At 44.5% G+C, this 72,089-nt stretch overlaps 1 long non-coding RNA gene across 1 annotated transcript; it reads left to right on the top strand.

Moving 5' to 3' along the window:
- Nucleotides 1-18,833: 18,833 nt before the first annotated feature.
- On the top strand, nucleotides 18,834-33,955 carry LOC138667734 (uncharacterized). The gene is made up of 2 exons (XR_011318915.1): nucleotides 18,834-18,890; nucleotides 33,573-33,955. It is a non-coding gene; the product is annotated as an uncharacterized lncRNA (long non-coding RNA).
- Nucleotides 33,956-72,089: the final 38,134 nt, after the last annotated feature.

The raw sequence follows: 72,089 nt of genomic DNA, 5'->3' as shown, positions 1-72,089 counted from the left end.
CGTTCAGATGTGAGTTTAGGCTTATAACTATTCTTCATCAGTTTCTAATGTTATACCATACTATGTTTTTTTGCCTTTAGGACTGTATTGTGTATCTTTATCCAGTTTACCAGCCATCCAGTTGCATTGAGCTATATTATACGGTGTGGGGTTTTGGACCAGGGCTTGACCCTATTACGGGTCTTTGTATTTACCATGTGTGTGATTTTTATGTGTTTTTAATGTTTTTTGCAGTGTTTAGTGCTTTTTTGCCTTTAATAAAGTTCATAAAATTTGTACTATTTATGGTGTGGTGATCCCCGTCTTGTGCATGCCTTCTTTTCCTCTTTTTTCAGTATTCATGTGTTTGTGGCATGTGATGGGAGATCGCTTGTAGTGGTGCCCGCCAGTCTTTATTATTAAAATTTATGCATTATGCACAGTGCGGGGCTGGGATTCATAGGCAGGGCGGCCGCACAGGCGCAGTCTGCAAGCCTGGCTGGGACGTCAGACGGCCAGAGCTTACTGCGCCTGCCCCACACAGTTGTACACAGCGCAAGCGCCGGTTTTGAAGCGAAAAAAGTGCGGAGGGGGCGGCGCCGAAAGCCCCTAAAGATGTGAGTGATGGCAGAGTACCGGTTCAAGCTGGGGAGTGAGGACCCGCCTCCATGGACAAAGAGGGGTATTTTGGATAAGTTTCAAAGCGCTTTATTTTGGGAATACATGAACAAAAAACTAAAAGAGCCACCTTGTTAGAATGCAGCATTACTGCTGCACAAGGTGGCTCTTTTAGTTTATAATGGCTGGATGGGGGGTGACAGTGGCCCTTTAAATACTTACAGTAGATTAAACTGATTATGCAAACTTTTTCTTCCCTTTATGGGAGGCAATTTTCTTTAATGTTGTAGGAACATTAAGAACATTAAGAGCAAAACATTAGCTTTACCAAAAGTATATGAAACTCTCTGTAATACCAAATATTATTAACTGTCTGACATATAAACTAGTATTCAATTCCCTTAACGTTCTCTATCAGTATCAAATGCTATCACTTTTACTAAAGTGCAACATGTAAAAGTGCAAACATCTTAAACATATCAGAAGTGCAAACACTTTAATGACAGGGTGTCCTTGTGCACCAACTATAACGATGCGGGGGACCTGTTTTGAACCCCCAATGCAAGGCAAATGCATCCAGACTTTGTCTTCAGCCACGCCAAACGGTTTTTCTTCTGGTCTGCAAACAAACAGGGTTCTGCTCATGCTGCCGGCGCATGGTAAAACTAATAAGGGGCACCTTAAGAGGTGCTAACTATTTACAGGGAAAAGTTTCAGGTTATGCACCGTTCATTACCTTACTGTCCTGTAATCTTTAATAAACATTAATAAACATTTTTAAACCAGGTAACTCTGTATCCTCATGTTTTTATTCATTTTCCAGGATAGAACCAGAAACACATGGGCTACTTGCACAATGAACAAGTCTGTAGGAACCTGTTCACACACCACCAAGAAACTTGAAGACACAAAAGATCACAGTGAGGTCAAAAATACTCTGTTGTAAAAAAAAAAAATCACAGAAATAAGCAAGTGCTAGTCAAAAGATGGAAAAAACAGGGTATTTAGTTGATACTTTTTTTTTGCAAAAAAAACACAGTATTTTTGACCTCACTGTGCTCTTTTGTGTCTTCAAGTTTCTTGGTGGTGTGTGAACTACAGACTTTTTCATTGTGCAAGTAGCCCATGTGTTTCTGGTTCTGTAATTGTTCTCTTGTTTCTACAGGACTAGGGAGTCCACCACTCCTTATGGGTCATTTGCATCAAAGCTGTTCCATCCAGCATGTCCACATGAAAATTCCCTCTGTGAACCCTGCTTATACAGGTACTATGCAGATGATCAGGTTTTTGAATACATCAGATAGGGATTATATAGATTAGGTAGGACTGCTCTATATGGGTATACCTTGACCATTGGTGGAGCAGCTTAGTATACATTTTTTTGCAAAAAAAACGTATCAACTAAATACCCTGTTTTTTTCCATCTTTTGACTAGCACTTGCTTATTACTGTGATTTTTTTTACAACAAAGTATTTTTGACCTCACTGTGCTCTTTTGTGTCTTCAATTTTCCAGGATAGAGCCTGGGGTCCACTGCTTCCTTCCTGGGGAAGTTCTTTTCCAAAATGTCACAACAGGTGACTCAAATGGAGACAGTCCAGCAACTGGGGACTGTGTAGCCTGTGTTTGCACCTTAGTTTTGGTTGCTACATCTGCATCAGCATGCTCTCCTGTGCATTTTTTTACATTAAGGGCATAGTTTCCCCTTTCTCCCTTGTGTCGGGTGAATGTCACTTTGGTCTCCAGGAAGAAGGTCATGGTACGGGTGTCCCATTAAGAGATGCAACTCAACGTCTCTACATTTGACAAAGAGTTCTGAGTGCTCTCCTGGTTCACTGATAAATCCCCATCCTATTTCCAGGTTGAAGGAAACCACAATCCCTTTTCTGATTAGACCCCTATCAGTGAGTCTGGCTTTGCGGGTTTGGGCTTTGGCCAGCATATTGCGCTCCTCCATAGCCTCCTACCGGGTCCTGCGCTCCTGCTCTTCTGCCACTAGCTTCAAGATCTACCACCGGCAGTATTCCTCCTTCTCCACAATCTCTACGTGGTTTTCCCCTGCCTGGGCCTCATCTGGGAACCCCATGAGGTCTGTCTTACGGTGCCTCCAGTGTGTGGCTTCCTCTTGACTGCATGCCCCCAGGGACAATGGTTCGGGCACCAGTGTGTCTGTCAGTATACCCCCCAGGTCTGTCATGCAGTCCCAGGCCACTGGTGTTACTACCTGGCTGGGCGTTTGAGTTGACGGGGGATCTAAGAGTCCCACCAGGGTCTCCTCAGCTACCAGGACAGTTTCCATACCTGCTTCTCTGGTGCCGATCTCCTTTTCCATCTCCACTGAGGTCAGTATCGCAGGTTGCAGGACCTGTTTCTGCAGTGTCTTCATCAGCGTCTCCTTCTTTGGCTCCGCTGGGGCTGTGAGTGCTGGTGCCAAGGTCTGGTGCTGCGCGGTCATCAGTCTTTTCAGTAGGGACTCTTTCCATGCAGCAGTCATCGCTGCCAACTGAGTCTGTAAGAGTTGTCAGGCCAGCTCTTCCATCTCTGCGCCAAGGAGCTCCAGATCCAATACTCTCATCCGGTCCGGGGTTTCTTCTGGCCGATCGGGGACATCCATTCTTCCTTCCGTCTGCTTCTGCAGCTCCTCAATGCCGCTCGCCATTGCATCCACCGGGTAGCATGCAGCCATGCTGTGGCCACTCTTTCCTGCTCCTTTCTCCTTCTCCCTCTTTCGTGGGTGGTCCTTGCTCCACTATCCTGCCGACCATCTCCGGGGACGGATCTGTCCTGATGGACATGTTCTTTTTACATTAAAGTCTCTACAGTGGATGGGTCAAGCTTTCGCGCCCACTCCTGAGCTCCACCTGTGACAGCACATCTTCTCTGTTCCTTAGCCGCCTGGTGGTGCAACAATGGCAGCCATTTAAACAATTTAGCATAGTCCACGGGGCACAGGACCTGATATTTCAGGTCAGTCCATCCTCTTCATGATGCCAAGTTTTGGAGCGCCCGCCAGGGCCTAGGGGTACTCGGTATCTGGTCCGGTCATCATTAAAGGGGTGGTCACGGTGGCATTGACCCGGTCTGTGGCCCTGGGCATCCAAATTAAAGGAAAGGTCTTTAAAGGGGTTATTAGAAATTAGAATGTTCGTGACACCACCTGTGGTAATCGGTCAGGGATGACCGATGCTGCTTAAAGGGGTCCACTGGGGTGATGTTATGGCAGTCGTGATGATATGGCTTCCCACAGGTGAAGCTGGGTACCCAGGGCTCCCGGTGTAGTAGATAAAGATAGTGTAGTAAGAAACAGAGGACACAAGGTTGCAGTCTCTTTACCTCTTTACTGGTGTAGGGCAGCCTCAGTCCAGGGTAGTGGATCACATGTACTGGTACATCTGGCTAGCTTGGAAACAACTCAGGAATCCCCCTAGCCAGGTGGGGTTGGAAATCTTCCCTTCTGTGCTGTGTTGTAGTCCCTTGCTGCCTTAAGCCTCAAACAAGGTCCTCGCATTTTATCTGTCCCCTTGCTGGTAGGACACTACCCGCATGGCAGGTAACTCAAGCCTTTTTACAGGGTCTGTCAGGATGACTCTTTTACTGTGCCTTCGGGTGTTAATGGTGGACAGGTGACCTGCAATCTCCTGTCAGCCAGTTTCTGCCATGGGGCATAGAGTTACCCCCACAACCTCGGTCTTCCGGCTACCCGGAATTCTGCGCTTCAGCATGGAGGAAGCTCAGTCGCAGCTTCCCTCCAGCTCTTTACTTCTTCTGTGCTTCTCTTCTCTGTCAGTATCCCACAGACTGCTATGCTTTTTTCAGTCCTTCCAGGAGCTGCAGAACCAGTCATCTGCACAGCCCCAGCTTTCCTTTCTCAGACTCTCTCTGTCTGCTTTCACTCTGTTTTGTCCCTCTAACAGACTGTCTAACTCCTTCTCCAAGCTAGAATATATATATATATATATAATTGTCTAAGGGTCTGTTTGTCTGTAACCGAAATCCCGCATCGCTGATTGGTCGCGCCCAGCCGGCCTCGACTAATCAGCGTTCATAAATAAAGTATATACAAGAACGAGAATAACATGAAGAACAGTCTGTGAGGGAGAGAATAACATGGAGGACAGTCAGTGAAGGCGAGAATAACATGAAGGACAGTCTATGAGGGAGAAAATAACATGGAGGACAGTCTGTGGGGGAGAGAGTAACATGGAGAAAAGTCTGTGAGGGAGAGAATAACACGGAGGACAGTCTGTGAAAGAGAGAATAACATGGAGGACAATTTTCCCCGTTTTTAAAGGGAACCTGTCACCCCGTTTTTTGAGATTGAGATATAAATACTGTTAAATAGGGCCTGTGCTGTGCGTTACTATGGTGTATGTAGTGTACCCTGATTCCCCATGTATGCCGAGAAATACATTACCAAAGTCGGCGTTTTCGCCTGTCAATCAGGCTGGTCTTGTCAGGTGGGCGTGTTCACAGCGTTCTTTTCTTCCCCAGGTTTCCGTTGGTGGCGTAGTGGTGTGCGCATGTCCAAGGTCCGGATTCCCTGTGCCCACGTGAAGACACAGCGCGCGATCTGCGCTGTCATTCCTTTCATCGGTGCGGGCGGCCATCTTCCTGGGGCCGCGCGTGCGCAGATGTAGTGCTCTGCTGCACGGGGCTTCAGGAAAATGGCCGCGGGATGCCGCGCGTGCGCAGAAGAGATCGCGGCGGCCATTTTCCCAAAGCCGAGTTTGCATCTCGGCTTTGGGAAAATGGCCGCCGCGATCTCTTCTGCGCACGCGCGGCATCCCGCGGCCATTTTCCTGAAGCCCCGTGCAGCAGAGCACTACATCTGCGCACGCGCGGCCCCAGGAAGATGGCCGCCCGCACCGATGAAAGGAATGACAGCGCAGATCGCGCGCTGTGTCTTCACGTGGGCACAGGGAATCCGGACCTTGGACATGCGCACACCACTACGCCACCAACGGAAACCTGGGGAAGAAAAGAACGCTGTGAACACGCCCACCTGACCAGACCAGCCTGATTGACAGGCGAAAACGCCGACTTTGGTAATGTATTTCTCGGCATACATGGGGAATCAGGGTACACTACATACACTATAGTAACGCACAGCGCAGGCCCTATTTAACAGTATTTATATCTCAATCTCAAAAAACGGGGTGACAGGTTCCCTTTAAGTTTATCATTTGGTAAAATAAATGGTGTCCTGTAGAAAACAAGCTGTCATACAGAGATAGATGACTAATAAAGTTTTGACTCTTAAAATAAAGACAGGAGAAAAACATGGCAGTGTGTCCAATGGGTTAAAACATAAATGTAAGCACCAATGTATATATGAATACTAGATGGTGGCCCGATTGTAATGCATCTACGGTACTATATATTCATCTAATTCTTTCTGTTTGTCTGCAACGGAAATACCGCATCGCTGATTGGTCTCGCCAGATGCCCGCAACCAATCAACGACAGGCCCAGTCTGGCCGCAAATTGGCGCGGGATTTGAACCACCCTTCACTGATTAGTCGCACCTGGCAACGACCAATCAGTGATATTGGCACAGTCCGGCCGCGAATGGGCCAGGGATTTGAACCACGCTTCGCTGATTGGTTGCACCCGGCCAGCCGCGATCAATTAGCGATATTGGCTCGAGATTTAAATCCCGCTGCTCTGATTGGTCGCGTCCTGCCGGCCGAGACCATTCAGTGATATTGGCGCGGTATGTAAACACCGCTTCACTGATAATGTATATATTTTACCCAGAAAATCCTGTGTATTCATTGCATTATTCTTAAATCTTCATAAATTAACTACCGTACATACATATTCTAGAATACCCGATGCGTTAGAATCGGGCCACCATTTAGTATATATATATATATATACAGTGGGGCAAAAAAGTATTTAGTCAGTCAGCAATAGTGCAAGTTCCACCACTTAAAAAGATGAGAGGCGTCTGTAATTTACATCATAGGTAGACCTCAACTATGGGAGACACACTGAGAAAAAAAAATCCAAAAAATCACATTGTCTGTTTTTTTAACATTTTATTTGCATATTATGGTGGAAAATAAGTATTTGGTCAGAAACAAAATTTCATCTCAATACTTTGTAATATATCCTTTGTTGGCAATGACAGAGGTCAAACGTTTTCTGTAAGTCTTCACAAGGTTGCCACACACTGTTGTTGGTATGTTGGCCCATTCCTCCATGCAGATCTCCTCTAGAGCAGTGATGTTTTTGGCTTTTCGCTTGGCAACACGGACTTTCAACTCCCTCCAAAGGTTTTCTATAGGGTTGAGATCTGGAGACTGGCTAGGCCACTCCAGGACCTTGAAATGCTTCTTACGAAGCCACTCCTTCGTTGCCCTGGCGGTGTGCTTTGGATCATTGTCATGTTGAAAGACCCAGCCACGTTTCAACTTCAATGCCCTTGCTGATGGAAGGAGGTTTGCACTCAAAATCTCACGATACAATGGCCCCATTCATTCTTTCATGTACCCGGATCAGTCGTCCTGGCCCCTTTGCAGAGAAACAGCCCCAAAGCATGATGTTTCCACCACCATGCTTTACAGTAGGTATGGTGTTTGATGGATGCAACTCAGTATTCTTTTTCCTCCAAACACGACAAATTGTGTTTCTACCAAACAGTTCCAGTTTGGTTTCATCAGACCATAGGACATTCTCCCAAAACTCCTCTGGATCATCCAAATGCTCTCTAGCAAACTTCAGACGGGCCCGGACATGTACTGGCTTAAGCAGTGGGACACGTCTGGCACTGCAGGATCTGAGTCCATGGTGGCGTAGTGTGTTACTTATGGTAGGCCTTGTTACATTGGTCCCAGCTCTCTGCAGTTCATTCACTAGGTCCCCCCGCGTGGTTCTGGGATTTTTGCTCACCGTTCTTGTGATCATTCTGACCCCACGGGGTGGGATTTTGCGTGGAGCCCCAGATCGAGGAAGATTATCAGTGGTCTTGTATGTCTTCCATTTTCTAATTATTGCTCCCACTGTTGATTTCTTCACTCCAAGCTGGTTGGCTATTGCAGATTCAGTCTTCCCAGCCTGGTGCAGGGCTACAATTTTGTTTCTGGTGTCCTTTGACAGCTCTTTGGTCTTCACCATAGTGGAGTTTGGAGTCAGACTGTTTGAGGGTGTGCACAGGTGTTTTTTTATACTGATAACAAGTTTAAACAGGTGCCATTACTACAGGTAATGAGTGGAGGAAAGAGGAGACTCTTAAAGAAGAAGTTACAGGTCTGTGAGAGCCAGAAATCTTGATTGTTTGTTTTTGACCAAATACTTATTTTCCACCATAATATGCAAAAAAAACGTTAAAAAAACAGACAATGTGATTTTCTGGATTTTTTTTTCTCAGTTTGTCTCCCATAGTTGAGGTCTACCTATGATGTAAATTACAGACGCCTCTCATCTTTTTAAGTGGTGGAACTTGCACTATTGCTGACTGACTAAATACTTTTTTGCCCCACTGTATATATATATATCTATATATACATATATAGATATATATAGATATATATATATATATATATATCTCTAGGGAAGCCACCCACAAAATGGATCAGAGCTCCCCCTTCTAGCCTGAAGTCAGGACAGCATTGCATGTGCTGAATACCTGTTAAAGGGATCCTTCCTCGCTTCCAAGCATGGCATCACTCTCCCCGTGAGGAAATCAATTCCACTGTAACAACCTGGGGTGTTACATGTATAATGTTCAAACATTTTTTTATTATATTGCTTTTACTATATACTGTTACTCTTCAGAAATGCAGTATATAGACAAAAATATTGATCTCATATGAAGATCAGTCTGATGTTTGGCTTCACAGGGCAACTGAGTAATGAGATTCCTCTGAAGGTCCAAGGCTGAAATGATAACACTCCAGTCTATCTATCTATCTATCTATCTATCTATCTATCTATCTATCTATCTATCTATCTATCTATCTATCTATCTATCTATCTATTTCTATAGGTTAATTTACAGTTTCAATGAAAGAAGCACTCACATCAAAATTTTAATCCTCAAAATATTGCAATCATCACATTATATAGCACTGTGTACTTACAATTGCTCATTTTGCCCTACTATCCAGCTAATTCTTATCGTTTCCATTAGGTCTACGACATCACATGGTAAATGACTGACTAGCTATATCCTTCTAAGCTCTATGTAGAAACCAGAGGTCAGTTTTCTCTGTATAAGTCATAAAGTCACTGCAAATGTTCCTGGCAGAGGGGAGGATCAGAGCAGCTAGATCAGGAGTTGAAGATTTGAATGATAAATGCAGGGACAAGGGACTGTCATGATTCCTCCTCTCATTGATTGTTTTTCTGTCCTATGAAACCCGGTCAAGCTGAGTTGTCGGCTGTCTAATCTTGTGATGCTGTACTGAGCTGCAGGTGCTTTGACTCACAGCTCCTCTGTCCAATCAGGTACTGGGAGGTGAGGGACTTTCTTCAGGTTTTCTCTGTTCTGGAGATTGCTCAAGCAATTAAACAGAGCTGTTTGCCTCTGGTCCCTGCCAGATGTTGTTTGTGCTTTCTGTTTGTGCCTCACTCTGTTATTCTGAGATCTGATCTTCTGCTGTCTGACTCTTTGACCATGTTCTAACTATCATTTTGTCTTATGCTTTTGCTTAGATCCGATATCTACTGGTATTTTGACCATGGACCGTGACCTGACTTAAGTCTTTTTCTTTTCCCTTGGTTTTCTACATGCTTTCTTGGTACTGACCTCAGAAGGTTTAACTGCTCATCCTGCCAGTCTGTGAGAAGTGACTAGCGTCACAGAGACTTACCGTTTCTACATAGAGTAGAGGAAAGAGAAGAATTAGCTGGGTTGAAAGGCAAAATGAGCAATTGTAAGCACACAGTGTTGTATAATATGATGATTGCAATATATTAAGAATATGAAAACTTTGATGGAAATGCTTCTTTAATAGTCAACCTCAATTTTCATTCATCTGCAGCAAATTCTGTATAAACCTGAAAGTGTCTTGTAGGGATTTTTCAGTGAACAAATAACTTAATCTCCTACAGATCAGTTATGAGTTTGACTAGTGATCATCTGAAGACTCACCATTTTAGCCAACGGGGAGGCTTTAGCAACATGCTATGCACAGTAGGAAGGCTTCTACTGCAGACATTTGTCTTATAGTCAGATTTATAACTTTGGGGAAGAAGAAAGAGGACAATGGGATTCAGTGGAAAGATTTGTTTCTGTATTTTTCAAATTTATTTGTAATAGTATTCAAAATAGGGTCATAGAGGAAAAGCAAAGGGAGAAATTTCTTGGAATTTTTAGCACTTGCACTATATTTAGTGCCTTTTTAACCAATCTGCCCTTGCCACAACTATACCAACATAATATGTCAACAATAGTGTTGAGCGATACCGTCCGATACTTGAAAGTATCGGTATCGGATAGTATCGGCCGATACCCGAAAAATATCGGATATCGCCGATACCGATATCCGATACCAATACAAGTCAATGGGACATCAAGTATCGGAAGGTATTCTCATGGTTCCCAGGGTCTGAAGGAGAGGAAACTCTCCTTCAGGCCCTGGGATCCATAGGGATGTGTAAAATAAAGAATTAAAATAAAAAATATTGATATATTTACCTCTCCGGCGGCCCCTGAACTCAGCGCGGGTAACCGGCAGGCTTCTTTGTTCAAAATCAGCGCTTTTAGGACCTGAGAATCACGTCCCGGCTTCTGATTGGTCGCGGGCCGCCCATGTGACCGCCACGCGACCAATCACAAGCCGCGACGTCACCGCAAGCTATTAGCGCGCTCATTTTTGAAAAATGAGCGCATTAATGACTTTCAAAGACGTAGCGGCTTGTGATTGGTCGCGGCCGCGCGACCAATCACAAGCCGCGACGTCACCGCAAGCTATTAACGCGCTCATTTTTAAAAATGAGCACGTTAATGACTTTCAAAGACGTAGCGGCTTGTGATTGGTCGCGTGGCCGCGACCAATCACAAGCCGCGACGTCACCGCAAGCTATTAATGCGCTCATTTTTAAAAATGAGCGCGTTAATGGCTTTCAAAGACGTAGCGGCTTGTGATTGGTCGCGTGGCGGTCACATGGGCGGCCCGCGACCAATCAGAAGCCGGGACGTGATTCTCAGGTCCTAAAAGCGCTGATTTTGAACAACGAAGCCTGCCGGTTACCCGCGCTGAGTCCAGGGGCCGCCGGAGAGGTAAATATATCAATATTTTTTATTTTAATTCTTTATTTTACACATCTCTATGTATCCGATACCGATACCCGATACCACAAAAGTATCGGATCTCGGTATCGGAATTCCGATACCGCAAGTATCGGCCGATACCCGATACTTGCGGTATCGGAATGCTCAACACTAGTCAACAACATAACATTGTGTCAAAGAAAATAGGAACTCTTTCTTTTATTGACCTTGTTGATGGTCTTGGATGTAAATGTTAAAATCATGCCATAAATGCATTGCGTGCAATAATTAAGTCCCTTTTGTTTGCAATTAATTATGCACACAGGCAATGTTACATACAGGTGCATCTCACAAAATTAGAATATCATCATAAATTTAATTTATTTCAGTTCCTCAATACAAAAAGTGAAACTCATATATTTTATAGCGTCATTACAAACAGAGTGATCTATGTCAAGTGTTTATTTCTGTTAATGTTAATGTTGATGATTATGGCTTACAGCCAATGAAAACCCAAAAGTCATTATCTCAGTATATTATAATAATTTATAACACCAGCTTGAAAATTCATTTTAAAATCCGAAATGTTGGCCTACTGAAATGTATGTTCAGTAAATGTAGTCAATACTTTATTGGTCCTCCTTTTGCATCACTTACTGCATCAATGCAGAGCAGCTTGGAGGCGATCAGCCTGTGGCACTGCTGAGGTCTTATGGAAGCCCCGGTTGCTTTGATAGTAGACTTCAGCTCGTCTGCATTGTTGAATCTGGTGTCTCTCATCTTCCTATTGGCAATACCCCATATTGTAGATTCTCTATGGGGTTAAAGTCAGGCGAGTTTGCTGGCCAACCAAGCACAGTGATACTGTTGTTTTTAAACCAGATATTGGTACTTTTGGCAGTGTGGACAGGTGCCAAGTCCTGCTGGAGAATGAAATTTACATCTCTAAAATGCTTGTCGGCGGAGGGAAGCATGAAGTACTCTAAAAATTCCTGGTAGATGGCTGTGCTGATTTTGGTCTTCATAAAACACAGTGGACCTACACAAGCAGATGAAATGGCTCCCCAAACCATCACTGATTGTGGAAACTTCACACTAGACCTTGAGCAGCTTGGATTGTGTGCCTCTCCACTCTTCCTCCAGACTCTGGGACCTTGATTTCCAAATGAAATGCAAAATTTACTTTCATCTGAAAACAACACCTTGGACCACTGAGTAACAGTCCAGTTGTTTATCTCCTTGGACAAGGTAAGACGTAAGACACTTCTGTTGTTGTTTACTGGTCATGAGTGGCTTGATATAAGGAATGCGCCACTTGTAGCCCATGTCCTGGATATGTCTTTGTGCGGTGGCTCTTGAAGCAATGACTCCAGCAGCAGTCCACTCCATGTGAATCTCCCCCAAATTTTTGAATAGCCTTTTCCTAACAATCCTTTCAAGGCTGTGGTTATGTCGGTTGCTTGTGCACCTTATTCTACCACACTTTTTCCTTCCACTCAACTTTCCATTAATATGCTTGGATACAGCACTCTGTGAACAGCCAGCTTCTTTAGCAATGAACTTTTGTGGATTACTCTCCTTGTGGAGTGGGTCAATGACTGCGTTCTGGAAATCTGTCAAGTCAGCAGTCTTTCCCATGATTGTGGAGTCTTCTGAAACAGACTAAGGGACCTTTTTAAATGCTTAGGAAGCCTTTGCTAGTGTTTTTTGTTAATTATTCTAATTTACTGAGATAATGGGGTTTTCATTGGCTGGATGTCAAAATCATCAACATTAACAGAAATAAACACTTGAAATAGATCACCCTGTTTGTAATGACTCTATATAATATATGAGATTTACTTTTTGTGTTGAAGAACTGAAATAAATTAACCTTTAAGATAGTATTCTAATTTTGTAAGAAGCGCCTCTAGGTTGTTAATAGGCCCAAAATTTCCAACCATTGCCCTATATAAACTTACTGGATCCTTTCTACCAGTCTAAATATAATCGTTGCCAGCAGTATGTGTGCGGAAACTTAGTGATCCTATTAATAAATGGCAGTGTAAAAAGTCCTTAAACAAGTGCATTCAAATTACTATGTCATTGGTTATGGGAAGAAATAGGGAAACCCTAGTGTTACTCTTCTTCCGTAGATATTTTGGCTGTTGTTAGTTAAAATGTAGATTAAGCAATCAAAAGAAGTTTTGGTTTGTAATTTGAAACACTACATCTATGGATGTTCCATATAGTCATTTTACATTTTTAATCATTTTAGTTGTTTAATTCTTTTGCACATCCGGACATAACTTTATGTCCCAGTCACAATGCAGGTGCATACAGAGGTATCTGGAGACAAGCTAGCTCCATAGCTGGCAGATGTCAGCTGTTTCTGCAGCGATCATCTGCCTGTTATAGCTGCAGTTTTAACCCCTTAACGCCTGCCGATATGCCTTTTAACGGTGGAAGTTAAGGATACTTAAACCACAGCACTGTTAAAAGTGTATAGCACCCCCCAGAGTCAGATTTTCTCTGGGTCTTGGCTGCTGGGGGTAGCCAAGATCCCAGAGAACATGATTCGGGTCAGTTTTTACCGACCCCGAGTTGCAATCACCATTATTAACTGTATAACGGCCACCGCAAAAAAAAAAATTGCCATTTAATTTCTCTGTCCTCCAATGTGATCGCACATCAGAGGACAGAGAAATAGGGTCCCCGATTGCCCCCCCGATACTTACCAGTGTCTCCCGGTGTCCCTGGGTCCTCATGCTTCCCCGCACGGCTGCTCCATCTTCTTCCGGTAAGAAAATGGTGGGCGCATGTGCAGTGCGCCCTCTGAGATCTGCCGTCCGGCACCCGGCAACAATAGGAAGATTTTTCCTATTGGTTCATTTTGGTCACTGTGATAGACCATATCACAGTGATCAAAATAAAAAAATTAGTAAATGAACCCCTCTTTTATCACCCCCTTAGTTAGGGAAAAATAATAAAATAAAAATATATTTACTTCCTTTTTCCCATAAGGGTTACAGTTGGACTAAAGTGAATTGGGCTAAAGTTAGGGTTAGGGTTGGGGCTAAAATTAGGGTTAGAGTTGGGATTAAGGTAAGGATTAGGATTGGGGTTGGGATTAGGGTTAGGGTTGGGATTAGGGTTGGGATTAGGGTTAGGGTTGGGATTAGGGTTGAGATTAGGATTGGGATTAGAGTTAGGTTTGGGATTAGGGTTGGGTTTAGGGTTAGGATTAGGGTTAGGGTTGGGATTAGTGTTAGGGTTGGGATTAGGGTTAGGGTTGGAATTAGGGTTAGGTTTGTGGTTAGGGTTATGGTTAGCGTTGGGGTTAGGGTTGGGATTAGGGTTAGGGTTGGAATTAGGATTAGGGATGTGTTGGGGTTAGGATTGTGATTAGGGTTATGGTTAGAGTTAGAATTGGGGGGTTTCCACTGTTAAGGTATATCATGGGGTCTCCAAAAGCAACATGGAGCCACCATTAATTCCAGCCAATTTTGCATTCAAAGTCAAATGGTGCTCCCTCCCTTCTGAGCTCTGCTGTGCACCCAAACAGTGGTTAATCCCCTTATATGGGGCATCAGCATACTCAGGACAAACTGGACAACTTTTGTGGTCCAATTTCTCCTGTTACCCTTGGGAAAATAAAAAATTGGGGGCTAAAAAATCATGTTTGTGAAAAAAATGATTTTTTATTTTCATGGCTCTGCGTTATCGTTATAAACTTCTGTGAAGCTCTTGGGTGTTCGAAGTGCTCACCCCACATCTAAATAAGCTCCTTGTGGGGTCTAGTTTCCAAAATGGGGTCACTTGTGAGGGGTTTCCACTGTTTAGGCACATCAGGGGCTCTGAAAACGCAACATGACGCCCGCAGACCATTCCAAAACGGTGCTTCTTCCCTTTCGAGCTCTGCCATGTGCCCAAACAGTGGTCCCCCCACATATGGGGCATCGGAGTACTCAGGACAAACTACTTTGATGGTCCAATATCTCTTGTTATCCTTGTGAAAGTAAAAATTTGTGGAAAAAATATGATTTTCTTTATTTTCATGGCTCTACGTTATAAACTTCTGTGAAGCACTTTGGGGTTCATAGTGCTCACCATACATCTAGATAAGCTCCTTGGGGAGTCCAGTTTCCAAAATGGCATCACATGTGTGAGGTTTCTACTGTTTAGGTACATCAGGGGCTCTGCAAACGCAACATGTCGCCCGCAGACTATTCCATCAAAATCTGCATTTTAAAACGTCATTACTTCACTTCCAAGCCCCCATGTGTGCCCAAACAGTGGTCCTACCACATTAAACCCATATCTGCCGGTTAATAGCGCTTTTGCTGGTGACAGGTTCCCTTTAAGCAAATCATGTAATTTAAAACTACACCTTCCCCCCCAAAAAAACAAACCCTTTTATTACTACATCAATGGAAAATAAAAAAAAGTTATTACTCTTGTATCTTCATTTAATTTTTAACATAGTGTTGCAAACGTTGTTTTCGTCCTATTCAACCAAGATGTGTGGATCATTGGGCTGAACTATTTTGTTTTGCTTATTATACAATAAAAACATAATGCAGACAGTGGAATCTGTTATCAACTTTGAACGCCTTGACGACCGATGAACATACAGTACAGACCAAAAGTTTGGACTCACCTTCTGATTTAAAGATTTTTCTGTATTTTCATGTTTATGAAAATTGTAAATTCATACTGAAGGCATCAAAACTATGAATTAACACATGTGGAATTATATACATAACAAAAAAGTGTGAAACAACTGAAAATATGTCTTATATTCTAGATTCTTAAAAGTAGCCACATTTTCCTTTGATGACTGCTTTGCACACTCTTGGCATTCTCTTGATGAGCTTCAAAAGGTAGTCACCGGGAATGGTTTTCACTTGACAGGTGTGCCCTGTCAGGTTTACCAAGTGGGATTTCTTGCCTTATAAATGGGGTTGGGACCATCAGTTGTGTTGAGCAGAAGTCTGATGGATACACAGCTGATAGTCCTACTAAATAGACTGTTAGAATTTGTATTATGGCAAGAAAAAAGCAGCTAGGTAAAGAAAAATGAGTAGCCATCATTACTTTAAGAAATGGAGGTCAGTCAGTCTGAAAAATTGGGAAAACTTTGAAAGTGTCCCCAAGTGCAGTTAAAAAAACAATCAAGCACTACAAAGAAACTGGTTCACATGAGGACCGCCCCAGGAAAGGAAGACCAAGTGTCACCTCTGCTTCTGAGGATAAGTTTATCTGAGTCACCAGCCTCTGAAATTGCAGGTTAACAGCAGCTCAGATTAGAGACCAGGTCAATGCCACACAGAGTTCTAGCAGCAGACACATCTCTACAACAATTGTTAAGAGGAGACTTCATGGTAAAATAGCTGCTAGGAAACCACTGCTAAAGACAGGCAACAAGCAGAAGAGACTTGTTTGGGCTAAAGAACACAAGAAATGGACATTAGACCAGTGGAAATCTGTGCTTTGGTCTGATGAATCCAAATTTGAGATCTTTGGTTCCAACCACCGTGTCTTTGTGTGACGCAGAAAAGGTGAACGGATGGACTCTACATGCCTTGTTCCCACCGTGACGCATGGAGGAGGAGGTGTGATGGTATGGGGGTGCTTTGCTGGTGACACTGTTGGGATTTATTCAAAATTGAAGGTATACTGAACCAGCATGGCTACCACAGCATCTTGCAGTGGCATGCTATTCCATCCGGTTTGCGTTTAGTTGGACCATCATTTATTTTTTAACAGGACAATGACCACAAACACATCTCCAGACTGTGTAAGGGCTATTTGACCAAGAAGGAGAGTGATGGGGTGCTGCGCCAGATGACCTGGCCTCCACAGTCACCAGACCTGAACCCAATCAAGATGGTTTGGGGTGAGCTGGACCGCAGAGTGAAGGCTAAAGGGCCAACAAGAGCTAAGCATCTCTGGGAACTTCTGCAAGACTGTTGGAAGACCATTTCCGGTGACTATCTCTTGAAGCTCATCAAGAGAATGCCAAGAGTGTGCAAAGCAGTCATCAAAGCAAAAGGTGGCTTTTTTGAAGAACCAAGAATATAAGACATATTTTCAGCTGTTTCACACTTTTTTGTTAAGTATATAATTCCACATGTGTTAATTCATAGTTTTGATGCCTTCAGTGTGAATTTACAATTTTCGTAGTCATGAAAATACAGAAAAATCTTTAAATGATAAAGTGTGTCCAATCTTTTGGTCTGTACTGTATTTGTCCCTTGGTTCTAAACTGCATCTAAAGCAGTTCAATAAACTTTCAGTCCTCAAAGGGTTAAGCAGTTCCACCTTTTGAAGTCAAAATTATTACAGCTATCCAAAGCCTTTTGACTCTTTGGGTAACTGATCCAATTAGACTAAAAGTTATCGGATTAATGTCTGTTTGATTCCTGCGGAGCATCAAATTCTCATTGAATGCACTTATTTAATAATTCGAACTTTCAATGACACATTATCCACGCTTCCTCCCTTGATCTTCCATGCTTCTTTAGTTTTAACCTCTTTCACATATTCTCTCCACATGTGTTCTTTTATTTCCAGCTTGCCACTTTGATGAATCTTATTCACACTGCCAAATTATACAGAAAAGAAACATTTGCAAGGGTTTTGCTTTTTTTTTTGCAAAAAATATTTTTTTTATATAAAATTAACCCCAAATATTTAAAAATAGCTATTAATTGTAAAGACACATTCAAAAGCAATGGCAAATTCTTTCTTAACACCAACCAAGTCAAACTTTCCACAACTGTCTCAAAGAATAAGCGACAATTGGGTTGCCTGGAATGTTTGGAAGACAGAGTCGGCAGGGACACCTGCAACTATTAACAGAACGCAACACAAACAGGAAAAATCAGAAGCTGATTTCAATATTTTCAATAAAGACTATGAGAAAAGTTCCTTTGGGAAGACGGATGAATGTAATTGTACCATGCAAGTCCAGAGAGATCATAGATTTAATTTGCTTCCAGATCATTATACTGGATATGCAGTGAAGACTTGTGATACATTAAAATTACAAACTAGATGTCCAAGGAGTCAAAAGAATCTTCTTTCAGCAAAGCTCAAGATGATCCGTCGACTGGCAGCTAATGCAAGGGAAAGGAGGAGGATGCTGGCATTGAATGTGGCATTCGATAGACTCAGAAGTGTCATTCCAATGAGTGAAAATGGAAAGAAGCTGTCGAAATCTGAAACACTCCAGATGGCAAAGATATATATCACTATGCTCAGCACCTGGCTCCAGAGAAGAGCGAGTAGCAGTCCACAAGAGGGCCGACACAGAGATAGCATGAGCTTGACACTGTAAGTTATAGTTGGTAACTAAGAACTGTGCAATGATATGACCAGTATGCGATTTCTAAGTATAGCTTTAAGCAGGACGTGGTGAATCTTTATATTGTGTATTTGTGTTTTGCTACTAATCTTATTTTCTTCATCATTGAATGTTATGATTTTTAGACTGCTGATGCTCCACTCATTAGTTTCTTTAGTATACTTTCAAAGTATTAACCTGAAAGCGAAATAAATCCAAGTCTACAATTCAATGTGATTATTTTGAATATACTGGCAACTGGGAGCATCACACAAGTAGGGATCTAATTAGTGTTTGCTTAGACATAGCTTTTGGGCTGTGGTTTTTAATGTGTGGCCAAGAACTAAATAACAGAAAAAATCCATCTGTGAATTGCGGTTGTTCTGCTGTTGTCAATGATGAAACTCATGAAAACTAATGAACCAAACTACAGCAACTGTTGGTAAAACCGCATGAGCTCTACTATGTTAGTATGGGGTGTTGTTCATTTAGTTGGTAACATATATTCACTCTGTTTCAGCCTCAATAAAATTATTGCTATTTACTAAGAGCTGCTGGCAGAAGACCAGAGTATATTGTATGAATATTCTATAGCTGTAGTGAAAAGACATGGACTTCCCCCTCCCTTTTATTTTGCTTGGACCAGCAGTCTTCCCTTTTGACCCAGGTGGTTTTTATTAGAGGGAAACTGCAAAAGGAGTTCTACTTATTTTTGGTCTCGGCTCACAGTCTAAGAACATGTGGAAGGTAAGTTTGTCAGCTCCTTTCACTCCTGTTGGTGCTGTGTGGTGGCCATTGTTGCAGTGGTGTTGTGCCCATGGGTTTGTGTGGTCATCCACACTCCAGAGTCAAGGGGACTTTGCTTTGCAGTGTGGGCACTGTGGGGCACCAGGTCGCTCCTCTGCTGGTACACATCTTAATAAATTTGGCCCATAATTTAACTGCTGTCTGCCACTGTATAACATTTAGTCCAGCTGGGGACTGTATCACACTTCTGCTATAATTTGTGCTACTATTGTAGATAAAATTATGCTCAACTTGGAATTTGTTCAGCATGTTTGGCCGTGCTCCCTCACTAATCTTTATGCGCTTTTCAAAAAGTTGCCAAAGCTGGCCTGGACTAGTCTATAATTGCAAAAATGTCCCAAAATGTGCTTTTCAGCCATGTTTGTGAAATGTCATATTTTGACAACCCTAAGTAAGATGACAAAATCTAGGCAACAAAACTTCTCTATTAATTTTAATTGCCACAAATGTAGAATAATGTGCAATGCTTGATAAAATTGTCATAAAATAGACTCCCAAATCTCATCATTAAATGAAATAAGACTGACGTACAAAAAAAAGTGTGGTTAAGTAAAAAGAAAGGAAATGAAGCAGCACAAGCTCCCAAAAAATTATAGTATGTGCCAGTATACTGGTTACAGCCCAATAACCATAGCATCTAAAAATAAAAGAAAGGTAGGAGGCACACTGAATAGAGGTATAAAAATTGCAAGAAAACCCCAAACTTTTCATCAATCCATGTGTACTATGGCAAAGTGTCGACTTCATAGAGCCTTTGTCAAGCAATTCATGTAGTGCAACAGATATATACAGTTGTGCTCAAAAGTTTACGTACCCAAGCAGAATTTTTGCTTTCTTGGCCTTTTTCAGAGAATATGAATGATAACACCAAAACTTTTTCTCCACTCATGATTTGTGGTTGGGTGAAGCCATTTATTGTAAAACTATTGTGTTTTCTCTTTTTAAATCATAATGACAACCCAAAACATCCAAATGACCCTGATCAAAAGTTCACATATCCTGGTGATTTTGGCCTGATAACATGAACAGTAGTTGACACAAATGGGTTTGAATGGCTACTAAAGGTACCGTCACACTCAGCAACTTTCCAATGATCACGACCAGCGATACGACCTGGCCGTGATCGTTGGAAAGTCCTTGTGTGGTTGCTGGGGAGCTGTCACACAGACAGCTCTCCAGCGACCAACGCTGCCGAGGTCCCCGGGTATCCAGGGTAAACATCGGGTTACTAAGCGCAGGGCCGCGCTTAGTAACCCGATGTTTACCCTGGTTGTAAATGTAAAAAAAAAAAAACACTACATACTTACATTCCGGTGTCTGTCACGTCCCCCGGCCTCAGCTTCCCTGCACTGTGTAAGCGCCGGCCGTAAAGCAGAGCGGTGATGTCACCGCTGTGGTCTGCTTTACGGCCGGCCGGCGCCGACACAGTGCAGGGAAGCTGACGCCGGGGGACGCGACAGACACCGGAATGTAAGTATGTAGTGGTTTTTTTTTACAGCAGCCCTGCGCTTAGTAACTCGATGTTTACCCTGGTTACAAGTGAACACATCGCTGGATCGGTGTCACACACGCCGATTCAGCGATGTCAGCGGGTGATCCAGCGACGAAATAAAGTTCCAGACTTTCAGCTCTGACCAGCAATGTCACAGCAGGATCCTGATCGCTGCTGCATGTCAAACACAACGATATCGCTATCCAGGATGCTGCAACGTCACGGATCGCTATCGTTATCGTTCTAAAGTTGCTCAGTGTGACGGTACCTTAAAGGTAACATCCTCACCTGTGACCTGTTTGCTTGTAATCAGTGTGTGCATAAAAGCTGAGTGAGTTTCTGAGATCCAGACAAACTCTTGCATCTTTCACCCAGCCACTGACGTTTCTGGATTGTGAGTCATGGGGTAATAAACGTAAGCGTTAGCATAACAGCATGAGGCAATGAATCAATAAAGTACATTTACAATAATTTGCAGGATGATAATATCACCATGGACAGATGTATAACGTGATATAAAATAGACATTCATACAGTGAAAAAATGCACATCATAAATAGAAAAGTGTATATAAAGTGCATAGCACTTTAATTTTATTAAGCACAAGTACAGGTAGGTGTATTATAATTAATAAAGTGGCTCACCAATCAAAAAAATGAAGATGCAATACAGAAATGAGCCACCCACTGCAGTGTCTTATTCAGCTGTGAGACACACATTTTGCAAAAGAAGAAACTACATTTGTAGCAGGGAACTTATCTGAGGTCAGTTGCACACCATCTCCGCAGCTACGATCCCAATGTCGTCATAGTGTCAGGCAGACAGACTGGGACTAAAATTAAGCCCTCGCATTTGAAGGTGCTGAGGCCTACTTGTCACATGGCGAATGTGTAATACCAGGGCCGGCGTCAGCACCCGGCTATATACTACATGGCTGTTCTATATACTACGTGGGCTGTGTTATATAATATGTGGCTGTGCTATATACTATATGGGCTGTTATATGCTACGTGGGCTGTGCTATATACTACATGGCTGTTCTATATACTACGTGTGCTGTTATATGCTACGTGGGTTGTGCTATATAATACATGGCTGCTCTATATACTACGTGGGCTGTGTTATATAATATGTGGCTGTGCTATATACTATATGGGCTGTTATATGCTACGTGGGCTGTTATATACTACATGGCTGTGTTATATGCTACGTGGCTGTGTTATATACTACGTGGGCTGTGTTATATACTACATGGCTGTGTTATATGCGATCATGAATCATGGTATGTGTCAAAGGGGGGGGCCGCTGAGGCTCTTTCGCCGGGGCCCCTCAAAAACCTGCAGCCGGCCCTGTGTAATACCTTTGTACACTTGTAAGTTACAAGAAGCGAGTGTAACATGATTTCATAACATATAGTCACAGCTGCATCCAGGATTACAGCTCAGTCTGATTTATTGCTCTTAGTTGCATAACCCATTTTACATACAGAGGGTCACATAGATAATGAAGATAATGCTGCGCTCCCCATAGTGCTGCGGCCTCTTCATGTACGTAGCTGTTGGGCAGTGAAGCAAAGAGTCAGATACCCACTGAACTAATATTGATTACCTATTGTACAGATAGGCGATCAGTTTCAAGTCCTTGATCAGCACTTTAAAGGTCAGAGTATTTAATATAATAATTGAATGAATCTAAACCACCCCAAAATACAATAAAATCTTTTTATTGTTTTACAAAATAATAAATTAACCTGAAAAGTACAACAGTGCAAAGAAAAATGTTTAGTGCAATGATAATTAACCCCTTTCGGACATCGGTTGTAATATTAATTTCCGTTCATGTGACCTGGGCCTATTTGACCATGGACGGAATATTATATAATTTTTTTAATGCGACACTGCGACTGAAGTTGCGGTGATCACATTAAAATTATGGTGCCATCTTACCTCTGGGTAGATGGTGTCATCATCCTGGGGGGTATTCCCGCAACCACGATCACTGTGATTGGCTGTTTAATTTTGAACAGCCAAACGCAGCATTTCTCTGTGTCGCAGCCTACGATCTTGCTCCAAGAGCACCGATCCTAGGCTGGTTCCCGGCAATGGCGGGCATCGCTGAACCCACTCTGATTGGCGCAATTGATGATTACATCGATCGCACCAATTACAGGTCACAGCTGTGGTGTGACCACGCTGTGCCCTGCCTGTTATCTGCCTAGGATCGAGCTGTAAGAACACCGATCCTGGGCTGGTGCCTGGTGATGCCAGGCATGGCCTGGACCCGGTGATTGGCACGATCAATGATTACATCGATAACACCAATCACAGGGCACCGCCGTGGTGTGACCATGCTGTGACCATGACCTGGCTAGGATCGGAGCTGTGAGAGCACTGATCCTAGGCTGTTGACTGGCAACGCCAGCGTCACCATGGTCAGCTGATTGGTGCGATCGATGTCATCATCGATCGCATCAATGACAGGGCACAGCAGCAATATGATTGCTCTGTGACCTGTCTGTGACTGCGCTGCAGGTCCTCACAGTAACTGAGGATTTTTGCAGTGCAGTCACGCTACAGGATCAGGGCCTTGTGGTGCCGCAGAATCCTGTGAAACCACAATCACTGCTGAAGAAAGAAGAACAAAGAACTTAGAAGAAAGAAGACAACACAAAAGAAAGAAGAAACACAAGTGTAAGTGTTTTGCTCCCTCATCGCTGCTCAATATCTCCTCAACCACCCCAATCTCCCTCTTCCCCCCTCCCCCCCTCTTTTTACCCCCTCCATCCCCCTTTGCGCTACTTCTGTGCGCACATCCAGCTGCCGCCGAGCATTGATTGGTGATGCAGTTCACTCATCAGAACTTGTGCCTGCCGTTTTCCACTTTTCTTTTTCACCCCACTTTTGTGCCACTCCTATGTGCACATCCAGCAGCTGTCGATCTTTGATTTGTGATGCAGTTCTTCCATCAGAGCTTGTATCTGCTGTTTTAGACACTTTTCTTTTTCGCCACCTCCGTGTGCACATCCAGCAGCCGCCGAGCTTTGATTAGTGACACAGTTCACTTATCAGAGCTCGTGCCTGCTGTTTGACACTTTTCTTTCCACTGACTTTTTTCTCCCTGGTTGCTGCTTTTTTTCTTTTAGCTTTTTCTTTTCAAACAAAAAAGTTTACACCAAGCATTATCTCACACACACAAACAATTGAATAAAATACTGACCATCACCACATAAATTAAAAAAGTCATCCCGCTGGTCCAGTTCATCCCAAAAGCGCTATTCATTGGAGGAGGCATATGCTTTCCTTGCCTCCAAGGTAGAAAGCAAGAGCGAGGATCCCACATTTCTTTATTTTTCAGATCCGTCTTCCTCGTCCTTGTCCTCGTCCTCTTCTTCCTCCTCAGGTGCTGCTGAACTGCCATGCAGACGTCCCAGGACAGAAGATGAACCAGCGGCCCCCATTACTGACCTCGTATGGCCCTCGCCCCTGGAAAATTATGAGCCACTGATTCCTGATTTTGTGGCACAATCAGGAATCAAGTTTGACACCACTGACCTCACAGAACTAGACTTTTTTTAAAGTCTTTTTCTCTGAGGATTTTGTTAACCTAATGGTGGGCCAAACTATTTTGTATGCTCATCAATTTCTGGCACAAAACCCTGACTCATAATTTTACAACTAGTCTCCTGTAGATGCAGATGAAATGATGCAGTTTTGGGGCCTGGTCCTTCATATGGGGATCCTGAAGAAACTAGAACTTTGGCAATATTGGAGTGTTTACGTTTTATACAACACTCCAGTGTTCCGAATTGTCATGGCCCAGACACATTTTGAGGTCATCCACAAATTTGTGCATTATACCAATAATGCACGGTGTCCTCTAAGAGATGACCCCAACTTTGACCGTCTGTTCAAAGTTTGGCCGGTCATTGAACACTTCAATAAAAAGTTTGCTAAAGTGTACGTGCCCTAAACGGACATCTGTGTGGATGATGCCTTAATTCAGTTCAAGGGAAGGCTCAAATTCTGTCAGTACCAGCCCAGTAAGAGGACCAGGTATGGAATTAAACTCTATAAGCTGTGTGAGAGTACCTCAGGGTACACCCATGGGTTTAGAATTTATGAAGGGAAGGACACCCAGATTTAACCCCTTGAATGCCCCCCTTTCCTGTGAGTGAGTGGGAAAATTGTGTGGGCTTTGGTGCACCAGCTGCTAGATAAAGGTTATCACCTCTACGTGGATAACTTTTATACCAGCATCCCATTCTTCAAATCTCTCTCTGCGTGAGGTACCACTGCCTGTGCTACTGTCCACAAAAATCAGAGAGGCCTCCCAAAAATGCTAATTGGGCAGATGCTCAGAAGGGGTGACAGCAGAGCCCAATGTAGTGACCACCTGTAGGTGGTCAAGTACAAGGACAAGAAGGATGTCTTTTTCTTGACCTTTGTCATGCACTCCGCACAGTAATAACAGACTAGCACGGGGCGAGTGCCCAGAATGACAGATTCCGGGGTCAGTTTAGGATCCCAGAGGTGTGGAGCGGTGGTGGCAAAGAGATGTGCTTCAGGACCTGAAGCACGTGACCGCCGGGGGGAGTGGTCAGTGGTCAGGGGCGGAGACCACTGCCGGAGCTCCGAAGAGCTAGGCTCCGACGGGGAAAGAGGGAGAGCTTTTTGACAGGCAGAAGTAGAAACCAAAGGAAGACACCGTTACCAGGGGAAGCAGTCAAGGACATAAATCAGAGCCAGGCCGGGTCAGTACCAGAGATAAGGTAGCGGTATCAGAGGGGAAAGACAGAGCGGGTTGTAAGAAAGCCAGGCAAGAGTCAATATACTAAAACCGGTAAACAAACAGTAACAAGACAGAATACCAAATCACAATCAAAGGGACAAACCGCGTCAGAGCCAAAAGATCAAGCACAAGAGCAGGCACAAAGCACAGACACACGAGGTTCAACACACTCATCCGAGGGCGTAAGTATAACTGACAGAGAACCTGAGCCTGGTGTGGGTATATATGTCCCTCCCAGATCCAAAAGGAGGCCAAAGACAATTAACCCCATGAGGACCAGGAGAGAACCCAGACCACAACCATGACAACCTCCATACATTGTGACGGAACTGTACGAGGGTTCTGCACAGTTTTGCAAAGTGGACTATGTACTGGGGAACAACAAAAACATGGGGGTGTTGATCTCTCTGATCAGCTGCTGCAGCAGTACAGTGTTTTGAGAAAGGCCGTATAACTTCAAAATGAAAATAAAATGTGTTTCAAATATTGTGCTGATGTAAAGTAGACATGTGGGAAATGTTATTTATTAACTATTTTGTGTGACATATTTCTCTGATTTAAGGGCATAAAAATTCAAAGTGTAAAAATAGCAAAATTTTCCAAATTTTCATCAAATTTCCATTTTTTACACAAATAAGCGCAAGTTATACACAATAAATTTTACCAGAAACGTGAAGTACAATATGCCATGAAAAAACTATCTCAGAATCACCAATATCTTTTGAAGTTTCTCAGAGTTATTACTTCATAAAGTGATAGTGGTCAGAATTGTAAAAATTGGCCCGGTCATTAACGTGCAAACCACCCTCGGGAGTAAAGGGGTTTAACCCCTTCCCGACCTTTGACGCCACGTAGGCGTCATGAAAGTCGGTGCCATTCCGACCCATGACGCCTATGTGGCGTCATGGAAAGATCGCGTCCCTGCAGGCCGGGTGAAAGGGTTAACTCCCATTTCACCCGATCTGCAGGGACAGGGGGAGTGGTAGTTTAGCCCAGGGGGGGTGGCTTCACCCCCTCGTGGCTACGATCGCTCTGATTGGCTGTTGAAAGTGAAACTGCCAATCAGAGCGATTTGTAATATTTCACCTATTATAACGGGTGAAATATTACAATCCAGCCATGGCCGATGCTGAAATATCATCGGCCATGGCTGGAAATACTAATGTGCCCCCACCCCACCCCACCGATCGCCCCCCCAGCCCCCCGATCTGGCCGGTACACTGCTCCGGCTCCCCTCCGTCCAGTGCTCCGCTCCCCCCCCGTGCTCTTGTCCGCTCCCCCCGTGCTCCAATCACCCCCCCGTGCTCCGATCACCCCCCCTGCACTCCGATCCACCCCCCCGGTGCTCCGTTCCACCCCCCGGTGCTCCGTTCCAGCCCCCCCGTACTCCGTTCCATGCCCCCCATTCTCCGTTCCACCCGTCCCGTGCTCCGATTCCCCCCCGTGCTCCGATCCCCCCCCCCCGTGGTCCCCCCCACCCCATCATACTTACCGATCCAGCCGGGGTCCCGTCCGTCTTCTCCCTGGGCGCCGCCATCTTCCAAAATGGCGGGCGCATGCGCAGTGCGCCCGCCGAATCTGCCGGCCGGCAGATTCGTTCCAAAGTGCATTTTGATCACTGAGATAGATTATATCTCAGTGATCAAAAGAAAAAAAATAATAAATGACCCCCCCCCTTTGTCACCCCCATAGGTAGGGACAATAAAAAAATAAAGAAATTTTTTTTTTCCACTAATGTTAGAATAGGGGTAGGGTTAGGGGTAGGGTTAGGGTTAGGGGTAGGGTTAGGGTTAGGGGTAGGGTTAGGGTTAGGGCTAGGGTTAGGGCTAGGGGTAGGGTTAGGGTTAGGGGTAGGGTTAGGGGTAGGGGTAGGGCTAGGGGTAGGGTTAGGGTTAGGGGTAGGGTTAGGGGTAGGGTTAGGGGTAGGGGTAGGGTTAGGGCTAGGGTTAGGGCTAGGGTTAGGGTTTCGGTATGTGCACACGTATTCTGTTCCTCTGCGGATTTTTCCGCTGCGGATTTGATAAATCCGCAGTGCTAAACCGCTGCGGATTTATGGCGGATTTACCGCGTTTTTTTCTGCGCATTTCACTGCGGTTTTACAACTGCGATTTTCTATTGGAGCAGTTGTAAAACCGCTGCGGAATCCGCACAAAGAAGTGACATGCTGCGGAATGTAAACCGCTGCGTTTCCGTGCAGTTTTTCCGCAGCATGTGTACAGCGATTTTTGTTTCCCGTAGGTTTACATTGAACTGTAAACTCATGGGAAACTGCTGCGGATCCGCAGCGTTTTCCGCAGCGTGTGCACATACCTTTAGAATTAGGCCATGTGCACACGGTGCGGATTTGGCTGCGGATCCGCAGCAGTGTTCCATCAGGTTTACAGTACCATGTAAACATAGGAAAAACCAAATCCGCTGTGCCCATGGTGCGGAAAATACCGCGCGGAAACGCTGCGTTGTATTTTCCGCAGCATGTCAATTCTTTGTGCGGATTCCGCAGCGTTTTACACCTGTTCCTCAATAGGAATCCGCAGGTGAAATCCGCACAAAAAACACTGGAAATCCGTGGAAAATCCGCAGGTAAAACGCAGTGCCTTTTACCCGTGGATTTTTCAAAAATGGTGCGGAAATATCTCACACGAATCCGCAACGTGGGCACATAGCCTTAGGGTTAGGGTTGGAATTAGGGTTGTGGTTAGGGTTAGGGGTGTGTTGCGGTTAGGGTTGTGATTAGGGTTATGGCTACAGTTGGGATTAGTGTTAGGGGTGTGTTGGGGTTAGTGTTGGAGGTAGAATTGAGGGGTTACCACTGTTTAGGCACATCAGGGGTCTCCAAACGCAACATGGCGCCACCATTGATTCCAGCCAATCTCGTATTCAAAAAGTCAAATGGTGCTCCCTCACTTCCGAGCCCTGACGTGTGCCCAAACAGTGGTTTACCCCCACATATGGGGTACCAGCATACTCAGGACAAACTGCGCAACAATTACTGGGGTCCAATTTCTCCTGTTACCCTTGTGAATCTAAAAAAATGCTTGCTAAAACATAATTTTTGAGGAAAGAAAAATGATTTTTTATTTTCACGGCTCTGCGTTGTAAATGTCTGTGAAGCACTTGGGGGTTCAAAGTGCTCACCACATATCTAGATAAGTTCCTTGGGGGGTCTAGTTTCTAAAATGGGGTCACTTGTGGGGGTTTCTACTGTTCAGGCACACCAGGGGCTCTGCAAACGCAACGTGACACCCGCAGACCATTCCATCAAAGTCTGCATTTCAATAGTCACTACTTCCCTTCTGAGCCCCGACGTGTGCCCAAACAGTGGTTTACCCACACTCATGGGGTATCAGCGTACTCAGGAGAAACTGGACAACAACTTTTGGGGTCCAATTTCTCCTGTAACCCTTAGGAAAATAAAAAATTCTGGGCTAAATAATTATTTTTGAGGAAAGAAAACGTATTTATTATTTTCACGGCTCTGCATTATAAACTTCTATGAAGCACTTGGGGGTTCAAAGTGCTCACCACACATCTAGATAAGTTCCTTTCGGGGTCTAGTTTCCAAAATGGGGTCACTTGTGGGGGGTTTCTACTGTTTAGGCACATCAGGGGCTCTGCAAACACAACGTGACGCCCGCAGAGCATTCCATCAAAGTCTGCATTTCAAAACGTCACTACTTCAATTCCAAGCCCCGGCATGTGCCCAAACAGTAGTTTACCCCCACATATGGGGTATCACCGTACTCAGGAGAAACTGGACAACAAATATTGGGGTCAAATTTCTCCTGTTACCCTTGGGAAAATAAAAAATTCTGGGCTAAATAATTATTTTTGAGGAAAGAAAACGTATTTATTATTTTCACGGCTCTGCATTATAAACTTCTATGAAGCGCTTGGGGGTTCAAAGTGCTCACCACACATCTAGATAAGTTCCTTTCGGGGTCTAGTTTCCAAAATGGGGTCACTTGTGGGGGGTTTCTACTGTTAAGCCACATCAGGGGCTCTGCAAACGCAACGTGACGCCCACAGAGCATTCCATCAAAGTCTGCATTTCAATAGTCACTACTTCCCTTCCGAGCCTCGGCATGTGCCCAAACAGTGGTTTAACCCCACATATGGGGTATCAGCGTACTCAGGAGAAACTGGACAACAACTTTTGAGGTCCAATTTCGTCTGTAACTCTTGGGAAAATAAAAAATTCTGGGCTAAATTATTATTTTTGAGGAAAGAAAACGTATTTATTATTTTCACGGCTCTGCATTATAAACTTCTATGAAGCACTTGGGGGTTCAAAGTGCTCACCACACATCTAGATAAGTTCCTTTGGGGGTCTAGTTTCCAAAATGGGGTCACTTGTGGGGGGTTTCTACTGTTTAGGCACATCAGGGGCTCTGCAAACGCAACGTGACGCCCGCAGAGCATTCCATCAAAGTCTGCATTTCAAAACGTCACTACTTCAATTCCAAGCCCCGGCATGTGCCCAAACAGTAGTTTACCCCCACATATGGGGTATCACCGTACTCAGGAGAAACTGGACAACAAATATTGGGGTCAAATTTCTCCTGTTACCCTTGGGAAAATAAAAAATTCTGGGCTAAATAATTATTTTTGAGGAAAGAAAACGTATTTATTATTTTCACGGCTCTGCATTATAAACTTCTATGAAGCGCTTGGGGGTTCAAAGTGCTCACCACACATCTAGATAAGTTCCTTTCGGGGTCTAGTTTCCAAAATGGGGTCACTTGTGGGGGGTTTCTACTGTTAAGCCACATCAGGGGCTCTGCAAACGCAACGTGACGCCCACAGAGCATTCCATCAAAGTCTGCATTTCAAAACGTCACTACTTCACTTCCGAGCCTCGGCATGTGCCCAAACAGTGGTTTAACCCCACATATGGGGTATCAGCGTACTCAGGAGAAACTGGACAACAACTTTTGAGGTCCAATTTCGTCTGTAACCCTTGGGAAAATAAAAAATTCTGGGCTAAATTATTATTTTTGAGGAAAGAAAACGTATTTATTATTTTCACGGCTCTGCATTATAAGCTTCTATGAAGCACTTGGGGGTTCAAAGTGCTCACCACACATCTAGATAAGTTCCTTTGGGGGTCTAGTTTCCAAAATGGGGTCACTTGTGGGGGGTTTCTACTGTTAAGCCACATCAGGGGCTCTGCAAACGCAACGTGACGCCCACAGAGCATTCCATCAAAGTCTGCATTTCAAAACGTCACTACTTCACTTCCGAGCCCCGGCATGTGCCCAAACAGTGATTTACCCCCACATATGGGGTATCAGCGTACTCAGGAGAAATTGGACAACAACTTTTGGGGTCAAATTTCTCCTGTTACCCTTGGGAAAATAAAAAATTGCAGGCTAAAAGATCATTTTTGAGAAAATAATTTTTTTTTTTTATTTTCATGGCTCTGCGTTATAAACTTCTGTGAAGCACTTGGGGGTTCAAAGTCCTCACCACACATCTAGATTAGTTCCTTTGGGGGTCTAGTTTCCAAAATGGTGTCATTTCTGGGGGATCTCCAATGTTTAAGCACACAGGGGCTCTCCAAACGTGACATGGTGTCCGCTAATGATTGGAGCTAATTTTCCATTTAAAAAGCCAAATGGCGTGCCATCCCTTCCGAGCCCTGCCGTGCGCCCAAACAGTGGTTTACCCCCACATATGGGGTATCAGCGTACTCAGGACAAACTGGACAACAATATTTGCGGTCCAATTTCTCCCATTATCCTTGGCAAAATAGGAAATTCCAGGCTAAAAAATCATTTTTGAGGAAAGAAAAATTATTTTTTATTTTCATGGCTCTGCGTTATAAACTTCTGTGAAGCACCTAGGGGTTTAAAGTGCTCAATATGCATCTAGATAAGTTCCTTGGGGGGTCTAGTTTCCAAAATGGGGTCACTTGTGGGGGAGCTCCAATGTTTAGGCACACAGGGGCTCTCCAAACGCGACATGGTGTCCGCTAACAATTGGAGCTAATTTTCCATTCAAAAAGTCAAATGGCGCGCCTTCCCTTCCGAGCCCTGCCGTGTGCCCAAACAGTGGTTTACCCCCACATATGAGGTATCGGCGTACTCGGGAGAAATTGCCCAACAAATTTTATGATCCATTTTATCCTACTGCCCATGTGAAAATGAAAAAAATTGAGGCGAAAAGAATTTTTTTGTGAAAAAAAAGTACTTTTTCATTTTTACAGATCAATTTGTGAAGCACCTGAGGGATTAAAGTGCTCACTAGGCATCTAAATAAGTTCCTTGGGGGGTCTAGTTTCCAAAATGGGGTCACTTGTGGGGGAGCGCCAATGTTTAGGCACACAGGAGCTATCCAAACGCGACATGGTGTCCGCTAACGATGGAAATAATTTTTCATTCAAAAAGTCAAATGGCGCTCCTTCCCTTCCGAGCCTTACCATGTGCCCAAACAGTGGTTTACCCCCACATGTGAGGTATTGTTGTACTCAGGAGAAATTGCCCAACACATTTTAGGATCCATTTTATCCTGTTGCCCATGTGAAAATGAAAAAATTGAGGCTAAAAGAATTTTTTTGTGAAAAAAAAGTACTTTTTCATTTTTACGGATCAATTTGTGAAGCACCTGGGGGTTCAAAGTGCTCACTATGCATCTAGATAAGTTCCTTGGGGCGTCTAGTTTCCAAAATGCGGTCACTTGTGGGGGAGCTCCAATTTTTAGGCACACGGGGGCTCTCCAAACGTGACATGGTGTCCGCTAAAGAGTGGAGCCAATTTTTGATTCAAAAAGTCAAATGGCGCTCCTTCCCTTCCAAGCCCTGCCGTGCGCCCAAACAGTGGTTTACCCCCACATATGAGGTATCAGCGTACTCAGGACAAATTGGACAACAACTTTCATGGTTCAGTTTCTCCTTTTACCATTGGGAAAATAAAAAAATTGTTGCTAAAAATAATTTTTGTGACTAAAAAGTTAAATGTTCATTTTTTCCTTCCATGTTGCTTCTGCTGCTGTGAAGCACCTGAAGGGTTAATAAACTTCTTGAATGTGGTTTTGAGTACCTTGAGGGGTGCAGTTTTTAGAATGGTGTCACTTTTGGGTATTTTCAGCCATATAGACCCCTCAAACTGACTTCAAATGTGAGGTGGTCCCTAAAAAAAATGGTTTTGTAAATTTCGTTGTAAAAATGACAAATCGCTGGTCAAATTTTAACCCTTATAACTTCCTAACAAAAAAAAATTTTGTTTCCAAAATTGTGCTGATGTAAAGTAAACATGTGGGAAATGTTATTTATTAACTATTTTGTGTCACATATCTCTCTGGTTTAACAGAATAAAAATTCAAAATGTGAAAATTGCGAAATTTTCAAAATTTTCGCCAAATTTCCATTTTTATCACAAATAAACGCAAAATTTATTGACCTAAATTTACCACTAACATGAAGCCCAATATGTCACGAAAAAACAATCTCAGAACCGCTAGGATACGTTGAAGCGTTCCTGAGTTATTACCTCATAAAGGGACACTGGTCAGAATTGCAAAAAACGGCAAGGTCTTTAAGGTCAAAATAGGCTGGGTCATGAAGGGGTTAAGTACCACAATAGTGTTTGTTTTTTTACCACTAGAGCAGTCGCAGTAATCTATGATCCCTGACCCTAGACTTACACTCAGCAGCTGCTGTAGTCATCTGTTCTCAGGGCCGCTTCGGTAGGTCTGCAGCAGTTTCTGACCTGCCAGATGGCTACAGTGTTTATAGATCACAGATCACTACTCAATGTAAGTCTAAGAGAGCCAGGAGGTCAGAACGAAGCTCTTAAGGACTTACACTGAGATCTTCAGAAATTGCGTTCATGTGATGGCGTTGGGCGAATGGAGCGGCGCCGGATACAGCTGAAGATGGTGGCTGATAAGTGTAATACTAAGAGCAAAGGACTTAGAATAGAAGCACCAATCCAGTGCTGAAAAAAAAGAAACACTAGAGTGGCGCTTTATTGCAACTTACCAATAAATATAACTGGCATGTTATCTATATTCAGCCAAAACAATTGTGACTATACCAAATTTATATACGTTTATTATGTACAATTTTTTAAGGAAATATATTTTTCTCACCGATTTCTGAGACCCATAACTTTGTGGGGTTTTTTAGAGAGGGGAAGAAGAGAGTCGGGAAGCTGTAGCTTTCACTGGTGCTAATTTTGGGGACATACCACTTACGATATGTGCAAATTACATTTTTGGGGGTAAATCCTACCTTGGAAACTGCTATTAAAAATACTCGAATGAATGTATGCATTTATATGGAAAAAAAAACCTACTTACTGTGCACATGTTCAAGCTTTTGAGCATCTTTTTAATCTTTTCAGGTTTCTAAAAACACCAAGTGGTTAAAAGAAGTGATGAAGTCCATTCTTCTGGTGTTTTCCACTCGGAAGATACTCTTTACTTTACAAAGCAAGTCAATGAGGGGGCTCGGAAGACGCATGGAAGTCTGTTATAGTGTTTTACCACCATTTTTGCAAAAAAAACACAAACGGCTTTCTCAATTTTCAATGCAGAGAAGGAAAACACATGGAAAATTACATTAAAAAGACGTGACAAAAACAACGAGAAAACAATAAATGAAATGAAGGTGGCCAAAACCATAGGAAAAATGCCCAAGAAACAACTGTTAAGCTACATAGAAGATGGTTCAGGAAAAAATGCCATTGTTTTCAACATCTTCTGATTAAAAAACTTTGCGATTTTGCTTGAGTCTAAAATACCTCGTGTGTACATACCCTTAAAGTAGCTTTCTGGTTTTGGAAACCCATTACCTAGATTGTTTGTTTGAAAAACAAACTGTGCTTTACTCAACTCCCCAGGTATGCTATGTCTCACATAACAATGACAGCACTGCAACCAATCAAGGAGCTCAGCAGCTAACTGATTGGCTATAGCGCTGTTGATGTGATGTCAGTGATGCAGACTAGGGTTGTGGGAAATGGATCGTTCATTTTTAAAAGTCGCCAACTTTTGGCAAAGTCAGGTTTCATGAAACCCAACCCGACCCCTGTGTGGGGTCGGCCATGCGGTACGCGACTTTCACGCCAAAGTCGCGTTTCAATGACGCTAAAAGTGCCATTTCTCAGCCAATGAAGGTGAACGCAGAGTGTGGGCAGCGTGATGACATAGGTCCTGGTCCCCACCATCTTAGAGAAGGGCATTGCAGTGATTGGCTTGCTGTCTGCGGCGTCACAGGGGCTATAAAGAGGCGTTCCCGCCGACCGCCATCTCACTGCTGCTGATCTGAGCCTAGGGAGAGGTTGCTGCCGCTTCGTCAGAAGCAGGGATAGCGTTAGGCAGGGTCCATTAACCACCAAACCGCTTGTGCTGTAGCGATTTCCACTGTCCAACACCACCTTCGGTTTGCAGGGACAGTGGAAGCTACATTTTTTTTTCTCAGTGCTGTAGCTCATTGGGCTGTCCTAGAAGGCTCCCTGATAGCTGCATTGCTGTGTGTACGCCGCTGTGCAAACCAACTGCTTTTTTCAAAGCACAAATCCTGCTGTTCCTTCCTTTCTGCACAGCTATCTTGTTTGTTTGTCCACACTTTTTATTAAATTTGTGCATCAGTCCACTCCTTAGGCTACGTTCAGACTAGCGTTGTGCGCCGCTGCGTCGGCGACGCGACGCACAACGCACCGAAAAACGCGGCAAAACGCACGCAAAAACGCTGCGTTTTGCGACGCGTGCGTCGTTTTTTGCCGAAAATCGGACGCAAGAAAAATGCAACTTGTTGCGTTTTCTTGGTCCGACGCTTGCGGCAAAAAAGGCGCATTTGTTGCAAAACGCAACAAGCAAAAACGCATGCGTCCCCCATGTTAAACATAAAGGCGCATGACGCGTGCGTCGCCGCTGCGTCGCCCGACGCGGCGCCGACGCACACTAGCACAACGCTAGTCTGAACGTACCCTTATTGCTGCCTGCCATACCTGGCTGAGATTACTGCAGGGAGATAGTAATTGTAGGACAGTCCCAGTTTTTTTTTTTTTTTTCTCCCTAAAAAAATAAGTTGTGGGAGATTAAGATTGGCATTTCTGCTAGAGTGCCATCCCTGTGTGTGCCATCTCTCTCACATAGTGGGCCATAGAAAGCCTTTTTATTTTTCTGTTTTTTTTTTGTGGGGTTTATAAATTTTCCCTGAAAAAAAAAACAGTGGGAGATTAATATTGGCCTTTGGGCTTGTGTGCCAGTCCTGAGTGTGCCATCTCTCTCTCAAATAGTGGGCCATAGAAAGCCTATTAATATTTTTTTTTGGGGGGGGTTTCTAAATTCTCCCTGAAAAAATAAAAAAAATCAGTGGGAGATTAATATTGCCCTTTCTGCTTGTGTGCCACTCCTGACTCCTGGGTGTGCCATCTCTCTCTCTCAAATAGTGGGCCATAGAAAGCCTATTTTTTTTTTTATTTGGTTTCTAAATTCTCCCTGAAAAAATTAAAAAAAATCAGTGGGAGATTAATATTGCCCTTTCTACTTGTGTGCCACTCCTGACTCCTGGGTGTGCCATCTCTCTCTCTCTCTCAAATAGTGGGCCATAGAAAGCCTATTTTTTTTTTTGGTTTCTAAATTCTCCCTGAAAAAATAAAAAAAAAACAGTGGGAGATTAATATTGCCCTTTCTGCTTGTGTGCAACTCCTGACTCCTGGGTGTGCCATCTCTCTCTCTCAAATAGTGGGCCATAGAAAGCCAATTTTTTTTTTGGGTTTCTAAATTCTCCCTGAAAAAACAAAAAAAAATCAGTGGGAGATTAATATTGCCCTTTCTGCTTGTGTGCCACTCCTGACTCCTGGGTGTGCCATCTCTCTCTCTCAAATAGTGGGCCATAGAAAGCCTATTTTTTTATTTTTTGGTTTCTAAATTCTCCCTGAAAAAATAAAAAAAAATCAGTGGGAGATTAATATTGCCCTTTCTGCTTGTGTGCCAGTCTTGACTCCTGGGTGTGCCATCTCTCTCTCTCAAATAGTGGGCCATAGAAAGGTGTGCCATCTCTCTCTCTCAAATAGTGGGCCATAGAAAGCCAATTTATTTATTTTTTTTGTTTCTAAATTCTCCCTGAAAAAACAAAAAAAAATCAGTGGGAGATTAATATTGCCCTTTCTGCTGGAGTGCCACTCCTGACTCCTGGGTGTGCCATCTCTCTCTCTCAAATAGTGGGCCATAGAAAGCCTATTTTTTTATTTTTTGGTTTCTAAATTCTCCCTGAAAAAATGAAAAAAAATCAGTGGGAGATTAATATTGCCCTTTCTACTTGTATGCCACTCCTGCCTCCTGGGTGTGCCATCTCTCTCTCTCAAATAGTGGGCCATAGAAAGCCTATTTTTTTTTTATTTGGTTTCTAAATTCTCCCTGAAAAAATCATTTTTTTTTAATTTGGTTTCTAAATTCTCCCTGAAAAAATCATTTTTTTTCATTTGGTTTCTAAAGTCTCCCTGAAAAAATTAAAAAAAAATAGTGGGAGATTAATATTGCCCTTTCTGCTTGTGTGCCACTCCTGACTCCTGGGTGTGCCATCTCTCTCTCTCTCAAATACTGGGCCATAGAAAGCCTATTTTTTTTATTTTTTGGTTTCTAAATTCTCCCTGAAAAAATAAAAAAAAATCAGTGGGAGATTAGTATTGCCCTTTCTGCTTGTGTGCCACTCCTGACTCCTGGGTGTGCCATCTCTCTCTCTCAAATAGTGGGTCATAGAAAGCCTATTTTTTTTTTATTTGGTTTCTAAATTCTCCCTGAAAAAAATCATTTTTTTTATCTGGTTTCTAAATTCTCCCTGAAAAAATCATTTTTTTTAATTTGGTTTCTAAATTCTCCCTGAAAAAATCATTATTTTTATTTGGTTTCTAAAGTCTCCCTGAAAAAATAAAAAAAAAATCAGTGGGAGATTAATATTGCCCTTTCTGCTTGAGTGCCACTCCTGACTCCTGGGTGTGCCATCTCTCTCTCTCTCAAATAGTGGGCCATAGAAAGCCTATTTTTTAATTTTTTGGTTTCTAAATTCTCCCTGAAAAAATGAAAAAAAATCAGTGGGAGATTAATATTGCCCTTTCTACTTGTGTGCCACTCCTGCCTCCTGGGTGTGCCATCTCTCTCTCTCAAATAGTGGGCCATAGAAAGCCTATTTTTTTTTTTATTTGGTTTCTAAATTCTCCCTGAAAAAATCATTTTTTTTTTATTTGGTTTCTAAATTCTCCCTGAAAAAATCATTTTTTTTCATTTGGTTTCTAAAGTCTCCCTGAAAAAATTTAAAAAAAATAGTGGGAGATTAATATTGCCCTTTCTGCTTGTGTGCCACTCCTGACTCCTGGGTGTGCCATCTCTCTCTCTCTCAAATAGTGGGCCATAGAAAGCCTATTTTTTTTATTTTTTGGTTTCTAAATTCTCCCTGAAAAAATAAAAAAAAAATCAGTGGGTGTTAGGAGTCGAGTTTCCTCTGCTGCACAGGGGGAATCTCGATCTGTCTCCGCTGCGGTCTCCCATTCTCCTCCAGCCGCAGTGGAGTCTGCTCAGCAGGGACGTCGATCCCAGCGTCTCGCTCAGTCTGACTCTGTGCGAAGAGTTGCTGCTGCTTCTCCAGTCTCTGCCATTAAAGTCAGTATTGGTCAGCAGCGAGCGGACTTCTCTGGGACTAAGTCCTTGTCTGCACGTACTGAGCATGCCCAGGGTAAGATCTCCCGTTGGAGATCGAGGGTCATGTGCTCAGGCTCTGCAGCACATTCCATTGGTCCTCTTGGCAGGTCTTGGAAGGGCAAAAGTGCTGTAGCCACTTCCTGTGCTGCAACTATATAAACTGCGCATGACCGCACGGCCATGCGCTAGTATTGTCTCATAATGTTATATGTGTGTGTGTAGATGAATGTATGTCGATGGATGAAAGCTCCTAAATATCCCTCCCTAGAGTTGTTGTCTGCTCGTGGATGTTGGTAGCTATCTAGCGCCCGACTAATCATCTGCACGATACACACATTACAGCGTCCTCTTGCTGTGTCCGCCTGTACGGCGCCGTGCGCTTGCCTTGCGCTTTCCATACCCAAGCCAGTGTGGTTGGTGGCGTCCATCAGTGCGGCATTGCTCGCACTCCTGTGCATTTATATATTTATTCTTAGTTTCCTTACACACCCAGTTGTGGTGTAGTGCCAGCGAGGGTCTAATCGGACTTCAATCCCAGTTGGGGTTAAGTACGCTGACTACTCGCTCGCGCTTTAGGTGCGGTACCGTGATCCTGTGACGCAACAGGATTGCTCCCTTCACGCTGGGTGAGGTTGAACCCACGTGTATATACTTTAGTGTACCGCCATATAGTCTGTATTTACAAGCAGCAGGTTTTCACCTGCACGGTGGACCCCGGACTGCGAACGCATCTATACCACCTTTCTTGGTGCGTTCCGCCAGTCCTAGCAGAATACTAGCGCCAGGGTCTGGCTAGTAAATGATGGACGATCAGCGTTCACAGCGGTACATCCAGCAGCTGGAGGGAAGGTTGTCGGCTCTTGAGCGTTCAACTTCAGCTGTGGATGTCACTGCTGTCGCTGTTCAGGCTGCTAGTGTTGCTGCAGCCACCTTGTCCACTGCCGCTCCTGTCCCGACTCTAACTCGCCTCCCGCTTCCAGAGAAATTCTCTGGTGACAGTAAGTCTTGTAGGGGTTTCGTGAGTCAGTGCTCTATCCATCTCGAGCTTCTGGCCTCTCGTTTCCCTACAGAGCGGGCTAAGGTGGGATTTATAGTGTCTCTTCTGTCGGACAGAGCGTTGCAGTGGGCTACGCCGCTGTGGGAGCGTGGCGATCATGTGGTGCAGAGTGCTCCGTTGTTTCTGAGCACTCTGAAGCAGGTCTTTTTGGGACCTCGTGTCACCCATGATACGGCGCTCCAATTGTTGGCATTGACTCAGGGCTCGTCCTTGGTCAGTCATTTTGCCGTCCACTTCCGCACCTTAGCATCTGAGCTGGAGTGGTCGGATAAAGCCCTCATTCCAATATTTTGGAGGGGGCTGGCTGACCACGTTAAGGACACTCTGGCCACTAGGGAGATTCCCGCCACACTGGAGGAATTAATTTCTCTATCCACTCGTATTGATCTCCGTTTTCACAAGCGGAGGTTAGAGCGAGCCCAGTGTAGGCAGAGGTTTCGGCTGGCTCCCACCTTCGCCAAACCTTTGGAATCTCCAGACCAGGCTCCTGAGCCCCATGAGCCTGTGGTAGAGTCTCGAGCAGGATCTAAGTCCCGGACCGCTCGTGCACTCCAGATTTGTCATTTTTGCCAACAGTCTGGACATCTTGCCTCCAGATGTCTCCAGCGGTCGAGGAAACGTCAGCGTGTAGTGGTAGTTGGTGGAAGTGCACTAGACACGGCGACGTTTGCCTCCAAATTGTCCTTTAAGGGGACAATAACATTGGGCTCATCCTCTCACTCGGTGGAACTCTGCGTGGATTCTGGGGCGGAGGGCAATTTTATGTCTTCAGCCTTCGCCCAACGTCACGCAATTCCTCTGGTCATGCTATCTCAACCAGTAACGGTACGAGTGGTGAATGAGAGGACACTGCCCACACAGATTACACATCAAACTATCCCTTTTACTCTGTCCATGTCACCATCTCATCAGGAGATTATATCTCTGCTCGTCATTCCTGAGGGAATTGATGAGGTTCTCTTGGGGATACCTTGGTTACGGTACCACTCTCCTCACATCGAGTGGTCCTCAGGCAGAATTCCGGGATGGGGTGAATCTTGTGGGAACAGGTGTCATCGAGAGTGCGTTCAGGTTACTACTACAGAGGTACCCGCAGATCTCTCCTCTCTCCCCAAGCAATATTGGTCTTATGCAGACGTATTCTCCAAAAAGGCAGCGGAGACCCTTCCGCCCCATCGCCCCTATGACTGTCCTATTGATCTCTTGCCTGGTGCTGAGCCTCCCCGGGGTCGAGTCTATCCATTATCTCTCCCGGAAACGGAGGCAATGTCTCAGTACATACAAGAGAATCTGGCAAGAGGGTTCATCAGGAAGTCAGTGTCACCTGCTGGGGCAGGGTTCTTTTTCGTGCAGAAGAAGAATGGAGAACTACGTCCATGCATAGACTACAGGGGTCTTAATGCTATCACAGTTAAGAACAAGTACCCTTTGCCATTGATATCTGAGCTTTTCGATAGGCTTCGGGAAGCTAGAGTGTTTACTAAACTAGGTCTGTGGGGTGCTTATAACCTGATTCGCATCCGTGAGGGGGACGAGTGGAAAACGGCATTTAACACCAGAGATGGGCACTATGAGTATCTGGTGATGCCCTTCGGGCTCTGTAATGCACCTGCCGTTTTCCAAGACTTTGTCAACGACATCTTCCGGGATATGCTTTCCACCTCGGTTGTAGTCTATCTGGATGATATTCTCATCTTTTCTCCAGATATTGACTCCCACCGGAGAGATGTTGGCAGAGTCTTCGACCTCCTACGGGCAAACTCTCTTTATGCAAAGTTGGAGAAGTGTGTGTTTGAGCAGGAGTCCTTACCTTTCCTGGGCTATATCATCTCCGCCCAGGGATTGGCTATGGATCCTGCCAAACTACAGGCTGATGGACTGGTAAGAGTCCCATTCTCTTAAAGCGGTGCAGCGCTTTATGGGGTTCATAAACTATTACCGCCAGTTCATTCCCCACTTCTCAACTCTGGTAGCTCCCTTGGTAGCCCTCACCAAGAAGGGAGCGAATCCCAAATTGTGGTCGGAAGAGGTCTCCAACGCCTTCACTTCTATTAAGTCCCACTTTGCTAGCGCTCCCATCTTACATCGTCCCGATGTGGATAAGCCATTCCTACTGGAGGTGGATGCCTCGTCCGTTGGTGCTGGAGCAGTCCTCTACCAAAAGGATGCTCAAGGTCGGAAGCATCCATGCTTCTTCTTCTCCAAGACCTTCACGCCAGCGGAGAGGAACTACTCCATCGGGGACAGGGAGTTGCTAGCAATGAAGTTGGCCTTTTCGGAGTGGAGACACCTTCTGGAAGGTGTGCGGTTTCCCTTCCAAGTTTACACGGACCACAAAAATTTGGTCTATTTGCAGACAGCTCAGCGGCTAAATTCTCGCCAGGCCAGATGGTCCCTGTTCTTCTCCCGGTTCCACTTTTCCCTTCATTATCTCACCGGGGAGAAGAATATCCGTGCTGACGCTCTCTCTCGCTCCCTTATGTCAACTGAGGAGGAGGAAGAGGAGCCTCGGCTTATTGTCCCTTCCGAGAGCCTGAGAACCGTGGCGCCGGTTTCGCTAGAGTCTGTGCCTCCGGGCAAGACTTTTGTGCCCATTAATTTGCGACCGGAGCTTCTCTCTTGGGCTCATTCGTCCAGGGTGGGTGGACACTTTGGGACATAGAGGACATCTGAGCTACTGGCGAGGACATACTGGTGGCCGCATATGGTCCGGGATGTCAGGGATTATGTTCTGGCGTGTGTCTCCTGCGCCAAAAATAAATCTCTGCGTCAAAGGCCAGCTGGTTTGCTCTATCCCTTGCCGGTGGCAGATAGGCCCTGGGAGATGGTCGGGATGGACTTTGTTGTGGGTTTGCCCAAGTCTCGCAGCTGTACCATCATTTGGGTCATCACCGATCATTTCTCAAAAATGGTGCATTTGGTGCCGCTGCCGCGGTGACCTTCTGCACGGGCCTTGGCAGCGTTGTTCATTAGACATATCTTCCGCCTGCATGGTATGCCAGACAAAATTGTCAGTGACCGGGGTCCCCAGTTTGCGTCTCGGTTCTGGAGAGAGCTCTGTCGTCTTTTCAGTATTGAGTTGAATCTCTCTTCCGCTTATCATCCCGAGATGAATGCGTTGGTAGAGAGGGCCAACCAGACCTTGGTCACATACCTGCGACATTTTGTTTCAGCCAGGCAGGATGACTGGGCATCCTTGCTATCATGGGCAGAGTTTGCACTGAACAACGCAGTAGCCGACTCCACTGGACAAACCCCATTCCTCCTCAACTATGGTCAGCATCCACGGGTACCTGTGCCTATGCCCGTGTCTTCCGCCGACTCCAGGGTGGCAGACTGGGCTGTGGAGGCACGGGATATTTGGGACCGCACTCAGGATGCCATTCGGGCCTCTAAGGAGAGAATGAGGTCCTCCGCTGATGCTCATCGGCGCCCCGCTCCGACCTTTGCTCCTGGCGACTTGGTGTGGCTCTCCGCCCGTAACATCAGGCTGCGAGTTGAGTCCACTAAATTTGCTCCTCGCTACTTGGGCCCATTCAAGGTCATCGAGCAGGTTAATCCTGTGGTCTATCGTTTGGCCCTTCCGCCACGCCTGGGTATCACCGACACCTTTCATGTGTCCCTCTTGAAACCCGTGTATATGTCCCGGTTTTCCGAGTCATCTGCTGGGACATCGGGTTCGTCTACGGACGATTATGAGGTGAACGCTATTTTGGTGTGCAAGGTGGTGCGTGGTAAAAAATTTTATTTGGTGGACTGGAAGGGTTATGGCCCCGAGGACAGGTCCTGGGAGCCTGTTGAGCACATTCAGGCTCCGCAGCTCATTGCTGCCTTCGAACGTAGCGAGACCCAAGGAGGGGGGGGCCCTAGGAGGGGGGGTAATGTTAGGAGTCGAGTTTCCTCTGCTGCACAGGGGGAATCTCGATCTGTCTCTGCTGCGGTCTCCCATTCTCCTCCAGCCGCAGTGGAGTCTGCTCAGCAGGGACGTCGATCCCAGCGTCTCGCTCAGTCTGACTCTGTGCGAAGAGTTGCTGCTGCTTCTCCAGTCTCTGCCATTAAAGTCAGTGCTGGTCAGCAGCGAGCGGACTTCTCTGGGACTAAGTTCTTGTCTGCACGTACTGAGCATGCCCAGGGTAAGATCTCCCGTTGGAGATCGAGGGTCATGTGCTCAGGCTCTGCAGCACATTCCATTGGTCCTCTTGGCAGGTCTTGGAAGGGCAAAAGAGCTGTAGCCACTTCCTGTGCTGCAACTATATAAACTGCGCATGACCGCACGGCCATGCGCTAGTATTGTCTCATAATGTTATATGTGTGTGTGTAGATGAATGTATGTCGATGGATGAAAGCTCCTAAATATCCCTCCCTAGAGTTGTTGTCTGCTCGTGGATGTTGGTAGCTATCTAGCGCCCGACTAATCATCTGCATGATACACACATTACAGCGTCCTCTTGCTGTGTCTGCCTGTACGGCGCCGTGCGCTTGCCTTGCGCTTTCCATACCCAAGCCAGTGTGGTTGGTGGCGTCCATCAGTGCGGCATTGCTCGCACTCCTGTGCAATTATATATTTGTTCTTAGTTTCCTTACACACCCAGTTGTGGTGTAGTGCCAGCGAGGGTCTAATCGGACTTCAATCCCAGTTGGGGTTAAGTACGCTGACTACTCGCTCGCGCTTTAGGTGCGGTACTGCGATCCTGTGACGCAACAGGATTGCTCCCTTCACGCTAGGTGAGGTTGAACCCACGTGTATATAATTTAGTGTACCGCCATATAGTCTGTATTTACTAGCAGCAGGTTTTCACCTGCACGGTGGACCCCGGACTGCGAACGCATCTATACCACCTTTCTTGGTGCGTTCCGCCAGTCCTAACAGTGGGAGATTAATATTGCCCTTTCTGCTTGTGTGCCAGTCTTGACTCCTGGGTGTGCCATCTCTCTCTCTTAAATAGTGGGCCATAGAAAGCCTATTTTTTTTTATTTGGTTTCTAAATTCTCCCTGAAAAAATAAAAAAAAATCAGTGGGAGATTAATATTGCCCTTTCTGCTTGTGTGCCACTCCTGACTCATGGGTGTGCCATCTCTCTCTCTCAAATAGTGGGCCATAGAAAGCCTTTTTTTTTTTTTATTTGGTTTCTAAATTCTCCCTGAAAAAATCATTTTTTTTATTTGGTTTCTAAATTCTCCCTGAAAATATCATTTTTTTTTATTTGGTTTCTAAAGTCTCCCTGAAAAAATAAAAAAAAATCAGTGGGAGATTAATATTGCCCTTTCTGCTTATATGCCACTCCTAACTCCTGGGTGTGCCATCTCTCTCTCTCAAATAGTGGGCCATAGAAAGCCTATTTTTTTATTTTTTGGCTTCTAAATTCTCCCTGAAAAAATAAAAAAAATCAGTGGGAGATTAATATTGCCCTTTCTGCTTGTGTGCCACTCCTGAATCCTGGGTGTGCCATCTCTCTCTCTCAAATAGTGGGCCATAGAAAGCCTATTTTTTTTTATTTGGTTTCTAAATTCTCCCTGAAAAAATCTTTTTTTTTTATTTGGTTTCTAAATTCTCCCTGAAAAAATCATTTTTTTTAATTTGGTTTCTAAAGTCTCCCTGAAAAAATGAAAAACAATCAGTGGGAGATTAATATTGCCCTTTCTGCTTGAGTGCCAGTCTTGACTCCTGGGTGTGCCATCTCTCTCTCTCAAATAGTGGGCCATAGAAAGCCTATTTTTTTTATTTGGTTTCTAAATTCTCCCTGAAAAAAAAAACGGTGGGAGATTAATATTGCCCTTTCTGCTTGTGTGCCAGTCTTGACTCCTGGGTGTGCCATCTCTCTCTCTCAAATAGTGGGCCATAGAATACCTTTTTTTTTTTTATTTGGTTTCTAAATTCTCCCTGAAAAAAATAAAAAAAAATCAGTGGGAGATTAATATTCCCTTTCTGCTTGTGTGCCACTCCTGACTCCTGGGTGTGCCATCTCTCTCTCTCAAATAGTGGGCCATAGAAAGCCTATTTTTTTTTATTTGGTTTCTAAATTCTCCCTGAAAAAATCTTTTTTTTTTACTTGGTTCCTAAATTCTCCCTGAAACAATCATTTTTTTAAATTTGGTTTCTAAAGTCTCCCTGAAAAAATTAAAAAAATCAGTGGGAGATTAATATTGCCCCTTCTGCTTGTGTGCCACTCCTGACTCCTGGGTGTGCCATCTCTCTCTCAAATAGTGGGCCATAGAAAGCCTATTTTTTTTTTCTATTTGGTTTCTAAATTCTCCCTGAAAAAATAAAAAAAAATCAGTGGGAGATTAATATTGCCCTTTCTGCTTGTGTGCCAGTCTTGACTCCTGGGTGTGCCATCTCTCTCTCTAAAATAGTGGGCCATAGAAAGCCTATTTTTTTTTATTTGGTTTCTAAATTCTCCCTGAAAAAATTAAAAAAAACAGTGGGAGTTTAATATTGCCCTTTCTGCTTGTGTGCCAGTCTTGACTCCTGGGTGTGCCATCTCTCTCTCTCAAATTGTGGGCCATAGAAAGCCTTTTTTTTTTTATTTGGTTTCTAAATTCTCCCTGAAAAAATAAAAAAAAAAAACAGTGGGAGATTAATATTGCCCTTTCTGCTTGTGTACCAGTATTGACTCCTGGGTGTGCCATCTCTCTCTCAAATAGTGGGCCATAGAAAGTTTTCTTTTTTTTATTTGGTTTCTAAACTCTCCCTGAAAAAATCATTTTTTTAAATTTGGTTTCTAAATTCTCCCTGAAAAAATCATTTTTTTTTATTTGGTTTCTAAAGTCTCACTGAAAAAATAAAAAAAAATCAGTGGGAGATTAATATTGCCCTTTCTGCTTGTGTGCGAGTCTTGACTCCTGGGTGTGCCATCTCTCTCTCTCAAATAGTGGGCCATAGAAAGTCTATTTTTTTTCTATTTGGTTTCTAAATTCTCCCTGAAAAAATAAAAAAAAAATCAGTGGGAGATTAATATTGCCCTTTCTGCTTGTGTGCCAGTCTTGACTCCTGGGTGTGCCATCTCTTTCTCTCAAATAGTGGGCCATAGAAAGCCTATTTTTTTTAATTTGGTTTCTAAATTCTCCCTGAAAAAATAAAAAAAGAACAGTGGGAGATTAATATTGCCCTTTCTGCTTGTGTGCAAGTCTTGACTCCTGGGTGTGCTATCTCGCTCTCTCAAATAGTGGGCCATAGAAAGCCTTTTTTTTTTTTTTTGGTTTCTAAATTCTCCCTGAAAAAAAAAAAAACAGTGGGAGATTAATATTGCCCTTTCTGCTTGTGTGCCAGTCTTGACTCCTGGGTGTGCCATCTCTCTCTCTCTCTCAAATAGTGGGCCATAGAAAACCTATTTTTTTTTATTTGGTTTCTAAATTCTCCCTGAAAAAATAAAAAAAAAACAGTGGGAGATTAATATTGCCCTTTCTGCTTGTGTGCCAGTCATGACTCCTGGGTGTGCCATCTCTTTCTCTCAAATAGTGGGCCATAGAAAGCCTATTTTTTTTTTCTATTTGGTTTCTAAATTCTCCCTGAAAAAAATTAAAAAAAATCAGTGGGAGATCAATATTGCCCTTTCTGCATGAGTGACAGTCTTGCGTGTGTGTCATCTCTCTCATTTGGTGCCACCGAAAACAGTGTGTAACATTGTGCCTGATTTTCCTTGCGGTCTCACCCACGTGTAAAGGGATATCCAAATCATACTGAAGTTATAGCTCACCATGTAAGTTGTTTGACAGCAACAAATACCATTACTTTGGTTAAGTTTTTAAAACAATGAGGAAGTCTGGTGGAAGAGGTCGTGGCCGTGGGCGTTCATTGTCAGCTGGTAATGATGGTAGTGGTAGTGGAGCATCAGGTGGTCGTGGGAAAAAAAATATTGCACCTAAGTCTGGAGCTGTGGAGCCAGGTTCGTCGTCTGGCTACAGAAGGCCTCGAACGCTCCCTTTTCTGGGAGTAGGAAAACCGCTTTTAAAGCCGGAGCAGCAAGAGCAAGTTTTGGCTTACCTTGCAGACTCAGCCTCTAGCTCTTTTGCCTCCTCTTTTGAAACTGGTAAATGTAAAAGCAGCGCGTCGTTAGTGGATGTTCACGGTCAGGGACAAGTCACTTCCTTGTCCTCTTCAGTAAATACAACAACAGAGAAGGATGCAGCAGGCGACACAACGGGTTACTCCATGGAGCTCTTTACACATACCGTCCCTGGCTTAGAAAGTGAAGCAGTTAACAGGCCATGCCCATTACAAGTTGAATCTGACATGGAGTGCACTGATGCACAGCCACAGCCAGACTACTATGCTGGTCCTTTGACTCAGACCACAACATTGCCCTCGCAGGGTACTGATCCAGAATCAGACCCTGATGAGACTGTGTTGCCCCGACACGAACGCTCTACCACCAACTTACACGGTGACACAGACGAAGTTGCGCACGAGCTAGAAGAGGAGGTTATAGATGACCCAGTTGTTGACCCCGATTGGCAGCCATTGGGGGAACAGGGTGCAGGCGGCAGTAGTTCTGAAGCAGAGGAGGAGGGGCCGCAGCAGGCATCAACATCACAACAGGTTCCATCTGCCGGGCCCGTAGATGGCCCAAAACGCGTGGCAAAGCCAAAACCTGTTGGAGGACAGCATGGCCATCCGGTTAAAGCTCAGTCTGCAATGCCTGAAAAGGGATCCGAGGCTCGAAAGAGTGCAGTCTGGCATTTTTTTAAACAACATCCAATTGATCAGCGCAAAGTCATCTGTCAAAAATGTTCAACTACCTTAAGCAGAGGTCAGAATCTGAAAAGTCTCAATACAAGTTGCATGCATAGACATTTAACCACCATGCATTTGCAAGCCTGGACTAACTACCAAATGTCCCTTAAGGTTGTAGCACCCTCGGCCAATGAAGCTAGTCAGCAACGCTACATCCCTGCCGTCACTGTAAGGCCACCATTTTCCGCACCACCAGCAGTATCTGTGCAGGTTTCTTTGCCAGGCCAAAGCAGTCAGGGTCAGGGAATCACCAGTTTCGTAGTAGGAAACACTGCATCTAGGGCACAGGCGGAAACAATACCATCTCCAACCGTCTCTCAGTCTGCCATGTCCACCGGCACACCCGCTAGTTCCACGATCTCCAGCTCTCCAGTCCAGCTCACCCTACATGAGACTCTGGTTAGAAAAAGGAAATACTTATCCTCGCATCCGCGTACACAGGGTTTGAACGCCCACATAGCTAGGCTAATCTCGTTAGAGATGATGCCCTACCGGTTAGTTGAAAGTGAAGCTTTCAAAGCCCTGATGGACTATGCTGTACCACGCTACGAGCTACCCAGTCGACACTTCTTTTCGAGAAAAGCCATCCCAGCCCTCCACCAGCATGTTAAAGAGCGCATCATCCATGCACTCAGGCAATCTGTGAGTACAAAGGTGCACCTGACAACAGATGCATGGACCAGTAGGCATGGCCAGGGACGTTACGTGTCCATCACGGCACACTGGGTGAATGTGGTGGATGCAGGGTCCACAGGGGACATCAATTTCGGGACAGATCTGCCTAGCCCACGGTCTTGGAAACAGTTGGCTGTAGGTGTTCGCACCCCCTAATCCTCCTCCTCCTCTTCGTCCTTCTGAAGAAGCGAGAGCTCGTCCACAGACCGCAGTCGCCAAACCACTCCATCTGCAGCTGGCACTGTTGCACACCAGTTGTCCCATTATGGGGCAGCTACTGGCAAGCGTCAGCAGGCTGTATTGGCTATGAAGTGTTTGGGCGACAACAGACACACCACGGACGTTCTGTCCGAGTTCTTGCAGAGAGAAACGCAGTCGTGGCTGGGCACAGTAGAACTTGAGGCAGGCAAGGTAGTGAGTGATAACGGAAGGAATTTCATGGCTGCCATCTCCCTTTCCCAACTGAAACACATTCCTTGCCTGGCTCACACCTTAAACCTGGTGGTGCAGTGCTTCCTGAAAAGTTATCCAGGGGTATCCGACCTGCTCCTCAAAGTGCGCGGACTTTGCTCACATATCCGCCGTTCGCCCGTACACTCCAGCCGTATGCAAACTTATCAGCGGTCTTTGAACCTTCCCCAGCATCGCCCAATCATAGATGTTGCAACACGGTGGAACTCAACACTGCACATGCTTCAGAGACTGTGCGAACAGAGGCGGGCTGTTATGTTTTTGTGGGAGGATACACATACACGGGCAGGCAGTAGGATGGCAGACATGGAGTTGTCAGGTGTGCAGTGGTCGAAGATACAAGACATGTGTCAAGTCCTTCAGTGTTTTGAGGAATGCACATGGCTGGTTAGTGCAGACAACGCCATAATAAGCATGAGCATCCCCCTAATGCGTCTGCTGATGCAAAGTTTGACGCACATAAAGGAGCAGGCATCTGCAGCCGAGGAAGAGGAAAGCCTTGACGACAGTCAGCCATTGTCTGGTCAGGGCAGTGTACAGGATGAGGTAGCGGGCGAACAGGAGGAGGAGGACGAGGAGGATGATGGGGATGAGTATTTTTTTAATGAGGAAGCTTCTCCGGGGCCACTGGAAATTGGTGGCGTGGCAAGGCCGGGTTCTGGGTTTCTGAGGGACACAAGTGACATAGATTTGCCTGAAACTGCCCCTCAACCAAGCACAACCGCAGATTTGACAACTGGAACTTTGGCACACATGGCGGATTATGCCTTACGTATCCTCAAAAGGGACACACGCATTACTAAAATGATGAACGATGACGATTACTGGTTGGCCTGCCTCCTTGATCCTCGCTATAAAGGCAAATTGCAAAATATTATGCCACATGACAACTTGAAACTAATATTAGCAACCAAACAATCAACTCTTGTTGATCGTTTGCTTCAGGCATTCCCAGCACACAGCACCCGTGATCGTTCTCACACGAGCAGCAGGGGGCAGCAGACCATAAGTGTTAGAGGTGCAGAAATCTGAAGTGGCGTTGGACAGAGGGGTTTTCTGACCAGGTTGTGGAGTGATTTTGCTATGACCGCAGACAGGACAGGTACTGCTGCATCAATTCAAAGTGACAGGAGACAACATTTGTCCAGTATGGTTACTAACTATTTTTCATCCCTTATCGATGTTCTACCTCAACCGTCATTCCCATTTGATTACTGGGCATCCAAATTAGACACCTGGCCAGAATTGGCAGAATATGCATTGCAGGAGCTTGCTTGCCCGGCAGCTAGTGTCCTATCAGAAAGAGTATTCAGTGCTGCAGGTTCAATATTAACCGAAAAAAGGACTCGTCTGGCTACCCAAAATGTTGATGATCTAACCTTCATTAAAATGAACCACAACTGGATTTCGAATTCTTTTGCCCCACCTTGCCCGGCCGACACCTAGCTTTCCTATGAAAAGGTATTGCCTGTGGACTACTCTGAATGACTTTACCAATCTCGTAATTTGCAGCAGCTGATTGTCCAGCATGCGACATGTTTACACCTCCCTAAATGGCCAAATTCCCCACACGGGGCCGTGGTATCGCCACTTGGCGCAAGCACCCATGAGAGTGCTGTTTGTCTGAAGAGGTGGGTGTGCCGGCTTTTGGTCTACGGCACTGCCACTGGGTCCCTCATAGTACAATAAAGTGTCTCTGGCGGTGGTGGTGCGCACCCAACGTCAGACACACTGTTGTAACATGAGGAGCCCTGGGCATGTACCGCCAGCCACAAGAGAGTTCCCCCACCCCCAGCTCAAACATTGCTCTACCACTTGCACAATTATCTCTCACAGTTCCACCAATGTTTAGTCTATGCGCTGACATCCATAAATTCCTGCCACTGACAATACCATTGTGTTGACATGTATGATGGTACTTAACATAGTCAGGGGCAGTGTCCTATATTTACCCAAGTAAATACTTTGTGCCTAATTACTAGGTCTGAAACTGCGCAGAGGAGCCCACCCCTGTACCTATTGATTGCACCCTTTTGGTTTTTCTTTTTGTTGTAATGCGAGACATTAACATGTATTTATTTTTTGGGACTACTAACTGGCAGACACTCATTACAATTGGCCACCGCTGACAAAAGCAATGGTGCCCACTGCCTGTGTACCCCTGCAAGAGAATTCAAAGTGCCTACAGCCCAAATTTATTATGTTAGGCCTACTACGCCTGTCTGCGGTCTCTCCTTCCACTAGGCCTCCACTGACCTGTCTACTGCTGCCGTGTACCCCTGGAACCAATGTTAAAGTGCCTACAGCCCTAATTTATTATGTTAGGCCTTCGAAGCCTGTCTGCGGTCCCTCCTTCCACAAGTCCTCCACTGACCTGTCTACTGCTGCCCGTGTTCCCCTGGAACCAATTTTAAAGTGCCTACAGCCCAATTTTATTATGTTAGGCCTTCGAAGCCTGTCTGCGGTCCCTCCTTCCACTAGTCCTCCACTGACCTGTCTACTGCTGCCCGTGTTCCCCTGGAATCAATGTTAAAATGCCTACAGCCCTAATTTATTATGTTAGGCCTTCGAAGCCTGTCTGCGGTCCCTCCTTCCACTAGTCCTCCACTGACCTGTCTACTGCTGCCCGTGTTCCCCTGGAACCAATTTTAAAGTGCCTACAGCCCTAATTTATTATGTTAGGCCTTCGAAGCCTGTCTGCGGTCCCTCCTTCCACTAGGCCTCCACTGACCTGTCTACTGCTTCCCGTGTTCCCCTGGAACCAATTTTAAAGTGCCTACAGCCCTAATTTATTATGTTAGGCCTTGGAAGCCTGTCTGCGGTCCCTCCTTCCACTAGGCCTCCACTGACCTGTCTACTGCTGCCCGTGTTCCCCTGGAACCAATGTTAAAGTGCTTACAGCCCTAATTTATTATGTTAGGCCTTCGAAGCCTGTCTGCGGTCCCTCCTTCCACTAGTCCTCCACTGACCTGTCTACTGCTGCCTGTGTTCCCCTGGAACCAATTTTAAAGTGCCTACAGCTCAATTTTATTATGTTAGGCCTTCGAAGCCTGTCTGCGGTCCCTCCTTCCAATAGTTCTCCACTGACCAGACCAATGCTGGCCGTGTACCCCTGGAACCCAGCTGAAAGTGCATGGAGCCTCCTTTTTTTCTTTGTTTTATATTTAGAAAGCCCAGATGAACTACGCTGTACCACGGTTCAAGCTACCCAATCGACATTTCTTTTGTGAGAAAAGCCATCCCAGCCTTCCACTGGCATGAAAAAGTCTGCATTGTCATAGCACTCAGGCAATCAAACAGTAGAAAGGTGCACCTGACAAGAGACGCATGGACCAGTAGGCATGTCCACAAAAAGTTACGTGTCCATTACGGCACACTGGGTTAATGTGTTGGATGCATGGTCCACAGGGGACAGCCTACAAAGTCTGTCTGCAGTCCCTAATTCAAATTGTCCTCCGCTGACCACACCACTGCTGCCCGTGTACCCCTTGAACCAATTTTAAAGTGCCTACAGCCTAATTTTGTTATGTTACGCCTACTACGCCTGTCTGTGGTCCCTCCTTACAATACTCCTCCACTGACCACACCCCTGCTGCCCGTGGACCCCTGGAACCTATTTTTAATTGCATAGAGCATCCTTTTTTTAGTAGTAGGCGTACAAAGTCTGTCTGCGGTCCACTATTGAAATTGTCCTCCACTGACCAGAGCATTGCTGCCTGTGTACCCCTGTAACCTTTTTTAAACTGCAGTGAACCACATTTTTGGTTTAAGTCCTACTACCTGTGTCTGTCTGCGCCACTCAATACAGCTGTCCTCCTTTGAAAAAAGCAGAGCGTCAATAGTCTTGTTTTCAGCCTCTAGGAATTTGAAAACTGCTTTGGGGCTGCTACTTTGGTAGGGCCTACTAACGGTGTCTGCCGCTCCAAGGTGTGCCCCAGGTTTCCTCTCCATTGCTTGGGTCTTCCGACTCTCGTTTAGTAGTTGTTGAAAACTACACTGCATTAGGCCTACAAATTGGGTATGGGGTGTAGAGACGGTGTGTTCCACTCCAAGGTCTTCCCCAGGTTTCGTCCACATTGCTTCGATCTTCCGACTCTCGTTTATTAGTTGTAGAAAACTACACTGCATTAGGCCTACAAATTGGGTATGGGGTGTAGAGACGGTGTGTTCCACTCCAAGGTGTTCCCCAGGTTTCGTCTACATTGCTTCGGTCTTCCGACTCTCGTTTAGTAGTTGTAGAAAACTACACTGCATTAGGCCTACAAATTGGGTATGGGGTGTAGAGACGGTGTGTTCCACTCCAAGGTGTTCCCCAGGTTTCCTCTACATTGCTTCGGTCTTCCGACTCTCGTTTAGTAGTTGTAGAAAACTACACTGCATTAGGCCTACAAATTGGGTATGGGGTGTAGAGATGGTGTGTTCCACTCCAAGGTGTTCCCCAGGTTTCGTCTACATTGCTTCGGTCTTCCGACTCTCGTTTAGTAGTTGTAGAAAACTACACTGCATTAGGCCTACAAATTGGGTATGGGGTGTAGAGACGGTGTGTTCCACTCCAAGGTGTTCCCCAGGTTTCCTCTCCATTGCTTCGATCTTCCGACTCTCGTTTAGTAGTTGTTGAAAACTACACTGCATTAGGCCTACAAATTGGGTATGGGGTGTAGAGACGGTGTGTTCCACTCCAAGGTGTTCCCCAGGTTTCGTCTACATTGCTTCGGTCTTCCGACTCTCGTTTAGTAGTTGTAGAAAACTACACTGCATTAGGCCTACAAATTGGGTATGGGGTTGTGAAGAGCAGAACAAAAATGATTACCTCAATGAACAAAAATAAAAAAAAAGAATTTGTGATAAACATTGACCTGTCCATTCAAGGACATTTTAGCTATAGTATGAAATCCTGTTTTTCTTGTCTGTGGAATTGCCTTTGTACTGTTTGTTGTGAAACTGCCGCCCACGAAACTGTTTTCTTTTCTTTTCTTTATTTCCTGTTTTGTCTCTTTGTTTAAACATGCAAAACTTGTATAACCACTAAACCTACTGAAACAACTATATAAAGAAGGGATAGCACCTTGAAGGCAGGCGTGCTTCAGAGACTTCCCAGTGATACACTATACAAGACGTGTCTTGTGTATTATTTCTGGTGATTCCCCACTTCCAAAGGCTGCTCCGACTGAGTGTGATCCCGACAGGGTGTAGAGACGGTGTGTTCCACTCCAAGGTGTTCCCCAGGTTTCCTCTCCATTGCTTCGATCTTCTGACTCTCGTTAAGTAGTTGTTGAAAACTACACTGCATTAGGCCTGCAAATTGGGTATGGGGTGTAGAGACGGTGTGTTCCACTCCAAGGTGTTCCCCAGGTTTCCTCTCCATTGCTTCGATCTTCCGACTCTCGTTTAGTAGTTGTTGAAAACTACACTGCATTTGGCCTACAAATTGGGTATGGGGTGTAGAGACGGTGTGTTCCACTCCAAGGTGTTCCCCAGGTTTCCTCTACATTGCTTCGGTCTTCCGACTCTCGTTTAGTAGTTGTTGAAAACTACACTGCATTAGGCCTACAAATTGGGTATGGGGTGTAGAGACGGTGTCTTCCACTCCAAGGTGTTCCCCAGGTTTCCTCTCCATTGCTTCGATCTTCTGGCTCTCGTTTAGTAGTTGTTGAAAACAACACTGCATTAGGCCTACTAGTTGGGTTGGGGCCTTCTATCTGTGTCTGCCGCTCCTTGCTGTTCTCCTCCAGTGAACAAAGTTGTGCCGCCGGTTTACTACTGTTGCCAATTTTGAACTGCATTTAGAATACTTACTGATTTGGGCCTACTCTCTGTGTCAGCCTCTCATTCCAGTTGTCCTCCACTGAACAAAACAATGCCCCCTGGTTAGTCCTGTTACCAATTTTGAACTGCATTTAGCCCACTTTATTCTTTGGGCCCATATCTGTTTTCCCCTCATCCTGCCCATTGCACAGCCAGTGATAGATGAGTCTGCTGGTACATTGACCCATAATGCAACATTCCCCGTGCACGCTACACTGCAAGATTGTGACCCTGCTGAAAGTCAGGTCCCCCTTCCCGCATACCATACCACCTTACACGGGGACAAAGAGGAAGGTGCAGATGAAGGTGCAGGTTCCTTCATCAGGTGGGGGGAGGAATACTCGTTGGCGACTTCACTGGCACAGGGCCCCTCATAGTACGCAAAAGTGTTGCTGCCGGTGGGAGGCGCCCCCGCCGTGCAAACACACCGCTGTACTTTGAGGGGCCCTGTGCCAGTGCCAATGCCAACGAGTGGGCCCCCCCTGCTTGCTCAGGATCACAGCACTTGCAAAGTTGAAATACTTACCTCTCCCTGCTCCACTGCCGTGACGTGGTCCAGATTTACTGGGCACACTAATTACTTGAACCAGCCCTACCCCCCACAATTTTAGCCAAATGACCCCCAATTTCAAATGCCTTCCAATTATTATAAGCTAAATTACGATTGACAAGCTTCAGTAGCAAGAATGGATGTTTTTGCCAATACAATGGGCTCTGTACATGTTTTCCTGGCCTCTACTCACTGCCGACTATGCTCCCCCATTGACTTGCATTGGGTTTCGTGTTTCGGTCGATCCCCGACTTTTCGCGATAATCGGCCGATTCCACTCGACTCGACTTTTGAGATAGTCGGGTTTCGCGAAACACGGCTCGACTCTAAAAAGGTCAAGGTCGCTCAACTCTAATGCAGACAATTACAGACTCCAGGTGTATCAGCAGTTTGTATTTTTTATAGCAAAAAATCATGTATCAGACATCAAGACGATGTAAATCGCCAGTGTCATGCAATTGGCACTTATATGAATATGTAGGAGAACGGAGCAAAAGGGGACAAGGTGGCCTCCAGACTTGAACAAATTCCTACGGAGCAAACAGTTGCAGAAGAGACATAATTAAGCAGTGCCCAGGATCAGATGACAGTACAAAACCAGCCTCCAATATAAAAGGTCAGTGTGCCAAAATGGGAGGTGATTTGGCCCCAAGAGGTGATAGACGCTCTTGCTGTAGCTTCAATAGCTGAGATAGTAGGCCACAGCCACAAGCACCAGCTAGGTCTGGAACGAGATGACAACGGTCAAGATCCGAAGACCAGAGCTGTGCCGATCAACGTCCAGACTGCACTCATCAAGAGTCAAACACCAAAAACCCAAACTACGGTCAAGGTTCCCGACCTAGACAACGCTGGTCAACAGTCAAAGACCAGCTCCCATCAATGCGGACTGACGAGATGCTTGGCGATCAAGCACTGAAGAGGCCCTGGGTATATCTGGCCAGAGACTGCAGCCTGGGCCAGCGATCGCAGGAGACTTGCGAGATGGACCGTCACTGCCAGCATAGACTTATGGTACTGAGAGTGGCCAGGGGAAGGGCTGTGGAACAGACGAGGCTCAGAGAGCATTGATAGACTTTGTAAGAAAAATGTGCAGCTAGCGAGATGGAGTAGCGGCCCTTGTCAAGGCCAGAAAGCTGCAGAAACATCTAGATACTGTTCCTGCCAAATACTAGGCTTGGACTGTAGACTTGGAGCTGATACTGAATTTTCCTGTTGTATACTAATCCATATACCTCTGTTATATAGATGCATGTCAAATACTCATTAATCATTTCCCTTTTGTGATTTGTCTTTTTCAGTGTTCCTGTTTCTAGTTCATATTGTTAACACAATAATTAAACTATTGTTTATACCTGGTGCTTCCGCTAGTGCATTTAGTCACCTGTTCACAAATACATCACCAGAGCTGCCATCAGTATATTAATACATCACTAGAACCAGGTTTTCAGAATTTGAGGAGTTTCTGGAGAGATTCTGCCCAGTTTCTGCCCAGTTTTTCTCCCAAAAATAAGTGTGAACATACGCTAATTTACAGAGTTTTTGGAACAGAAACTGAGCAGAATCTCCACTTTTCATGGATTTTTAAGTTTTAACATAGCCATGAAGCATAGTAATAAATCACTTGGCACTCAAATGGTTTCTTTCAGATGAAAAAGTGAACATTCCATTTATTTGTGCATCCAATTCAAAGATTATTTAGTTCAAAGATTATTTAAACGTTTTCAGTCAAATCACAAGACCTTCATCAGAAAGAAATATCTTTAACGAAACTGGAAGCATAGGACAATGGGGTATATGAGCCTAGGCAACCCGGGATGGAAAGCGCACCTGGAACGTCTCACAGATCCTGAAGGGAGAAGGAGGGCGTGTATCCGCCGCTGCATATGGCACTCATAGACGTTCGGTCCGTCGCGCTGTGTGGAGTAGTCCCAGCGGCCCCCGGGACCTTGTTCCAGGTGCGCTTTCCATCCCGGGAACAGGACAAAGTAGTTGATGTGGTAGGCTTGTTTGAAGAGATGGGATTTTAAAGCACGCTTGAATAGGTCGGGGCTAGGTATCAGTCTGATTGTCTGGGGAAGTGCATTCCAGAGAGCTGGCGCAGCACGAGAGAAGTCTTAGAGACGGAGGTGCAAGGTTCGGATTATGGGGATGTTAGTCTAAGGTCATTTGTAGAACAGAGGGCAGGTGTAGGGCGATAGACGGAGATGAGAGAGGAGATTTTAGGCGGTGCAGAACTGTGGAGAGCTTTGTGGGTGAGAGAGATGAGTTTATACTTGACCCTGTATCGAATGGGTAGCCAGTGTAATGACTGGCACAAGATGGAGGCATCAGTGAAGCGGCTGGACAGAAATATGACCCTGGCTGCCGCATTCAAGATGGGTTGGAGAGGAGAAAGTTTGGAAAGAGGGAGACCGATCAGAAGAGAGTTGCAGTAGTCCAGACAAGGATGAATAAGAGCGACAGTAAGAGTCTTAGAAGTTTCAAAGATGCAGGTGACAGGAGCGAGTGAGTGATCGGATATAGGGAGTAAAGGAAAGTTCGGTGTCTAATATGACCCCAAGACAGCGGGCATGCTGCTTGGGAGTTATGATTGAACCCACCAGGGTAATTTCAATGTTGGGTAGAGTGAGGTTAGTAGAAGAGAGACACACAAGTAGTTCAGTTTTAGAGAGATTTAGTTTCAGATAGAGGGAGGACATAATGTTAGAGACAGCAGACAGACAATCCTTGGTATTTTGAATTAGAGTGGGGGTGATGTCAGGGGAAGAAGTGTATAATTGGGCGTCATCAGCATAGAGATGGTACTGGAACCCAAATCTGCTTCTTGTTTGTCCAATAGGGGCAGTGTATAGAGAGAAAAGGAGGGGGCCTAGGACTGAGCCCTGCGGAACCCCGATAGTAAGGGGACGAGGAGAGGAAGAGGAGCCGGCAAAAGATTCAGTGAAGGAGCGGTCAGAGAGGAATGAGAAGAACCAGGAGAGGGCTGTGTCCTTGAGGCCTATGGAGCAGAGCATAGTGAGAAGGAGCTGGTGATCAACAGTATCAAATGCGGCAGATAGAGCCAGGAGAATCAGCAGAGAGCAATGACCTTTGGATTTAGCTGTTATTAGATCATTAGAGACTTTAGTGATGGCAGTTTCAGTGGAGTGTAAAGAGCGGAAACCAGATTGTAAGGGGTCGAGAAGAGAGTTATCCTAGAGATAGCGGATTAGACGGGAGTGGGCCAAGCGTTCCAGGAGTTTAGAGATGAAGGAAAGGTTAGAGACAGGTCTGTAGTTAGCCGTGCAGTTCTGGTCCAGGGATGGCTTTTTAAGTAAAGGGGTAATGATGGCATGCTTAAATGAGGAGGGAAAGATACCTGAAGAAAGAGAGAGGTTAAATATTTTAGTCAGGTGAGTGGTGACCACTGGTGAGAGAGACTGTAGGAGAGGTGAAGGAATGGGGTCACAATTGCAGGTTGTAGGCCGAGCAGAAGTGAGGAGCTTGGAAACTTCTTCTTCTGAAACAGGGTCAAAGATGTTTAATGAGCTTGAGGTGCGGCAGGGAGGGGGATCCAGGCACTAAGGAGATTGGGCTGAGATATACTGATGGATATGGTTGATTTTTTTCTAGGAAATAAGTGGCCAGATCCTCACCACTGAGATTGGAGATGGGGGCCTGTAGTTTAGGTTTTAGGAGGGAGTTTAAGGTTTCAAAAAGTCGTTTTGGGTTGTTGGATAGTAAGGTGATGAGGGTGGTGAAGTAGGATAGTTTGGCCAGATAAAGGGCAGAGTTATAGATTTTGAGCATGAACTTATAGTGGATGAAGTCTTCTGCTAAGAGAGATTTTCTCCACTGCCACTCTGCACACTTTGAGCAACGCTGAATCAAGCATGTTTGCATAGTGTGCCAGGGATGCCGTTGTCTGTGTCGGGTCTTTCTGCGTGTAGAAGGTGCTGCTTCATCCAGGGCATTCTTCAGTGTAATATTGAAGTGTGACAATGCGAAGTCTGGACAGGAGAGGGAGGAGATGGGGGCTAAAGATGTGTGGAGGTTGTCCATAAGCTGCTGGGTATTAATGGTACGTGTATTCCGATAAGTGTGCTAAGTGGGGGTGTCCTGGGTGAGGAGACAATTCTTGAAAAGGTTTACACAGTAAAAATATCGATATTTGCAGATGATACAAAACTATGTAAAACAGTCAATACAAGAGAAGATAGTATTCTGCTACAGATGGATCTTTATAAGTTGTAAACTTGGGCCGAAAGGTGGTAGATGGGGTTTAGCAATGATAAATGTAAGGTTATATACATGGGAAGAATGAATCAATATCACCATTACACACTGAATGGGAAACCACTGGGTAAATCTGACATGAAGGACTTGGGGATCCTAGTTAATGATAAACTTACCTGGAGCAGCCATTGCCAGGTAGCGGATACCAAAGCAAACAGGATCATGGGGTGCATTAAAAGAGGTCGGGATACACATGAAGAGAGCATTATACTACCTCTGCACAAATCCCTGGTTAGACCGCACATGAAGAACTGTGTACAGTTTTGGGCACTGATGCTCAGAAAGGATATAATGGAACTAGAGAGAGTACAAAGGAGGGCAACAAAATTAATAACGGGGATGGGGGATCTACAATACCCAGAGAGATTAGCAAAACTAGGATTATTTAGTCTAGAAAAAAAATGACTGAGGAGTGATCTAATTGTTGGCATATGCAACAGATTGGGACCTATTATAAGTGAAAGGAGGACTTTATACTAACCAGACAGCAGATGGCGATAGTGTGTAAAGTCATATACTTGCTGTAATGTGGGGAGGGAAGCTCTCAGTGGTTGGTTGTTTTTTTACTTTCGGTTCTGCTTTTCTTCATGAATGTGTTGTCTTCAGTGCACGGACTGTGTGACACTGAATTGTATCTCATGTTTATCCAGTATGAAGTAAATATTGTTTACTCAAGATATCTTGCTGATTGAAGCTCTCCTATGTACAGCGGTGACTGCAAGAAGACGCACTCTGCAACAGGTTATGGGCCCAGGCACCACAGATAACCCCAGACACCCCAGGCACCCCAGATAACTCCAGGCAACCCAGGCACCCCAGACACTACAGGTCTGCACTACAAGCTCAGGCAGAAGGATCCTGGTTTATAGCCCAGATAACGGAGCACACAGATAAGCTCTGTAAACAGAAGGAACTAAATCCAGATACAGAGTGACAGAGGAATTCAGCATCCCAGGAGCTGGATATAATTGCAGAGAATTCACAGGACATACAGGAGAATATCTTCAGTACAACTCTCTAAACAAGTAAGACTATATAAAGATGATGAGTAACACAGAACTGAAATTTACAGTAGCTAAACTGAATAGTGAAAATTATCAGTTATGGAAATTCAAAGTAGAGATGTTGTTATCTAAGGATGATCTATGGGAAGTAATTGTTACAGCAAGACCAGATCAAGATAATCAGACATGGGATAAGAAGGATATAAAAGCTAGAGCCACCATTAGCTTATTAGTGGATGATGCTCAATTAATACATATAAGAAATGAAGAAACAGCTAAGGGAATGTGGGAAGCATTAAGAAAACTGTATGAAAGACCTAGCTTGAATCAGAAGTTGTTTTTATTAAGAAAGCTGTACAGTATGAGATTGAGTGCAAATGACGATATGCAGAAGCACATATTCTCAATGATGGAAGTGATATCACAGCTAAGATCTATTGGTGAAGATATTAAAGAAAGTCATGTAGCAGCTATATTGTTGTGCAGTTTACCAGATTCGTATACAGCCTTGATAAATGCCCTTGAGACGAGACCAGAAACTGACATTACATTAGATTTTGTGAAAACAAGACTAATAGATGAATATCAGAGAAGAAAAGAACAAAGAAATGATTCTTCTACTGAAAAGGACAGTGAAAACGCTCTTAAAGCTACAGAATTCCAAAAACCCTATAATAAAGAGACAAGAGAATGCTTCAGATGTAAGAAAAAAGGTCATTTAAAGAATGACTGTACCATATGGAAAGCAGAACAACAAAAATTACAACATAAAAAGCATACAGAGAAAGTAAAAAACACAATTTCCGATTCATGTGAGAATAATTGGAATGGCACATTTAAAGTAACAGACAAGAAATCATCACTTGGTTGGTTTATTGATTCAGGAGCAACGAGTCATATGACAAGTGACAAGAATTTCTTTACTGATCTTGATTTAGATAAGAAAGAAGCCATTTATCTCGCAGATGGAAGCAAAATAACCGCAGAAGGTATCGGACAAGGTATGCTAAATTGTTCAAACAAGTTCGGGCAAGATTCAAAGATACTTGTACAAGATGTGTTGTATGTTCCAAAATTGGAAGGCGGATTATTATCTGTGAAACGTTTAACAGCAAAAGGACTTACAGTGAAATTCAAAGACAATGAGTGTGCAATTATTGCAGGAAACAAGGTGATAACCAAAGTCAAGGCAGATGAACAATTATATCATTTTGACACACCAAAGGAACAGATGAAGGTATGTACACATGATCACAAAAACTGTATTCACATGTGGCATAGACGTCTAGGACATAGACACCCTGACAGTATAAGGGAACTACAGAGAAAAGAATTGACAAAAGATTTAAAGATATCAGATTGCTCAATTACCATAAGATGTGATTGTTGTATAAAATCCAAAGCCACAAGGATATCTATTCCAAAAGAAAGTGAGATGATAAGCGAAAGACCACTTGATTTGGTGCATACTGACGTATGTGGACCCATGAAGGTGACTGCAAGAAGACACACTCTGCAACACTAATAACCATGTATAAGTATATATGGGGACAATACAAATATCTTTCCGAGGATCTGTTTATACTAAGGAAGGTGACAATCACAAGGGGGCATTCTCTGCGTCTGGAGGATAGAAGGTTTTTCCACAAACATAGAAGAGGATTCTTTACTGCTAGGGCAGTGAGAATCTGGAATTGCTTGCCTGTGGGGGTGGTGATGGCGAATTCAATTGAGGGGTTCAAGAGAGGCCTGGATGTCTTCCTGGAGCGTAACAATATTGTATCTTACAGTTATTTGATTCTTTAGAAGGACGTAGATCTGGGGATTTATTCTGATGGAATGTAGGCTGAACTGGATGGACAAATGTCTTTTTTTGGCCTTGCTAACTATGTTACTATTTTACTATGTAGACTCTATATCTCATCATCCACTATTGACATATACAGCTCTGGCAAAAAATTAAGAGACCACTGCAAGATTTTCAGTTTGTCTGATTTTTCTCTTTATAGGTATATTTTTGAGTAAAATATAAAATTGTTCTTTTATTCTATAAACTTCTGACAACAAGTCTCTAAATTTCCAAGCAATAAATTATGGTCAAAATAAAAAAAACTGTGTTTTCAGACCTCAAGTAATGCAAAGAAAACAAGTTCATAATCATTTAGAAACAACAATACTAGTGTTTTAATTCAGGAAGAGTTCAGAAATCAATATTTTGTGGAATAACCATGATTTTTTTAATCACAGCTTTCATGCATCTTGGCATGCTTTCCACCAGTCTTTCATATTGCTTTTGGTGCAAAAATGTAAGCAGATCTTCATTCTTTGATGGCTTGTGACTATTCATCATCCTCGTGATTACATTCCAGAGGTTTTCAATGGGGTTCAGGTTGGTAGATTGGGCTGCCCATGACAGGGTTTTGATGTGAAGGTCTCTTAATTTTGCCATAGCTGTATAGTCCAAATGTAGATTTGGGGCGGCGGTGGAGTGGGGTCACATGAGGCAGGAGCAGGGTCAACACTGCAGGAAGTCGACAACGACAGGAGTGGGGCAATGCCATGGGTCCTGGCCTGAGAGAATAGGGTGTAACGGTGGTGCAAAGCAAGGGAGGCAGGAGTGGCATCCCCGCTGTGCACATTGATTACATGTTGGGTTTCAGGAAAATGGCACCACAGTTGGAGCATGTGCAGATTTAGATCTTGGCTCAATGACGAGCTAAGATCTCAATCTGCACATGCGCCACCTCCAGCGCCATTTTACTAAAGACTGATAGGAGATTATTATGAACATCTGCCAACATCGGCGCCATGTTTGTGCTGTTCCATGTATGTTCCTCAGTTTCCATGTATGTTGTTATATTTTACTCTGCTACCACCCAATGGCCTTTTTCTGTATGGCAGCTTGTTTTTCATTTATTTCTTGTGGGCATGTCTTACTTCCGGTTCAAGGGTCAAGTTTTCTCTTCCTCTGGCAACCATCTCAGTTTCAGTTTTATGCTGTTGTGAGAGGACACTTGAACCGGCTTAGGAAGGCATCAGTCTTTCAACCACTCTCTCTTGCTGCTCACACATGCAGTCATACTTGGTGCTACATCTTACTGTACCTGGTCTACCCTGCATTTCTGGAGAAAGTACTGTATTACCAGTATGTCCAGATCTACAAAATAAACAAGTCTGGATTACACAATCCCTGGAGTGCATCATCTCTTCGGACGCTGAGCAGCATTGGTCCTGTCTGCCTCACATGGAGGAAAATACGGAAGGTACGTTTCTCTCTCACAACGCTTATCAATCAACTACTCCTCCATTCGCCTCATGTGGGGACAGAACAATGTTACTGAAGCCTGCTGCAAGATGAATGTGTGCAAGCGGAGCTCGCAGTTAGGGCCGCATCGGTGCAAAATTTAAAAAAGTATCAAGATACTCACACCAGAGACATCTGGGGGGCCAGAGCAGAGCCAAAGATCCTGCCCAAAGTCCTGCCCCACGGGCCTGAACAACCAGGCTACATATTTTTGCAATGAAGGTACCTATTAAACCAGTAGAAGAGCACCTTTGTGCCCATACATTTAACTTTACCATGCCTGATCCTGATGACAGGTTCAACATTTTTCCCATTTCTCTTTCTCTAATACCTTGGTGTGTCTTATGGTCCAGTGTGTCTTAAAGTCCAAAATATACATTACATAAGAAATAAAAATAATTGTCACCTGTTTGGTATAATTCGTTACTCATATACTTACCTATAATCCCACAAAATTCTTGATTGTGTACAAGTGTACCTGGAAAAATTGATGCTGTTTTTAAGGCAAAGTAGGGTCATACCAGATGCTGATTTGTTTTTCTTTTCTATTTTATTCAGACACTTTGCATTTTATTAATTCAGAATAATAAACTATTAAATAGTGTTGTGTGGATTCATTTGTGGGACCTCGGTCCATTAGCCCGGTCAGTAGTCTCTGTCTTCTAGATGGGAACCTCGCAAATCTCTTACCTTCCAGGATCCCATTAAGGGCTCTTGATTAGACATGGCTCGCCTGACTTCATCTATTTGTCAAACAGCAATAATGATGTTAGACCAGCTCAGCTAATCAATTACTGTTTCAAGGATCCCAGAATGTAAAAGATTTGTGAGGCTCTCGTTCAGAGGCCAAAGTCTATTAACTTGGCCAATGGACCAACGTTACATGAATCGATTCACCCATCTCTACTATTAACACTTCTATTTTTGAAAGCATTAGCAGCAGCTTATATCCCCTGAAAACAAAAACAATGGGTGTTGAAATTCCAAGTGCCCAAACATTCTTTTACCTGATATCATCTGCCAAGGTCAAGTCGACAGGTCCCACTCAAATTGGCAGGTTTGGTTGACTTTTCTCGAGTTCACATGGGAACTGATATAAACTGTAGAGGGGTGGCTTATAACAAAAACAATTTGTTTTGCTGCTTGTGATTCATGACCATATTGCCCTGATCAGTAGTAGAGAGTTGACAGGGAGCATTTCTGCAGGGACCTATAATGAAGTAGAGGGGTGGGAGAGAGGACACATAACAAAGACATATAATTAAAGTTGTGTTCAAAAGTTTACATACCCCAGCAGAATATTTGCTTCCTTGGCCTTTTTTTTTTTTTACAGAGAATATGAATGATAACACCAAACCTTTTTCTCCACTCATGGTCAACGGTTGGGTGAAGCCATTTATTGTCCCACTACTGTGTTTTTTCTTTTTAAACCATAATCACAAGCCAAAACGTCCAAATGACCTTGATCAAAAGTTCACATACCCCAATTCTTAATACTGTCTATTGCCCCTCTAAAATCCATGCCAGCTTGAAGTCTGTTGTGGTAGTTGTGGATGAGGTTCTTTATTTTCTCAGATGGTAAAGCTGCCAACTCTTCTTGGCAAAAGCCTCCAGTTCCTGTAAATTCCTGGACTGTCTAGCATGAACTTCATGATTGAGATCTCCCCAGAGTGGCTCAATGATATTGAAGTTAGGAGACTGAGATGGCCACTCCAGAACCTTCACTTTGTTCTGCTGTAGCCAATGACAGGTCGACTTGGCTTTATGTTTTGGATCGTTGTCATATTGGAACATTCAAGTACGTCCCATGCACAGCTTCCGGGCTGATGAGCTCAAATTTGCCTCCAGTATTTGCTGATAACATGCTGTATTCATCTTTTCTTCAATTTTGACCAAGTTTCCTGTGCCTTTGTAGCTCACACATGCCCAAAACATCAGCGATCCACCTCCGTGTTTTACAGTAGGAATGGTGTTCCTTTCATCATTGGCCTTGTTGACCTCTCTCCAAATGTAATGATTGTGGTTGTGGCCAAAAAATTCAATTTTAGTCTCATCACTCCAAATTACCTTATCTCTGTGCTGTTTTGCATATTGTAGGCAAGATACGATACGATACGATACACTTTATTGATCCCGTGGGAAATTATGGTATCACAGCAGCACAACTTAAATCATAAAAATCATAAAGGAATTACATAGTTGACATGACAGTGGAGTTGATACTTTTTGGCATTTGCGCAGTAATGGCTTTCTTCTGGCGACTTGACCATACAATTCATTTTTCTTCAAGTGCCTCCTAATTGTGCATCTTGGAAAAGCTACACCACTAGTTATCAGAGAGTCTAGCATTTCAGCTAATGTTATTTGTGGGTTTTTCTTTGCATCCTGAACAATTTTCCTGACAGTTGTGGACGACATTTTTGTTGGTCTACCTGACCGTGTTTTTGTTTTCACAGAGCCCCTGATTTTACATTTGTTAATCACAGTTTGAACGCTGCAGACTGGCATTATCAATTCCTTGGATATCTTTTTGTATCCCTTTCCTGTTTTATACAGTTCAACTACCTTTTCCCATAGATCAGTTGACAATTCTTTTGCTTTCCCTATGACTCACAATCCAGAAACGTCAGTGGCTGGATGAAAGATGCAAGAGTCTGCCTGGATTCCAGAAACTCACTCATCTTTTATGCACACACACTGATTACAAGCAAACAGGTCACAGGTGAGGATGTTACCTTTAGTAGCCGTTCAAACCTATTTGTGTCAACTTCTGTGCATGATCTCAGGCCAAAATCAACAGGGTATGTAAACTTTTGGTCAGGGTCATTTGGATGTTTTGGGTTGTCATTATGATTTAAAAAGAGAAAATACAGTAGTTTGACAATAAATTGCTTCACCCAATCACTAACCATGAGTGGAGAAAAAGTTTTGGTGTTATCATTCATATTCTCAGAAAAAAGGCCAAGAAAGCATGTGACCTGACCTTTCCTGGCGCCTGCGCACTGCAGTACTTTACTCTGCCCTCAAATAGAAGATAAGTACGCCTGTGGAGAAGCGCAATTCTGGGGAGCCTGTGTGGATGATGCAGGGACTCTTTATCCACATGATTCAAGCAGGAGAGTGGCATCGCAAGAAGATGGGAGGCGCCGAAACAAGAGGAGCAGCACCCATTGGACCGGACCGCCCCACAGGTGAGTATAATAAAAGTTATTTTTCTTCTCTTACAGGTTGGATCGGGGGCAGATATGCAGCATTATAGAATGCTGTATTAAGCCCTGAAAGGGGTGGCCGAGTACGTATTTATACAGAGAAGTGGGATGGTTACGCTGTTTATGGCATCATCGTTGCTCAGTAGTGTTGAGCATTCCGATACCGCAAGTATCGGGTATCGGCCGATACTTGCGGTATCGGAATTCCGATACCGAGATCCGATATTTTTGTGATATCGGGTATCGGTATCGGAAGTGTAAAATAAAGAATTAAAATAAAAAATATTGTTATATTCACCTCTCCGGCGGCCCCTGGACATCAGCGGGAGGATCCGGCGTCCGGCACGGCTTCTTTCTTCAAAATGCGCGCCTTCAGGACCTGTGGAATGACGTCCCGGCTTCTGATTGGTCGCGTGCCGCCCATGTGACCGCCACGCGACCAATCAGAAGCCGCGACGTCATTCCTCAGCTAAAGTCCTAGAATGAGCGCCTTCTAGGACCTGAGGAATGACGTCGCGGCTTCTGATTGGTCGCGTGGCGGTCACATGGGCGGCACGCGACCAATCAGAAGCCGGGACGTCATTCCACAGGTCCTGAAGGCGCGCATTTTGAAGAAAGAAGCCGTGCCGGACGCCGGATCCTCCCGCTGATGTCCAGGGGCCGCCGGAGAGGTGAATATAACAATATTTTTTATTTTAATTCTTTATTTTACACTTTAATATGGATCCCAGGGCCTGAAGGAGAGTTTCCTCTCCTTCAGACCCTGGGATCCATGAGGATACCTTCCGATACTTGATGTCCCATTGACTTGTATTGGTATCGGATATCGGTATCGGCGATATCCGATATTTTTCGGGTATCGGCCGATACTATCCGATACCGATACTTTCAAGTATCGGACGGTATCGCTCAACACTATTGCTCACTGTCTTGGTAGAGTCCTCAAACTTTTGGAGAACTGAACAGATTTCAGACATCCATGCCCACTCATCGTCTCTTATGTGCGAAGGCTAACCAGTATACTGAAAAGCATGTTGTAGCTGGAATTCAACTACTGCTCAATGTTGCTCACAAAACCTTGCAAACATATGTAATGTTGAGTTCCTATTGTCAAGGTAAAAATATATATGGACTTTTAGTGCCAAAATGAGTAGTCTGTTTATTATGTGTAAATTCCGTTTCATTCTGTGCCGATAAATCCAATAGACACGAAAGCGCTAATTGCTCGCCAAAGTCCAAATGTGCAAACTCATTTTCCTCTTGTCTTTGCGTTTCTGAGACTCTCTCCTCTTCACTGTTGGAGAAATGTTTTTTTATGGTAAGATTTCGTATAAACTTATTAACGTCCATAATAGTCATAAATAAATTAAATTCATTGTCCGGCACGAAATTCAAACCCAGGGACAATACATCTAATTGATCAGTTGTAAGTTCACATGTGACTTGTATCAGTGAAGAGATTGGTCCATCTGTATATTAATAGCCACCGCAGTTTGCCAAACATCATGCATTGAGTAAGATCATTTAGATCGAAACGCGTCGCATGTACTCTGCACTCACATTTTCGCACTAAGGCAAGGATTGCTGTTTCGCATTTTAATGGAGAAATAAAGTTTTTGAAATTTTTAAAGGAGCTGGAACGCCTTTCTTCTATTCCTTCTGCTATTCACTCATCCTGGTCCGAGATGAAGTTCCGTGCACCTGCTTGGATCGGTGAGCTGGCTGTGGCTATTTAGTCTTTTTTTTTCAGCATATTAAAAATATATATCTTTATACTCTTTGTACTTTTATATATTCTTATGCTGTGAAACAATAAGTTTTTCCCCTTTGCTTGCTAATGCAAATTTAACTGTGTTTAAGATGGCTGCCAGTATTCACCTTTGCCCCAGATTCGCCCTGCTGAAGAAGCAAGTTACACATTCCAGAAGGACAAGTATCATTTCTCTTGAAATGATACTTAAAGCTATGTGGACAAGATGTGGACAAAGGAAGATTCATCAGATGATGTCAGAACCAACCAGAAGGACTGAATACTAGATACATTGCTTAAATCCCGCCTAACCCCGCCCTCTGCACACCTTCCCCCAATAGATCATATAATGTTGTGTATTAGAAAATAAAGTTATTGTTGCTGTGACGTTACACACGAGCATGCAATGAGTTTGAACCAGCATTGTGCCTGACTCATTCTTATCCGGTACCAACATGCTCTTAATCTGATTTGGAATGACTGGTGGATGAAGGGTATTGTCGTGACGACCCCGACAATTTGGCGCAACCAACGTGGGGCGTGGCCCGCGATCCGAGACCCCCTGGACCCATGCCTGGACGTCCGTGGACGACACCCGTAGTGGCTGACCTCGAGGACTGATCACCCTCCAAACATGGTAAGTGGAGATCACATACTATGTATGTGTCACACTTGCTAGTGTTTCAGCCATTATTGGTTAGTCTGTGGTCTCCTTGGGTCTGGGGAGTGACCGGTCGAGTGGTGAGACCGAGCGCGATCCCGTGCCACGCTTCGAACCAGCAACTGAGAGACGTCGCACTCTGCGCGTCCTCGTGTACACCACACCTCCTCCACCGGTCATTGTACTCCATTCAACCACCCTACCCATGACTGTTGCCTAGTAGTGATAGAGTGAAAGATTGAGAAGTTTGTGGATTGGGGGCGGCTTAGACGAAGGGATAGGAGACGTGGCCTCTGTGATATTGCACGCACATACATCGGTAATTAAGACGTCCCAAGAGGGGGACCACCAGAAACACTTGCACACACTTGCACATATCGGTAATTAAGACGTCCCAAGAGGGGGACCACGAGAAACACTTGCACACACTTGCACATATCGGTAATTAAGACGTCCCAAGAGGGGGACCACCAGAAACACAGTGGAGGGATCTCACTAGGAGACAGCCTCCCAACGTTTAGAATATCGTGACAGGACAGACTGTAATCACTGGTGTTCAGGTTAGGGAAAAATATTGAGCGCGAGGCTCTTTATTCATAACACATCGAGCGCGAGGCTCCGTGTTAGTACACAAGTGTTGCTGTCGCTGTCAGCGGCCTACTGCAGAAGGGCGTAGTATTCTGTGAGTCATGTTGCGTCTCTTGAAGCAGAAGTCCGTGCCCCACGAGTTAAGTGAGGATGCTGTGGAAGTCAAGACAATAGTAGAGTCACGGGAGGGGAAGAAGGCAGTCAAGAATGTCGAGAGGGTGTACGAGCATGTAGGATTGCCCTCGACAGGGAGATTGCAGCCGTCTACATGGCACAATTTCATAGAGAACAAAAAGGGCATGTTGAAAGAGAAAGGATTGTTAGAACAAGTGCAAGCTCATCTGCGAGTTGCGCGAGGCTTAAAGAATGAGGAATGGAAAGAGGTTGATGGAGAGGGAGGATCATAGGATGCTGAGCCCGTGTTTGGCTATAAAATACCTCAATCATTGGTTTTTCTAAGGTGTTTTGGTATATGAATTGTGTGAAGGTTTTGTAGAAATTAATTGAGTCTGAGAAGTGCTGTATTCCGCTACTCTGTGTGGTTTTCCGAGACACCCGATGGAAGGGGTCAAACAGCTGCGCTGTGCCTTTCTTCTTTTGTGTTGAGGAATGCTGTAAATTCTTGTCTCTGTGTTTATAGCTGATGGGAGGGGTGAACCCCTGCGCGAATTGTTTTTTGATTTCTCATCTTTGTGCTGCGGGCCAGAGAAAGGGGGGGGGGGCCATGCAGCTGCACTGAAGAATATGGAGCTGTGTATATTCTGTCCTTGGTTCAGTACGCGCTGAGAGATTTGTGTTTAAAGCAATAGTACAATGTTGTATTGAATTAGAAAGAATTGTTGTAAGTTTAAAGTGACATATGGTGTCCGGACGATGCATTAAAAGTAGTACAAAGTTTCCAGAAGAATTTAACCCATTCTGTATCAGCAGCTGCAGCGATCCTTACTCGCTCTCTAGCCCCCCCCCCCCCCCGCCGCAGCTTCAAGGACACGGCACACAGCTCGGTTCCTTATCAGTGGCCCAAGAAACAGACTCCAGCTCCAGCCCCCCTCCCTTACACAAATCCAGTCTTACGCTCCAATATCCATTTTAACCCTGTGTCTGGAAATCTCCCTCCCAGGCCTCGCTATGTTAATTCTCAGACCAAGAGCTTGTTTTAATTAGAGTAGATGGCAGACCCAATTGATAGACCCTCACAAAACCCATCCCTGTGGGACCTTTCCCTGAAGTTACTGCTCAGTTTGTAATCTCTCCCTTATGTCCGGTAAATTTACTGGGGACAGATTTATTATCACAGTTCCGCTCCAGAGTATAATTCCAAGATGATGGTCAAATGGTATTTATGTTGTATAACCCCTATGTAGATGAATATAATGAGATGTGTATCTCACACGCCCTTTCCCGTTCAGTTTGCAAAAAAAAAAAAAAATGGGCGAGTGTCAGTGTCGTTAACCCTGTCAGTTAGAATATCCCTATGTCACGTTACTTCAGTATGTGGGTAATTTTTTTTCTTGTGCACAGACAGAGCAGGAAGCCATTGTTGCCACTGTTAGTTTTCGCAAGTATCTGGCAGATCTGAACTGTCGGGTTTCGGCCTTGAAATTTCTGTTCTGCCTTGGTCAAGTGATATTTTTGGGTCACTGTCTCCTTCAGGGTGTCAGACACCTCACAGAAGAAAGAAAAATAGCAGTCAGCTACAAAAGATGAGACTGAGCTCCAGCGTTTCCTTGGACTATGTACTTATTGTTGTCAGTGGATACCAGGCGCATCCCGCATAATGCAATTTCTCTACAAGGCCCTGAAAGACTGTTCAAGATATGGTGATGATTTTGGCAGATTTCACACCGGATACACTGTTACTACGGAAGATACTGTATTGCACGGAGCTGCACTCCCTCCCTCCCTGTCAGGACAAGAAGCAGAACTTCAGGATCTGTCTACTGCATGTGTTCTGGCCAAAGACAGGCAGGCTAATATATACACGGACTCACAGTATGCATTTGGTATTGCTCATGATTTCGGAGCCCTATGGGCCAATCGAGGGTTTGTTACTACTGCCGGGACTCCAGTGAAGAATGCTGAAGCTGTTAAAACCCTTATGGACTCAATCGAATTACCTACTCAGGTGGCC

Source organism: Ranitomeya imitator, chromosome 2 (genome assembly GCF_032444005.1).
Source record: "Ranitomeya imitator isolate aRanImi1 chromosome 2, aRanImi1.pri, whole genome shotgun sequence".
Lineage (NCBI taxonomy): Eukaryota > Metazoa > Chordata > Amphibia > Anura > Dendrobatidae > Ranitomeya > Ranitomeya imitator.
The sequence above is the reverse complement of the archived record's forward strand: the minus strand, read 5'-3'. Positions and strand labels throughout refer to the sequence as shown.